General features: G+C 33.2%; 3 protein-coding genes across 3 annotated transcripts; 1 reads left to right on the top strand and 2 right to left on the bottom strand.

Annotated features, from left to right (window-relative positions):
* Positions 1-3970: 3970 nt before the first annotated feature.
* LOC117908218 (probable disease resistance protein At5g45440) lies at positions 3971-5767 on the bottom strand. Its single transcript, XM_034821858.1, has 2 exons — positions 5710-5767; positions 3971-5612 (listed from the first exon to the last, which is right to left on the bottom strand). The coding sequence occupies exon 2, from the start codon at positions 5228-5230 to the stop codon at positions 3971-3973; it is 1260 nt and encodes a 419-aa protein (XP_034677749.1). The 5' UTR covers positions 5231-5612; positions 5710-5767.
* Positions 5768-30299: 24532 nt separating this feature from the next.
* On the top strand, positions 30300-53870 carry LOC117908217. Its single transcript, XM_034821857.1, has 8 exons — positions 30300-30309; positions 30404-30740; positions 31368-31844; positions 32014-32085; positions 37833-37949; positions 52746-52793; positions 52880-53295; positions 53385-53870. The coding sequence occupies exons 2-8, from the start codon at positions 30425-30427 to the stop codon at positions 53868-53870; spliced, it is 1932 nt and encodes a 643-aa protein (XP_034677748.1). The 5' UTR covers positions 30300-30309; positions 30404-30424.
* Positions 53871-58763: 4893 nt separating this feature from the next.
* LOC117908216 (eukaryotic translation initiation factor 3 subunit G-like) lies at positions 58764-59126 on the bottom strand. Its single transcript, XM_034821856.1, has one exon. It carries the CDS (start codon positions 59124-59126, stop codon positions 58764-58766), a length of 363 nt encoding a protein of 120 aa, XP_034677747.1.
* Between the last annotated feature and the right edge of the window lie 12963 nt (positions 59127-72089).

Below are 72089 nucleotides of genomic sequence, written 5' to 3'. Positions count from 1 at the left end.
GCTTGGTGAATCATGACATTTGATAGCCTTACATCATGATTCACCATAGGTCCAGTCCAATGTGCATCACATAAACTAGTGCACTCATCATGGGAAACTCATCTCGATGGCCAAGATAAGTCATCCCTTCAATTAAGAGATGGTGCACTACAATATTTATTGGATTGACCAAATCCATTAACCAGTTGTGGACAACTTATGTACTTATGAGGAACTCATGACTTGTATCTTGTATGCAACTCCTAATGCACCCAAGTCATATAATAATGTAAGAGATGAGTTAAATGCTCAAATCAATGTCAATACACCAAAGGAATGGCAAAAGGACAGTTAAGTCTAACTTTGTTACATCATGTCTTTCCTTTAGGGGCTTAATCCCAACAAGAACAGTGAAGAGTACATCTCAGCAAAATGGCTTGGCTAAAAGGATGAATCATACTATTCTTGAAAGAGTAAGATGCATGTTGATAAATATAAGATAACCTACAAAGTTATAGGCAAAAGCTATCTATACAACATGTCACTTGATTAACAAATGCCCTTTGAGTTTCATAAAGTTCAAAAAGCCTTAAGAAATATGGACAGGTAAACCAGGAAGTTACCAACACCTTATAGTGTTTGGGCCAACAACATATGCACATGTAAATGATAAAAAGTTGTAACCAAGAGCAAAAAAAAAAAATGTTTATTTCTTGGATATCCTACTAAAGTGAAGGGGTATAAGCTATAGCATCTAAATTTGAGGAAGGCAATAATCAGTAAAGATGTTACTTTTAAAGAAGATGAATTGTTAAGGTTAGAATACAAAACAAGTGGTGAAGCTCTGGTTTATGATGTAAAATAATTGGTGGGTTTTAGGTGGAAGAATCACAAGAAACCAAAGTTGGGTATGAGAAAGCAATATATATATATATATATATATATATATATATTAATCGACTAACAAGTTCAATCGAACAAAATGAATCAACTAACGATGGTCAACAACATAAACCAATAGCTCAGGGTGAACCAACTTATGGTTTGAAAAAACCTCTAAGTCTAGTGGGGTAACACCTAGGGGAGGAGGGCTGAATGGATGTATTAAAAAATTAACCAAAGATTTATATGTTACACTCAATTTTTATCCTACGAGATATTGAGGTATATCAATCTTTTCTATTATAGGAAATTCAAACAAGATATCAAGTAATAAGCAATGAGGTACAAGAGATTTTTTTACATGGAAAACCCCCACACTAACTGTGGAGATAAAAAACCATGAAGTCAATGATCGCTAATCTAAATCCATTATATGATATCAAGTTACGTAGATTTACTTAGCCACTTTACCCTAAAGACTTACTCTTCAATACTTAAAACTTGATCCATGTCTGCAAGATAGCAACCTCCTATCACTCTAGTGAATACATTTCAACCTTGCTAAAGGGATATAGGTTTTCAAACCAAGATTCAAATATTGAATCCTTGAATGAGAGATCAGGAATGGTGTGGCTTGTTAGGCTTTTTCTCTAAGAGACTCTTTCTAAAGAATGTAAGATCTCTCACTAATCTCTAAAACAATCTCTAACCCTTAAGGGGTTATAAAGAGGTATTTGTAGGAATAAATCTCCAAAAGGTTTGGTTTTAGAAGACTTCCAAATCAATTTTGCGTGAAAAAATCTTGACTAGAGATTCAAGATTGCTCGAGCTTACAAAGGTGGCTTTATTGGGAAAATATATCGAAATTGTTAAGAAAATAAAACTTAAAATAAATAAATTAATGGGGTTATTAAGACCACTTTTGGTTCAGCACTAAGTATTAAAAAATTCAACAAACTTTAACACAACAACTAGATATCTCTTAAGCCGCCAATATTAATCACCATATCAATAAAAATCAATAAACATTCATCATGTTAATCCCTTTAACAAACAGGTATCGAAATCTGCATATTATATTGAATTGACAAACTCCTCCAACTCAATAACTATTAGCCTTTGTCAATTTAGCGAGTCATTGATCCTATTTAGAAACAAAGCCCAAGTATCAAAATAGTTAGCATCCACTTCCTTAACTCCTTAGCATAAATTGACACAAAAAATTGCATATCAAAATAAATTCAACAAAGCCTCTTGAATGTTGAAATATATCTAGCATCATCCCAATATCAAAACCAATATCAAAATCCCCTCTGCATTTCGATACCTTTGAAATACTAATCCAATATTTCTTACTCTATTTCTACATAATTTCTCAACAGTTTTCACAATTATTCTCAAGAAAGACGTGGCTTAACTATAGGATAGAGTTGAGTAATTTGTATGTTTTTGCTCCATAACATGTTATTTTTTAAGCTTAGAAAAAACTATCGTTTGCATACGAATCAATTATAACTTGTTAAAAATGAATAGTTGGCAACATGATTTAATATTCTCACATTTATTGCTACCGCACTATTCATTCTAGTTTCCATTGCCTTTTACTTGTCATTTAAGTTAAAACTGATAGCCAAAATATTTAATTTGAATGAAACTTAATTTCTTGGTCCTTATCAATAATTGAAGAAATAAAATGAAAATAATTCCAATTTAGTCTCTTAAATGAAATGAGTGGACTAGAACCAACAATAATAGTATTCTAAAAGATAGATAGACCGGTATCTATTACTCTATCATATTTACTTTTGTAATAACGTTATTTAAAATTGTATTGGATAACATCTTATTATAAATCAACCCACGTATCTATTTGATAACATCTTATTCCAATTCTTTTACATTTATGGTATAACTTATTTTTCAAGTAATTTATATTTTTTTTCCAAGTCATGAATCTATTATTAATGTGATAAAGTAGATTACATATTTATCACATTAATTAAATTAAAAGAAAAATCACCTAGAATTCAGTTTAATTTATTTATATATTTATTATTTTAATTTTTTTATATATAAACATATTTTTAAAGATTCTATTTTTTTCCTATTAGTTGTCATATGCATCAAATTAACTAAAAAATTAATGATCATAATAAAGTATTTATTTTTTATATATTGTTCATACTAAATTTTTATAATAGTTGATCCAAATAAATATTTTTTTTAAGGTAATATTTTATTTCACCAATTAATTTTATATTGTAATCCAAATTTTAAATCATTTGTATCTATCTTGATAAATTATTTTTTATAAATATATATATATATTATTTCTTTTGGTGACTTGTCACTGGGGTATTGGAGAAAGCTGTGCGGTAGATATAAAAAAATTGACCATAAATATTCATCCTGCATCATGGTCATGGGCCATTCATAGTCAATATTTCGGTAAGAATCTCCAGTTTGCCGGTCCGGTTGGCGGAAGTGAACCGTGTGACCGGTTTATGAGTTGTTGAACTCAACGAAATGAAATTGGGCTCCCTTCTCTTCTGGGCGCAAGCTTGCAAGCCAATGGATGAAAGCCATTATGTTATTGGGCTCCCTTCTCTTCTTGGCCCAAGATTGCTTGCTGCCCAACCTACCAGCAACCTTAGAAGCTAATGGATGTCTCAGGGTTTTTGGACAAACCTTTAATGTTGGACAGTGAAGCCTGAGGGATCTCTTTCAACACAATTTTACCACATAGCTAGCTGATCATTGATATGAATCCCATCATATAACTAATGCTACTCATAGCTAGCTGATCATGGCGAAGAAAGGCATATTTATAACACACCCAGAACAATAATTTAAAGAACTTCGAATATCAATAAACCTGATGGACAAATAAGCAAATAAATGACATTTGATGGCATTGATTCATACTTGCAGACACGCTATTGATTCATACTTGCATCAAATTTAACTACAAAACCAACCTCCACGTCTGATGGCATTTGATGCAAAGTTAAATGTGAAGCCGTGAATATAGATAAAAAGCAAGAACAGTTGGAAAGCTAAGAAAATTACCCCCCTCCATCAATCTGGACCTCCATTGGAATGATCTCAGTCAATGTGTCCCTCTATGGTTCTGTGTGGCACTGTAATGATCTGAGTCAATGTGTGCCCTCTCTGGTTCTGCATCGACACTGGAATGATCCTTAGCCAATGCACCTGGAATGATCTCAGCTAATGTCTTCACACCTAGAGGGAAGCCATCACACTGTTTCACAATTTCGTTTTGCAATTTCTTCAATTTATCATTCTGTTGAGGATTCAATTTGCTTTTATCAACTGCATCATTGAACATGGACCAAATCTCATCCTCACCAATGCCTTCTATGCTATGCAGATACTTATCACCCACCATCCCTTTTGCCACTTCCTCAAGTCTAGTAGTAATGATAACTGCATTCCCATTTCTTTTCTGGTCTCTACCAAATTGGATATTGCAGTCCTTATCAGGCCAGTTCAATGCCTGGCCTAGCCTGAAATACCAATCTCTGGTTTCATCCCATATGCCATCAAGCACAATCAAGTACTTTTTACCCAACAACTGACAGCCAAGGGAGGACAACAGCTCCTCAGTGCTACAACTCCTTAACTTTTCATGTCCATGCTCAGTAGTCAAGTCCACTAACATGTCTTCCACAACTTGCTTGAAGTCTATGCCTGCATCAATCTTTCCTGATAAGCTGATCCAAAGTGTGGGGAAAAAGGCACCCTGAATCTGTTCGTCATAAAAAAGTTGTCGGGCAAGAGCTGTCTTGCCTGAACCTCCAATCCCAACAATTGCAATGTCCTTGAATCCCTCATCAGATTGCAGAAGCCATTTTCGGATTTTTGAGAATTGTCTATCAAAACCTCGTATCTCCGACGCATAAGGATACCAAATTTCTGGACCATGACTTTGATTTTCTGGGTCATGACTTTGACTTTCTTGATCCTGACCATGATCGGGTGAGCCATTGGAGTTTTCTATGCACAGATCCGGACCAAGCTCTCCCTTGATTCGCACCAGCACCTCCTTGGTTCTTTTGAGAAACAAGAAGTGGAAGAGATTGTAGAAAGGCAAGAGAAACTTGGTGCTTGGGATTGGGTGCTTCTCTGAGAAGATGAGGCAGTCGGTGTACACAGCGAGGAGCCGGTAGAGCGTATTCCTCATTTGGATCATTTGGATAGGCGTGGATGAGGTGATGTCCTTTCTAAGCAAAACGCCCCGAATCCTTTGAAATTGACGATGCCTAGGCAGTTGCCTCCCTTGATCCTCTGCTTCCGCTAAGCCATCAATGAATTTATTCCTCAGAAACTCTAAAAAATCTTCCGACATTTTCAAACAACCCTTGAACGCCCAGCCACAGGAATTCGAGCACAACCCTAGTATCTGCTTCTCAGCCTTTTCTACAATATTAGAGTAGATATGATCGGACTGGCCCTGATTATCAATGCATCAGATATTCTGAGGATCATCTCCACATCTCTAGCATCAAATGTTATTTTTCCCCTAAATCTCCCTTTTGAGGGGACTTCCACAGATTTCACAGGCAAAATTAAACGTTTAGGCTCAAGCGCATACAGTACTTTAAAGTATACAATCACAGAGAACCGATGCGGCTAATCAAAATAAAACATCGCAAGAGACGAACCGCACCAGAAAATCGTCAAATTCAACAAAATCCCACCTTTGCAAGTCGAGACCAAAATTGAACAACCTAAAACAGAGAGATTAATCACCAAAACGGATTATTAAAAGCATGTAGGATTGTAAGCAATCTTTAGGGAGACATTTCTCCCGAGCAGCATACTTACTCGCTAGACTTTGGGCCGCAGAGGAGGTAGAATCTTTTTCTTTAGTTTGGATGACATGGAAAGTATGATGGGAAAAAAAATATAAAGGAAAATATAAAAGAAAATATTGTAATATTTTCCCTAAAAAATAATGAGGAAAATAAGAGAAAAAAAGAAGGGAGAAGGAAGGGGGGGTTATTGGGCTCTTGTTCATCAAGGCTTCACCTCTAACTTCCTCTTCATCGATGGCTATGGCTTCTCACCTTCGTCAACCCTTTCAACGGCCACCACTATCACTCTGACCACCTTCCAATGCCGAAAACCTACCCTTTTCAAGCACCCGAGTTTCCATTGATGAAGTGCATTCTTCAAATCAAGTTCCCATGGATGAAATGAATTGGGGAGATCCCTTCTGTTTTTAAGTGAGATATGATAAATAGAGTTGTTCATGCTACTGCCATAGGGGGAAATTTTGAGATTTTGAAGGAGCTCCTTAGTGACTTTTAGCCGAATGTAAGATCGAAATATGTAAAAATAAAAAGTTACTATTTTTTATTTTTACAAATAAAAAATATTTTTTTAATATTTTATAGTATCTATATTTTTTACAAATTTAATATTTTAAATTTAGATTTAGAAAATCCTTTTTAATTTAGAATTTTATATTTTATATAGTAGTTTTTTATTTTTACATTATATGAACATATTTTATTTCTAAATTTTGATTCCGAAAATCCTTTTGAATTTTTTAAGAGTTTTTATTAGCTATAAATGTACCCTTGAAAATAAAAAATAGTTATTACTCGTATATTTTATTTGTATTGCATGAGGAAAATTTTATACATAAATCTTATAATTATTAATAAAAAAAATAATAGCAGAGACTTTTTTATGAGCAATGTTTTATATCGAAAAATTCACGCTTTTCAACAGTTTTTTTATTGGATTAATTTATTTTATTATTTAATAAATTGATAAGCATCTAAGCAAATTGTTGATTTTATTTTCCTTCTATTTTTCCTTGACTTTTTTTTTTTTTTTGTGGTTAACCAAATAAAAGAAAATGAATTCTTTTTTTGTTTTCCCTTGAATTTTCCATGGATAACCAAACAAGTGAAAAAAATTATATTCTTTTCCTTAACTTTTTCTTTCCTTCCATTTTTCCTCACAATTTTCTTTCTCTCGCATTTTCCGGGAACCAAACATAGCCTAAAAGAACTAAAAGAACTTGCTAAAAGAACTAAACTTATTAAATAGCAATATTCTGTCCCCTTCAAGGTCGGGAAATAGGTTGTTTCCATATGTTGTTCAAAATTACCATACTTCATAACTGTATGAAAAATCAAAATTGGTGATTGTCATATTTTGAAGATGTTTGGGAAATACAAACCAAGGCTGTCAGTTCAAAATTGGGTAAAAATTCCTTTACATGGGTGGGTCCAAATCCAAGGGTAAACATTATGAAGCCTGAGCTAATGAGGGATGTTTTGTAGAAGCCCAATATCTTTCAAAAGACTCCCTCACACCCATTGGTCAAGTTGCTGGTTTCTGGTCTAGTGGCCCAGGAAGGTGAACAATGGGCCAAACGTAGAAAGATCATCAACCCAGTGTTCCATCCAGAAAAGTTGAAGGTAATTTTCAATGCCCAGTTTTTAAACGAGAATATTTCACCTTAGTTTCCAGAAAGATCATCAACCCAGCTTTCCATCCAGAAAACTTTCTATTTTTTTTTAAAAAATCATTTTTAATCCTATAAAAACCTGTATAAACATCAGAATTCCCAAATATTTCAGTCATTTTAGTGAAGTACTGGTGACTAGTTTCTCACATACCAAGTGTCCTACCTTTTCCTTTCTTTGTCACATACTCGTATAGTCTTTTTCCCCCTTTCTCCAATGGGCCGTTTCCATAATTTACCACTGAAAGAGATGTTTTTGGTCTTTATTATTATTGTGTGGTTGAACTTGTTATAGAACATGTTACTTGAGTTGTAGCTTTCGGTGGAGGGTCACGAGAGTCGGATGTTTGGCCCTATCTTGAAAATTTGACATGGGATATGATTGCTCGGACAGCATTTGGCAGTAGCTACGAAGAAGGAAGAAAAATATTCCAACTCCAGAAAGAACAGACATATCTTGCAATCAATGTTGCAACGTCGGTCAATATCCCAGGATGGACGTATGCATAAAATCATAAAATATTTCAAGAAATTATGCTGCTCAGTTTTATGAATATACACAACTCTGCTTGTTTTTCCTTTTTTGTTTTTTTGTTTGGATTTTTTTAGCAGTGCTTTGGCAGATTTAAGTAGATTTGCTTGAGTTTCTATTTTAAATGCTTTTAGTGGAAGGGTTTTCTCTAAAAGTATTTTTGGGAGAATAAACTGTAAAGTGTTTCTCCAAGAAGCATTACAAATAAATTTTGAACTTTCTAAAAGTATTTTCTAAATTTTGTCAAACGCTTCATTTTTCTTCAAAAATGTTTTTTTTTCTCTATAGTATAAGTGTTTTCTAAAAGCACTGTCAAACAGATTCTTTATTTGCTCAAATTTAGGTTTCAAGTCACCCTTACATTTTCCTAGAGTTTAGTTGATGTTTAATAAATCTCTATGTCCTAGCACACCATATTCAATTTTAGGTAAATTTAGTCTTCAATGCATCATTTACTTTCATGAAATGTTGACACCATGAAACCAAAGAAAAATTTGGGCTTTGGGGAAGAAGCTATAATTTACATACTGGTACATAAGCCTAGTAGAATTTAACAGGTTGAACACAACTGATATGAATATTCTTATAAACCTTTGGGCAAATTCACCTATGTTGCATTAATAGGGTTGAAAAATCAAGCAAATAATTAAATATATGGAGGGAGATGAAGGCTCCCCTTGAACAAACTTTTAAAGGTCTGTCACAAGCGCAAAATTCCCACATAAATTTTCATGTCTATGTGGCGTTTAGAAGCTCTCTAAGATAGTCTACACCTTCCCCTATGAGATGGCAACAACATGCAAGGCAATACATGAGGTTTATAGGGCACCAACCCCAACATGTATTTTATTAACTTACTAAATAAGAATATAAGACTTTAGCCAAACTTCCATAATAGCTTCAGTGAGTTCAAACTTCCCTCATGATCTCCCTCTCTATATCCCTCTCAAGATTTTCTCCAGCCTTTCCTATTTATAAAGTGGCACCACCCACTCCTTGTTAGACTAGAAGTGCTACTAGTTCTACTAGGAATTTTCCTAGTAAGTTGTGCCAGTAACCACTCCTACTTGGACTTTAAATTCTAGTCCTACTTAGACTATAATTATGTTAGGCATCAAGACTTCTACTCATGCTTGATTTGCAGTCCCACTTCAAGTCCAACTCCTCATGCTACTATTGCATGCATCTATATATATGGCTCGTGTGTAGGATAAGCCCTCTTTTGGCATGTACATCCAGATTGCGTTTATGCTAGGGCAACATGCTCTTGCATCCACCTTGCTGCTGTTGCAACTCCATGCCTTACCCAAGCCCTCTTTTTAGTGCGACAACATGTCATGGCATTGCACCCATGACTCCCCATGCTTAAGGCATTACATCCTTATGTATTGCATCTAAGTTGGCATCGTTGCCCCGCATTGATATGCCCATTCAAGTCTCTCTTAGTGCTATACTTACCATGGCATTGCACCCATGGCTCACCAAGTCATCTCCTTGCACAAGGCATTGCACCCTAGTACCACCTTGTTGTTGTTATTGGTCACTCATGACGCCAAGGTGTCACCCCATGAGGCCTTAGGATCGCATGGTCCATGTCAAGGGGCTAACAAACCATTCCAACCTGATGTAGTTGATGCCCTCATTAACTTAGACCGTGGATAGGCTTGGACTACCTTTTCAAATTGCCATAGCATCACATCTCATTCTGAACTAGCTTCTAATTCAAGACTATCCTTCTACTGAACTAGAAAATCAATTCTTCAATTTTTCTTGCTCATTCCCGTAGTTCAATGTTCCAATATCTTCTCTACCTCACAATCAAATTGCTTTCTAATCACTCACCTTGCCTGTATCCTTCTTGAGACTAGGTTTAAATGATAAGGCTTTAAGAAGCTCACATGGATCGTGAGGTGTACCTTTAGGTTGTTCGGTAACTTCAATTTGTAAGCTACCTATCTCCTTCTGCATAACTTCGAAAGGTTCGTCATATTTGGGAATTAACCCTCTCTACATAGTCTTGTTGCTAATTTTCTTCCATATATGAGGGGTTAATTTTAGAAATACCTTATCCCCAATCTAAAATTCTAAGGGTCTTCGGCCCTTGTCTGCATACTTTTTTCATTCTTCTAAATGCCTTCTCTAAGCTCTCATAAGCTTCATCGAGCATCTATTGCCAAGACCTTGCAAATCTATAAGTTGCAGGAAAATTACCACCAAAATTTTGCTTAGATACCTCCAATGGCATATCTTTGACAACATTTCATAGATAAAATATTTATTAATTGGAATTGTGTGAAGAAGGAGAATTTTTATGAAAATAGTTTTTTTTTTTTATTTTTTTAATTTGAGAATGGACATTTTATCAAAATTCATTTTTTAATAAAATACTCTCATAGGAATTTTGAATTTTGCATATATACATTATCCTATAATATTGGATTTCCAATTAGGAAATAAATATTTTTGAAAATTCTCTAAGAAGATAATTTATTCATCAAGATAATTATTAATGCTTTAAAAGCTCTTTTTCAAAAGGTTAAGAGGGAGAGGGCCATAGGCAAGCTCATAGCCTCCAAGATTAAGCCCATCTTGATTTTGGGTGCATCATCATTCTAAAGATGGAGTAGCCAAAGGAATCAAGATGTATGAACTATCCTTTATGGACAAAACTATATATGTTTGTAGTGGGAGTGGTCAATCCTAAAGATGAAACTCTTCACTTGGTAACATTGATGTAAGGATCTTGGTTACACACTCAACTTAGACACAACGTAGTAGTATCACCTAAAGTGGTCACACTTGCATGGGGTAAGGGCTAAACAAAAAGGGTATGTTGATCAATGTCTTAGGATAACTTTTAAAGTTTAAGGCAAGTTGATCAATTAGAGAGGGTCTCTACCCTGGTAATAAGAGTCATGACCTACCTAAAGAAGGTTTGATTCTTATAATACTAGGATACCTTGCCAAAAGACATGTAGTTTAAGAGCACTATATTTTTGCTAAATTACTTACCAACTTACATTGAATGTTCAATTCTTTTTATTAATGCATGAAATTATTATATTTATTACAAATATAATGTCTTTAACCTATCACCTCTTATTTCATGTTTAAATTGTACTTAATTATAGATTGAAAATAATCTGGATATAGTATTAATTACATAGAAGCTGATTTAGGTAGAGTTTGTTGTTTCCTTTGAACAAACTTATCATAAAGTAAGAGAAGCATATCAAAGGTGGCATAAGGTGGATGAGAAGACTAAGTCTCCCATACTAGGGTTTTTAGATAATGTGTCGCAAAAGCAACACATGTCTACTGTCACGGTCTATGATATTCTCTTTAAAGTTGCAAGGGTTATTTGGTGATAAGGACAAGTCAACTAGACAAGTTGTCCTTAAGACTATTATGAACACTAGGATTCATGTTATCTTAGAGATCTCACCAGATTCCTTTGGGATGGTTAAGTGACCAATCTTTTTTGTTGTACCAAAATACTTAAGCCTAATATGTAGTAGCTCTGGTAAGAAAAATCAAAGAAAAAACCACTGACTTTTGTAGTATTTCAAGTATCATCCTCAAGGACTGGCTTTATAGGATTTGTTAATACTAAGGTAAATGAATTGCTTTTGTTTGAATCCTAAAGTGGAAAACAATATGCAAATAAAGTCAAACTAAGTAAAAGAAATTAAATTAATAACAAAATGAATATTGATTTTACATTTGATTTATTCAAGTTTGAGGTTTTCCACAATTCAACTTAGGGTATAGAAATTAGAAAAAACAAGGGTCTTTTAAGCAAAGTGATCTTAGGGTTTTAAGGTCTTTGGCCGTTCGCGATCAACTTGAGTTCTATAACTCAAAATTGCATCTGAAACCTAATTTTCCCTTTTTAAAACAGATTCGTAAAACCATTAAATGAATGAGATTGATTACTGGTTTAAGATTTGACTTTTTAACTCTTCCTACTCCTACTCCTTATAGCTTTTTTTTTGGGCAAATAATGATAGGGAAGACCGAGATAACTAATGATAAAGAGTTACCAAGAATCACTAGTATCAGGTAATAACCTACCGTATCATTCCCTAAACTAACTCACAAGGATAGAATAAAAAATTGATAAATTGTCACCCAACCCAATAATTAATCTCATTGTTATAATAATTTACCCATTGTTCCTATAAGCTTCTAGCCCTTAGATTTTCATGCTTCAAGCCCCAAGTTGGATTTTTAGCCTCTCATGGGGATGATGTCACATTCACAATCCATAATAGGGTAAAAATCCATAATTTGAATCAAAATATACCAAAAACAATATATTTAATAAAGAAAAAAAAAAAAAAACCAAACCAAAGTTCTCATCTTCTTCCATATCTAATGTCAAACTTTCTGGAAAAAGATCACCTAAACCCTAGAACTAAGAGAGTTTAAATAATATCATTAATTACCTAACATGTGGCACACTCTCATTGGCCACTTATGACAAAATAATTACTTAAATTAAAATGACTAAAAAATAATAAAATGGTGATTTCTAGTCGTGTAGGGCCCATTCAAGGTAGATGAAGTGCCTTAGAAGCATTTCTTGAGGTAGAGGATGTGAACATCAAAGTGGCAGTGGGTGAATTTGAAACTAAGGTCATTTAGAATTGGATTTCAAATTCATAAGTTGGATTTCAAAATCATTTTGAAATGACCCTTCAACTTTGTGTAGTTGTATTCAAATGGTCATAACTTCTTCATTTTAGCTCTGATTTGCACACCATTTGAAGAGTTGGACTCCTGACTTCCCAAGCTTCAAAATGATATATGGTATGTACAAAATAGAATTTGGAAAATACTCCAAATTTTTCCTCAAATTCGGAGTACATGTTACCACCAGATTTTAAGTTCTAAATTTCCATACAACTTGATGAATCTTGCTTCAAGCCTCATTTCCCATGTTTTCTTGCCTTCTTTCTTACTCCATAATGGTCATTTCTCATCTCCCAATCTTGTGATACCCTTGTCTTGCCTTTCCCATTTCTTGATATTTCAAAATCTAAAGTGATTGAACTTTCACCCTTTTCTTCCCTTGAACTTGAGATAAATCTCCAAAATACAAGTTAAAATCATGGCTAGGGTCTTAGCATCGATTTAGGTCAAGTTGGGTGATTTGATTGTCCTTTGGTGCACAAATCATATGAATATGTGCCATTAGAGCAAATATTTTGGCTCTAATAAGTAAGAATAAGAAGATTGTCAAAGAGTGGAAGAGTGTTCAGATGGAAGTCAAGGTTCTTCAGGCTCTTCTACCAAGAAGAAGAATAACTACATCAAATAAGGAAAGTTCAAGAAAAGGAATGAGATAATAAACTCATGGGTAGTAATTCCTTTGTGGCCTTTTAGGACACTAAAAAGAGAATGCTTGGAGTGCCTAAGAATAGATAAGGACACATCATGTTCTCATTATTGAATACATAATGGTGGATCTCACCAATTGTGGTGGATAGATTCCAGGCCCACTATCTGTAGTTCTTTATAGAGTTTTCAACAAGTGAGAAGGTCACATGATGGGATTGTACTTACCTTAGCTTTAGTTACAAGGTTAGTTGTTCAAGTTTGTAGGAGGTATTACCTATTTTATGTGAGACTCCATTATCACTTTGCCAAGTAATGAGAATAATGAGATCTCACTAAAAAAAAGAACCTAGCACTAGTCAAACATTTGAATTTTAATGCCTTAGTCATATTAATCTAAATAAGATCCAAAGACTAATTAAGTTTGGACCTTCTTATTCCAGAGAATCTTTCAGTTTGTGAATCCTATGTAGATGGTAAAATGACCAAGAGGCCCCTTTATTTTTAGAGGACATGGAACCAAGAAATTTTTGTAGTTAGTGCATATTGATGTGTATGAATCTTTTTGTGTTTATGCATGGAAAGTATGGGTATGTGATCATTTTACTGATAAATACTCTAGGTTTGGATATGTAGATAGGAAATCTGATGCCTTGGATACAATCATTGAATTTTAGGTAGAATCGAATAACTTATTAGGCAAACATATCAAGGCACTTTGATTAAATCAAGGTAGTGTGTCTAGTAAGTTTGATTCCTTCTATAAGGAGCACATGATAATATCTCAGTTATGAGCACCAAGGACTCCATTAAATGGAGTAATGGAAATAAGATATCAAACTTTGAGACATAGACTGATCGATGATTGGGTTTCTCATTACTTCCCATAATCTTTAGGGATATATCTTAGAGATTATATAGTACCTCTTTTTGTAAAGAGGTGTATTAGTTTATAGCATACCCAAGAGAATTTCAGGATTATTACTTTATAATCAAGATTATTAGAAGGTGTTTGTTGCTACAAATACCAGATTTCTGATTAAAACTATATGATATATAATAAGGCAAACAATGATATAGATTGGAGAATACTAGAAGATAGTCCCACTATACATAAGATACTATGGATCCAATACCTGCTTCTAGTACATTGATGCCTCGTCGTAGTGGGAGGGTTGTTATACAACCAAACCGATTCATGTATTTGGGATAGTATTTTGAGCCATTCTAGAGGAACATGAGATCGATCCCATAAATTAAAATGAAGCAATGAGCGATGTGAATGCACATTTTTAGCAAAAGGCTATGGAGGTAGAGTTAGAATTCTTATGATTCTAATGTAGTCTGGGTTTTTGTAGAAGGATTTGAAGGGATAAAACCCATGGGTGTAAGTTAGTCTACAAGAGAAACAAAGGAGTAGATAGAAAAGTTGAGATTTATATGGCTAGGTTATAGCTAAAGGTTATAATTTGAAACATTATTTCAACTATAGGAAACCTTTTCACTAGTAGCCATACTCAAATCCATTAAAGTACTCCTATCTGTTGCAGTGTATCTCATTTATGAGATATTATAATAGGATGTCAAGATAGTGTTCTTAAACAATTATCTTGATATTAGCATCTATATGATGTAACGAGATATTTTCATATCAAAGGGCCTTGTGTGTACAAGAAACTGCAGGGAAGCATGTTGGTGTCCTAAGATCCTATAGGTAGATGACAATCTACTCATTGAGAATGATGTGGAGATATTTTCATTAATCAAGATCTGGTTGTCTACTTGGTTCTAGATGGAAATCTAGAAGGGGCATAATATATTCTTGGGTTTGATGTCCTTAGGGATTATAAGAATAGGACAATTGTGTTATGTTAAACATATACTCAAGTATCTTTTGAGAACAAGGGATTATCTATTTGTGCTCCAAAGTGTTGCAATAGTTTAGAAGGTGATGTGATGGTTGACACAATGCCTTCTATAGAGAACTTAGTGGATTCCTCCACCAAGACATTGATAGGGAGAGTCTTTGTTGCTCACAAGGATAACATAAGTTTTAGATGAGTATCTAGTATGCTTTATAGGCATGATGCTTTGAGGGCTAGTGGGAAAATGTTAGGATAGAGCCCTTAAAAGCATGACTAATGTAATAAATTTGGAATTCATTATTTATTTAATAATGTTCCAATTTCACTTTTATCTATCCTTATTCCATGTATTATACTTTATTAGCATTATTGTCTACATTTTTTGCATTGTACGTGACTTAGGTGCATTAGAAGTTACACAAAAGATCCAAATCATGGGTTCCTTATAATAGTTGACTTGTTTACAGTCGGTTCATGGGTCTAGGCAACCCATTAGAGGTTGTAGTACACTACCTCCTAATTGGAGGGATGGCTAGTCTTAGGTATCAGGATGGTTTCCCATGGTGAGTAAACTAGTGTGTATAATTACACATTGGACATGACATACAGTGAGACATGACTTAAGGCTATCAAGTAGCCATGACCTCACTAAGTTGTTTCATTTTATTGTCTTTCCACCTTAAGAGAACATTGAACTTGTACTAAAGTTAGTAGTGACTTTGACCTATGGGTGAAATCGTAAGCTAATCATATATTCCCTGTGGATTGGGTTACTACTGATGGAAGTTGGTAGCAATAAGTATTATCAATAGAGGCACCATGATATCTCATGGGATTGAGATAGTGTGTCCCCTTAGGTGATTTTAAGGAAGTATGTTCATGGAAACTATGGCCATAGTAGTTCCTTAAGTGGAACTTGACATAGGCTCTTTGAGAGTTAAGACATGTCAATTGAATACATAATATGAGGATCTGTAACTCAATGATAGTAGAGGTAGTCTTGAAAGGCTGATAGCTTTCACTTTGTTAGACTACAAACACCAGTTCATGGAGATTGAACACAATGGATATCAAGTCACGAACCTGAGTACATAGTGCCTCATTGTTATTTACATAGGATACTGGAGTTCAGTTGATTATCTATAGTGGATGTCGAAGCAACTTCATAATTGGATTCTAAGGGAGCTAGTACTTCTATGGGTCTCGAGGGTCCACGTTTTGAGCTCATATACCTTGTTGGCACGGATTCTGAAGGTCGGATTGGCTCTAGGTTCACTTTTGTGCATAAGTGCGTTTTGGTAATTACACAAGGTTGTACACGGGTAAGTGAATGAGGTCTTTGGATTGGGCTAATTGATTAATTAGTAGGCCTTATTGGGTTAATTAATTAATTAGGACCCATTTTGGGTTAGATTAAGTGACCTAAGCCTATGTGGGCTCAAGTCACTTAAGCCCAATTAGGAACCCTATAAATACCTTATAGGGGTTAGGGTTTTTATAACTTTTTGTCTTCCACCATTCAAAGAGAAAGAGAGTCATAGCCCTTGCCCTCTTTTCCTCCCCACCAGAAGTGTGCCCAGAACAAGATTGAGTCATCGAGCAGAAGATTGTGGATTTACGAGACTTCCAACAAATTCAAGGTTATTTTCAACAATTAGAATTTAAGGTTTGGGAACATTCAAACCTAAAGGTTAGTAATTTAACCCTAAAAGATCATTTTTTTTTAATAAAAAAATTGGTATTGCTTTCGATGCTTAGATCTAAAATGCTAACAAAAATATCAACAAAAAATCGATTAAATGCTAAAAAAATTGGTAAAAATTCTAATAAATTATCAATATATCGATATTTTTGCCTTATATATCGTTTTGAGGTCCACTATGTTGGGATTGAGCCCCTAAAAAAACAAGATATGATGTAACAAAGTTAGACTTAACCATCCTCTTGTTACCCTTTTGGTGTATTAACATTGATTTGAGTATTTAGTCCATGTCTCTTACATTGTACGTAACTTGAGTGCATTATGAGTTGCACAGAAGATACAACTCATGGGTTCCTTGTAAGTAGATAAGTTGTTGGTTCATGGATTTGGGCAGTCTAGTAGAGACTATAGTGCACCAACTCCTAATTAGAGAGATGACTTGTCTTGGTCGTCAGGATAGGTTTCCCATGGTGAGTGCACTAGTGTGTGTGATGCACAATGGAAAGGACCTATGGTAAATCATGATGCAAGGCTATCAATTATCATGATTACCAAGTTACTATATTGCATGGACTCTCAACCTTAAAAGGATACTAAGCCTATGCCAAAATTAATAGGAAACTTTGACCTTTGGATGAGACCCTAAAGTGCTCATATATTCTTATGGACTAGGTCACTGTTGATGAAGGCTAGTGACAACAGGTATTCTCAACATAGGCACCATGATATCTCATGTGAAGGGAAAAACCCAAATCTCTCCGTTTCCCAAGCCCGAATCAGGTTAGGAATAGGCATAACTATCCTAGGCTTTTTCTAAATCCTATGAACAACAAAAAAATAACATTTTAAAAACTTTGAAGGGATTTAGAAAGTGCTAACGAAAACCATACCTCAGATTTAGATGTTCTTGAATCAAATCCACATGGTGAAGATGAAGAACGAAATTGAAGAAGTCTCATAAACCAAAAGTCTTCTGCCTGATGACTCCAGCCTTGATCTTGACACACTTTCGATGAGGATGGAAAGAAGAGTGGATGCTATGACTCTCTCTCTTTGTGGAGATGGAAGACGACTCTCTAGAAAAAGTTATGAGAACCCTAACCCCTAAGGGGGTATTTATAGGGTTTCCTACTAGGCTTAAGTGACTTGAGGTCATTAAGGGCTTGGGTCACTTAATCTAGCCCAAAACGGTCCTAATTGATTAATTAACCTAATAGGGCTACTAATTAATCAATTCACCCAATCTAGAGACCTTGTTCACTTGCCCCTATGGAACCTTATGCAATTACCAAAACACCTTTATGCATAAAAGTGAACCTAGAGCCAATCCAACACTCATAACCCATGCTAATAAGGTATATGAGCTCAAAGCAGAGACCACTAGGATCCATAGGAATATTGGCTCCCTCATAATCCAATTCTAAAGTTGGTTCAACATCATACTACAGATAATCAACTAAACTCTAGTATCCTATGTAAATAACAACGAGACACTAAGTGTTTGGGTTTATGACCTACTATCCATTGTGTTCAGTCTCCCCATGAACTGGTGTTTGTAGTCTAATAAGATGAAAGCTATCAGCCTTTCAAGACTACCTCTACCATCCTTAAGTTATAGATCCTCCTATTGTGTATTCAACTAATATGTCTTAACTCTCAAAGAGCCTATGTCAAGTTCCATTTAAGGAACTACTATGACCATAGTTTCATAAACACACCTCTTTAGGATCACCCAAGGGCACTCATTGTCTCAATCCTATGAGATATCATGGTGCCTCTATTGAGAATACCTATTGCTATTAACTTCCATCAATAATGACCCGATCCATAAGGAATATATGATTAGCTTAATATTTCACCCGTAAGTCAAAGCTATTGCTAACTTTAGCACAAGCTCAATATTCTCTCAAGGTTAAGAGACAACACAATGAAACGGCTTGGGGAGTTCATGACTACTTGATAGCCTTAAGTCATGAATCACTATAGGTCCTATCTAATGTGTAACCATACACACTAGTGCACTCACCATGGGAAACCTGTCTCAATAACTGAGACTAACCATCCCTCAAATTAGGAAGTAGTGCACTACAAACTCTAATGGGTTGCCTAGACCCATGAACTAGTTGTGAACAAGTCATCTATTTGCAAGGAACCCATAACTTAGATCTTTTGTGCAACTCCTAATGCACCTAAGTCATGTACAATGCAAAAGATGCAAACAAGAATGCTCATAAAGTATAGTACATGGAATAAGGATAGATAAAAATCAAATTAAAACATCATTAAATGAATAACGAATTCCAAATTTATTACATCATGTCATGGTTTTAAGGGCTCTATCCTATCATCATGGGATTGAGACAGTGTGTCCCCTTGGGTGATTTAAAGGACATGTGATCATGAAATCTATGGCCACAGTAATTCCTTTAGTGGAATTTGACATATGCTCATTGGAGGTAGAGTATGTTAGTTGATCACATAATAAGTGGGATCTGTAACTCAAGGATTTAAGAGATAATCTTGATAGGTGATATTACTACCTTGTTATATTATAGACACTAGTTCATAGGGAGTCTACATGTGGTGGATAATAGGTCACTGACCCAAGCACTTAGTGTCCTGTTGTTATTTATATAGGGTATTAGAGTTTAGTTGATTCTCTGTAATGGGATGTTTAATCAACTTCAAAATTGGATTTTGGAGCTAATATTCCTATATCCTAATGGTTTCGTGCATAAGAGCATTTTAGTAATTATGTAAGATTGCCTAGGGATAAGTGAACAAGGTCTCTTGATTGGGCTAATTGATTAATTAGACAACCCTATTGGGTTAATTAATCAATTATGACCCATTTTGGGCTGCATTAAGTGGCCCAAGCCCATATGGGCTCATGTCACTTAAACCTAGTTAAGATCCCTATAAATACCCCCTAGGGATTAGTATTTCTATAACTTTTATCTTCCACCATCTAGAGAAAAAGAGAGTCATAGCCTCCACCCTCATTTCCTCTCCATTGAAAGCAGGCTAAGAACAAGGTTGAGTCATCAAAAGGAAGATTTTGGGTTTACGAGACTTTCAACAACTTCAAGATTGTTTTCAACACTTGGAATTTAAGGTTTGGAAACATCCAAACCTAAAGGTTAGTACTTTAACTCTAAAAGATCAGTTTTTTTAAAATTAGTATTACTTCTGTTGCTTAGATTAAGATGCCAACACACCAAAACTCTATATATCATCGAAATATCACAACATTTTAATCCTTGTTTATATCTCTAGCTTTCTTGAAACTCTCTTGAAAGACCAAAGGTAACTCTATCCTTAACTTAGTCTCTCAACATCAAAACTTTCTTTGTTTTTTTTTTTAATGATTTTTTCTCTCACAAATCATGGTCAACTATTAAAAAAACTAAATAAATAATTAAAAAAGTTGAAAGAGTACTCATTTTTTTTCTCATTCAAGATATTATCAGTTCATAAATTTAATATAAATTAAGAAAAAAAATTTCACAATATGCAATGGCTAAGTTCATTTAATTTTTTTATTAGGGTTAAATTTTGTTTCAATTACAAAAAAATTGATTAAAGTTATTTTTTAGTTAGAATGTTTGTATGAATGTAACTATCGTTAAGTTTCATTTATGAAATCGTGAGATATTAAGATTAAAGCCCTGATTCTTCAACTAATTGAGTGTGATTCAAGATTTAATTAAAGAACCTATTAAAAATCAACATATTTAAAATTAAAAAAAAAATCCAACAACACTAACTAAAATCTTACTCATGACAACTTTTTATTCAACCTCATCTTCAATATTATTGAACTTCATATGAAATCCTTAATGAAGAACAAAGAGAAAAATGAAAGATGAGAAGAATATTAGAGAAGAAAGATATATACAAGAACTTCACTCTATAATTTTTTTTACATGGGTAAGACTTTTCATATTCAGGAAGTAGTAGAAACGAGTGGAAAATGGACAGGAAGTGAGAGAGAATTGGTGTTTTAAAGGGTTTAAAGAAGGATAAAAATGTCTCAAATGGGTCATTTCCATAAAGAATAAAGATGAGGAGGTGGGGGGAGGTCATTTTTTCTGATTTCAAACTTCTTTTAATCCTTTTAACCAAATATCCCTCTCACTTTCTTTGCCTGGGAAGTCTTACAAGGGTTGAGTTTCAATTTTTTGGAAGACGTGTATTTATACACATATAAGTAGTTATCAATTTGTTTTAGAAAATACAAATGAGGATCAAAATCGTAGCATATCTATTAATTAATAATAAATCATATTTAGGTTGAACACATTTTATACCCAATGTTTTTATGGACCCACATTTTTCACGTGCACTCCTACTTGTCAACGAGACTCACTTTTTAAGGGTGAAAAATTAGTTTTAGTAAAATTAGAGTCGCCATTTATTTTATTTTATTTTATTTTAAAATGGAAAATAAAACAAGAAATAAAAACCCTAATAAAATGTGACTCCATAGTTTTGGAAAAACATGTCTTCAAAAAGCCCGAGTCTAAGTCTAGGAATTAGGTTACCTATCGAGAAGGTACCTCAAAGAGGTAGAACTCCTCTAAGCCCTAAAGAGGTCTCTACTGGCTAAGTTAAGGGAAATATGGTAATTAATCAATTAATTGTGGATACTTAGATAAGCTAAGGCGATTTCAAAATTAACGTTGATTACTACTCAAAAGTGCTATTTTGTGCTTTATTACTCTTTTAAAATTTTGAGTATAGTTATTTCTTTTAACCATTACATGTTAAGACCTTGCAATCAATTCTATTTTGTTAAGTTTTGTTTTGATACTTTTTTATCACAAGCAATCCAAGATGAGAGATTATTGGAATCCAGCAAAAATGAAGAGCTCAAATCATAAAAAGCTTTGGAGCTCATAGCTTCAAATGTCAAAGTATAAGGAGAAGCAAGAGAGAAAAACAGATGAAAAAAAAAGAGCTGTAGTCTTTTCGACTTTGAGCATTTCCGAAGTCTATTTCTACATGCTATATACCATTTCAAAGCTCAGGAAGTCAAGAATCCAACGCTTCAAACCGTGTATTATTTGGAGCTGAAATGAGGAAGTTACAGCCATTGGAATCCAATCACTCCAAGCTGAAGGAAGAATTATGCATGGCTGCGAAATCACCCTTTTGCTGCGAAATGATTTCACAGCCATTTTGAACAGTTGCACGCACGGCTGTGGAATTTCTCCTAAAGCTTCCCGACCGAAATTTTGAGATATTTTTCTTTAGATATTTGATGTCTAAATCCCCAAACTCTCCTTGTAACCCACCTATCATAGGATTCCTTAGTTATTAAGTTTGGAAAGGGGTGAATAACCTCAGATATTTTGTTTTGTAATTTTCTTTATATATATCTCTCGAGAGCTTGTTCTTGGGGAGACGAACCTTTTGTAATAGTAAGGAATATATTTTACAGAGCACTTGCTCTGCTTTTCATATATATATTTTTGTTTTCTCATTCTTTTTCTTTCTAGCCAACCAAACTCTGAGGATTTTTCCTCAGAGGATGAGAGGCTAGGCTCTTCGTATCTTGGAGTGAAGAAAGCGGGTAAGTTCCCTCATGCATAAATTGGAATTTTTGTTGTTTTAGTGTTTAATGCAGAGAAAGTGTGACCCGTTAATGGTTTTTATCTTTTTAGTTAACTTAAAACGCCTTTAAATCACCTGGGCCAACACTTGGTAAGGCAAGTGATCTCCGTCCATGGAGATTCACTAGTTTACCCCTTGCGAGCCTCTGGGAGGTGACTTGAAGGTAGGATTTTCTAGAATTGCCAACACTTGGTAAGCTTTTGGACTCCAAAGAGACATCCATTAGTTATCTCTTGCGAGCTTTTGACGGGTAATCCAAGGTTAAAGATCACCTTGAATGGCAAGTACTAGGTGAGAGGTATGAGCCATTGCAAGTTGCATCAGTGAGAGGGATTTAGTGTTTGAACCCATTAATGGGAAGCATCTGTACAACACCGGTTAGAGAATTAATTATATGTAATTCTCTAATGCGAGGAAAGAAACAAGTGACCGAACTCTTTTTTGTATGATGAACTGAGCCTAGTGATCTAACTCCAAGAACACTTTTTTTCTAAGTAAATCATTACTATTTTGTTAGTCTAAATCCAACTTTTTCACAAGATTATGTTTTTTTAAGTAACTTGAAATGAAAGCACCAATTCAGCTTTGAATTGATATATTTGAAGTGAAACCCATCCAGTGAACATCTAGAGCCACTATGCTATAGTAGCTTTGTCTTTCTATAGTATATGTTAATAGTTATAATTTTTATTACTTCAATCAAGGAGCACAGTGGACATGAATAGCTAGACAAATTACAAAATCAACGTGCCAAACAAGAAAGCCAATCACAATCATAAAGAAGAGTTAGGGTATGTACCTGGATTGCTTCTTAGGCATTATCACAAGACGTCAAAGTTAGTTTAACAATATAATACTACATACCTCATGCATTCAATCCCTTCAAATAATCAAGCAATAAATCAAAGCAATCAAGACAATATCAAACACGAGAGTATTCACAAACAAAGTTTGCATATTTACAGAATTAAAAAAGAGAAAGGGTGTATAGGATGTACATGGATAACATGCATAACTTACAATGCGCTTGTATGTGGCTGGAGAAGGTTAGCACACAAGTAATAACAAATAACTATGACAATAAACCCTAATATACATGGTATATATAAAACTCAAATCAAATGGCATGAGCCTAAAGAAACAACAACTATCACATAGGACATGCATATGGACTCATTGTTAAATTTAAACCAATGCTATAGATAGTTATAAGTATCAAAGTTAGTAACTAAGACAAAAACATGCAGTAAAGGGGGAAAACAATTGCATTCAATTTAAAAATCCCAAACAAATATCTAAAAACATTATTTTGTCATAAAAAAATTAAACAACATCCTCATTATGTCTATATTAGAGAATAAAATCCAAAACCAAGTTAGGATATGTCAAAAAATACTAGGTTAAAATATAAGTTAAACACTATACAAAAGTTCTAGCATGTTGTCAGAATAGAAGTTTTCACACAAAAAAAAAATGATAATAAAAATATCTAGAATGCAAATTAAATTGCAAAAAATTCCAAAAAAACATCTACTACATGTCTAGTCTATTATCCACATGACCAAGTAATCATTTAAATAAAAAATTTAAACAAAAATTCCTTAAAGTTCCAGAAGGTCCAAAACTAGGCAGAAAAATAATGACATGCATATACCGAATTAAAAAAAAAACATGCAGATGTCTCCTAAAATCATAAAAAAAATCATACACGTCATTTAAAGTGTTTGAATTACACAAAAAATAAAGCCAGGGTTAAAGAGCACTCAAAATTATTTTTAAAACACTCAAACTCATTAGTTGTCCAAAATCAATCATGTACAGTAGATACAACTTTAAAATGATAGAAGCTAATTTTAAAATAAAAAAATATAAGAAACAAAATACCAAGCAAAACAAAAGAATTCCTTTCATTTGTGAATCCATTCTGGTTCCTATATCCCTTAAAAAAAAATTCTGGTTCCTATATCCCCTCAAAAAACATTTTGGTGCTTATATCCCCTCAAACAAGTGATAACAAAATAAAAATAAACAAGTGATTGATAACAATAAAAATAAAAATAAAATATAAATAAATAAATAATTGAGCTCCGCAAGCCATGCAAACCATGCAAGTCATACACGTAATGCTAAGAATGCCTAATGGTTCAAGTGGGCCTAAGTGACCTAGGTGGACCTAATGAGTCTTAAGAGGGGTAGGGGTGTCCAAATGGGTCTAAGTAACCTAAATGGGCTTAAGTGAACATAGATGGACCTAAGGTGGTGCCTAATGAGCCAAGTGTGCCTAAGTGGGCTTAAGTGACTTAGGTGGGCCTAATGAGTCTTAATGGGCCTAGGTGGTGCCTAATGGGTCGGATAACCTAAATGGTGTCTAAGTGCCTAGGATGATTAGAACAGTGCTTAAGTGACATAGGGCAATCAGGAAATTGTCTAAATGACCTAAACATGCCTAAGTATGTTATCCTAAAGGTGTACCTAAAAGAGCTATCCTAAAAAAAAATAAAAAAAATAAAAAAAAATCCTAAGTCTAATTCAGGGCTGCCAAGGGTCACAATGAGGGGCTAGATAAATCCTCATCCATAGTCTCCAAAGTGGCTCAAAAAAAGGTAAGGTGTATGAGTAGTAATGGGCCACTAGGAAGTTGCTATGAAGTATTGAATGAACACTTAATAGGATATGTGCTAAGAGGACAAAATGAAGAGTCTACAATTTTGCATTTGTTTTATTTTATCCACTTATATTCAAAATCCAACCTCCAACTTGTTAAAGAAGTAACACTTTACTCCTTAAACTTGTTAAATAGCAATATTTTATCCTCTTCAAGGTGGAGAAATAGATTGTTAATGGTGAAATATAAAAAAAAAAAAAAATCCATTTGTTCATAATCGCATGAAAAAAATCATAAGAAGTATGCAAACATAATAAAAAATCAAAATTGGTGGTTGCCATATTTTAAATACATTTAGGAAATACTACCCAAGGCTATCAATTCAAAATTGGTTTTACCTAAATTCAAACCAATGTTCAAACAAGAATGCGAAAAAAAAAAAAAAGAACCTTTTTACAATTTAAAAATGGTTTGCAAATGATATTGAATTGTTGCTTTCTGAAAAGTTTGAATGGGTAAAATGATGGATTTCAAATATAAGAGACCAAAAAGTAAAACAAGCAAAAGGTTGAAGGTATGTATTAAGTATATTTTACCTACCATTTTTTAAAAAGGTGGTTACCCTTTTTCTTAAGAGGTATATCAGTTTATAGGATATAGAAGAGGATTTTTTGGTTATTACCTTTATAGTTAGGATCATCAAAAGATATTTGTTAACACAAATGTCAAATTTTTTATGAAGACTATATGATAAGGAATAAGGCAAAGAATAATATAGATTGGAAGATATTAGAAGATAGTCCCACATTGCATAGGATACGATAGATCTAGAGGATTAAAGGCATACCATTCCTATGATTTCAAGTACACCAGTGCCTCATCTTAATGGGAAGTTTATATGTCATAGATTATGATGAAGCATTGAGTAGTGTTTATGCTCACTTAATGAGCTTTGAAGAGGTAGTTAGAATCTTTGTATTTTAACATAGTTTGAGTTCCTGTAGAAGCACCTAAAGGGATAAAACTCATAGGTGTAAGTTGGTCTACAAGAGGAACACAGGAGTAGATGGAAAGCTTGAGTTTTATGTGGCTAAGACTATAGCAAAAGGTTATAGTTTAAAACTTTGTTTCAACTATGGAAAACCTTTTCAACAGTTATCATACTCAAATCTATCAGATTACTCTTATCTATTGCAGTGTGTCTCATTTATGAGATATAGCAACCAAACATTTTCATAACAATGGGCCTTGTGTGTACATGAAAGCACAAGGAAGTGTGGTAATGCTCTAAGATCTTGTAGGTAGATGACAATATACTCATTGGATATGATTAAGGATATATTCATCTGTCAAGATCTAGTTGTTTACTCAGTTCTAGATAAAAATCTAGAGGAAGGCACAATATATTCTTAGGGTTAAGGTCCTTTAGAATTGTAGGAATAGGAAAAATTATGCCATGTCATCTACATTGATGAGCATTTGGTCAGTATATGATGTAAAACTCCAAGAAAGGTTTGTTACTTTTTGGATTTAGAGTTATTTTCCTTAAGATCAATGTCCTTGGACATTTGTGGAGAGAGATTGCATTAAGACGGTATCTAATGCCTCTACAATGAATAGCCTTAAGCATACAATGCTATGTGCTAGACTAGATATTTGCTTTGTTGTAGGAATAATGAGTGGATATTAGTTCATTTCTTGATTAGAGCTTTGGGCGAATGTCAAACATATACTCTAGTATCCTTAGAGAACAAAGGATTATATGTTTGTGAGTCCTTGTACCAAGAAATTGGACTTTCAGTCTGATGAGGACTCTCACATGTCTACCTCTGGGAATGTGTACACTCTTAAGTGGTTTTTGTTACTTCTATAGCAACAAAGGAAGCCTTTTGGCTTATGGGTATTTCCATTGGCAATATTGTCTAAGATACTATTATTTGGGATGGTGGCATAGTCCAAAGAACTAAAGTACCACTATAAGAGGGAACATATAGAAAACAAGTGATACCTTGTTGTGGGATGGTATAAAAAGGTGACGTAACTATAGAGTAGATTTTTTCTGTAGTACCTAGTCTACTTTTGGGGCTAGTAGGAGTTTGTTGGAATTAAGCCCCTAAAAGCAAGATATGATGTAATAAAGTTAGACTTAACTAAGTAAGACATGATATAACAAAGTTAGACTTAACTATCCCCTTGTTATCTCTCTAGTATATTGACATTGATTTGAGCATTCAACCCATGTTTCTTACATTGTACATGATTTGGGTACATTAGGAGTTGCACAAAAGTATAAGTCATGGATTCCTTGTAAGTAGATAAGTTGTCCACGGTTGGTTCATGAATTTGGGCAATCCAGTAGAGACTATAGTGCACTACCTCCAAATTGGAGGGATGACTAGTCTTGGCCATTGGGATGAGTTTCCTATGATGAGTGTATTAGTGTATGTGATGCACACTAGATAGAACCTACAGTGAATCATGACGCAAGATTATCAATTGTCATGATTCACCAAGCTACTATACTGCATAGACTTTCAACCTTAGAGGATATTGAGTTTGTGCCAAAATTAATAGAAGACTTTAACCTATGAGTGAAACCCTAAAGTGGTCATACATTCTTATGAATTGGGTCACTGTTGATGGAGGTTGATGACATTAGGTATTCTCAATAGAGACACCATGATATCTTATGGGATTGAGACAATATGTCCTCTTGGGTGATCTAGAGGATATGTGATCATGAAATCTGTTGCTATAGTAATTCCTTTAGTGGAATTTGACATATGCTCATTGGAGATAGAGTATGTCATTTGATCACATAATAAGTGAGATCTGTAACTAAAGGATTTCAGGGGTAATTTTGATAGGTGACAACACTACCTTATTAGATTACAAACATTGGTTTCTGGAGAGTTTGCATGCAATAGATAGTAGAACACAAACCCAAGTACTTGGTGTCTTGTTGTAGTATATATAGGGTACTAAAGTGCAGCTGCTCTTTGTAGTGAGATGTTGAATCAATTTCAAAATTTGATTCTAAGAGAGTCAGTTCTCCTATGGGTCCCAATGGTTCTTGCTTTGAGCTCATATTTCTTGATGACATGGTTTATAAGGATTAGATGAGTTAAAATTAAAAGATTAAAATATTCAAAAGTTGGTGAAGGTACAAAGATGTGAGGATGGTACAAGAAATGTGAAAAGGGTATGAGAATTTTGTTTTTCCATTTCTTATACCCTCACATTTCATGCACCCTCTTCACATTCTTCATACCCTTTTGACCTTTTTTGTACTCTTTAAATCTTTTGAAAATTTTAATTATATATTTTTTTTTCACTTCACTTGACAACAATATTGTGTAAAAAGACTAAATACACTTGAAATTGAAACAAATAATTTTAAAAAATTAAAATATTAAAATATTACAAAATTGGTGGGGTACGAAAAATGTAAGGAGGATATGAGAATTTTGTTTAAATTGAAGCAAATAATATTCGAAAAAAATTTAAAATATTCAAAAATTGGTGGAAATACAAAGAATGTGAGGAGAGTACAAGAAATGTGAAGAGGGTATGAGAAATTTATTTTTTATTTTGTTCATTTCTTGTACCCTCTTCACATTTCTCACACCCTCCTCACATTTGTTATACCTTCTAAATTGTTTAAATTAATTTTTTTTTTTAATTAACTTGACAATAATATATTATAAAAAGACCAATTACACTTGAAATTGAAGCAAATAATGTTCAAAAAAATTAAAAGATTAAAATATCAAAAAATTTGTAGGGGTATGAAGAATGTGAGGAGGGTATGATATATATATATATAAATTTTTCATTTCTTGTACCCTCACATTTCTCATACCTTTTTTACATTCCTCGCACCCTCCTCACATTCATCATACCATTCTTACATTTTTTGTACCCTCTAAAATTTTTTAATTTTTTAATTTTAAGTTTTTCTTCACATCACTTGACGATAATATTGGGCAAAAATCTTAATTACACTTGAAATTGAAGCAAATAATTTTCGAAAAAAATTGAAAGATTAAAAAATTTAAAAATTACTATAGGTACGAAGAATGTGAGACACTTCACATTCTTCGTACCCTCTTCACATTTTTGTACCCTCTAAATTTTTTGAAAATTTTAATTTTGATTTTTTTTTGTTTACTTCATTTGACAATAATATTGTGTAAAAACACTAATTACACTTGCAATTGAAGTAAATAATGTTTGAAAAAAATTAAAAAATTAAAATATTCAAATGGGTCGGGGCATGAAGAATGTGAGGAGGGTATGAAAAATATGACAATCCTCACATTCTTCATATCCTTATATTCTTTGTAATCTCTAAATTTTTTGAATTTTTTATTTTTTATAACAATAATATTGTGTAAAGATTATCATTGTTTTTGGAATGTGGAATTTATAGAAATAATCTCCAAAAAAATTCAAAGATTGAAATACTAAAAGGTTATCATATAATTATGATTTAATAGCCTTGTATCCTTTTCTATATTTTACAAAAAGTTTATCCTTTTTTTAAAACTTTATCATTTTACAAAAATATTTTTTCCTAAATTTTCTTTATTTTACTACTTGATAAAAAAAATTCCAAAAAGTTAATTATATAAAATATTTTAACAGATTTTATATAATTGGTTATTGTAAACTATCATAGCAATGTGTGGTGCATAGGACTAATTCCCTCGGCAACCGGACCGTGACTGTGCTAAACCTGGAGAATTGGTTTTTTTAATTTACTTGCCATGTTTCTTAATTTTATTGGCCTAAAAGGTGGGTATGATACCTTAAGAGTAAATTTAAGCATGGCTCGATAATATCATGCCCAAGAGTGCGGATTTACATTTGGCTCTATGAATGTTTATCATCTTAAAATAAAACATGAAAAATAAAAAAGTAAAAGCAAAAGAAAAGACCTAGTCGCTTCTATGGCAGTCGAGGTCTATGCCCAGCAACACAGTCAGAAGAAATCATGCGAAAACAAACGGCTCAAAATTACCCCCTAATTTTCTTTGTTTATTTTGAATGACTGTCATCCACCAGTCATAACGTTTCAACGCTATCTACTCCTTACCCAATACTCAACTAAATAAACTTGACTTGGAAGACTCTATCATTGCACCTCTTATGCTTCAATGGTTCCTGGCCCATTTCCTGTATCTTTTGAAGACTCTGGGAAAAAGGGCTGCTGTTGTTTCTCTTTGGATGAGAGTATCTTCTCTGCCTTGATATAGTTAAATATAATCTTCCATCTGCGAGGTAAGTTAATTTTGACCTTTGTCAACTGCAGATTTTGTTTAGGTTTTCTGTTACACGTTAGAATAACTTCGCTAAACATGGCAATGACTATCAGCACGATAAGGAATTTGTTGTAATGGCTTCTTCTTCTTCACTACGTCTTATAAATGACAACAGCGCAAACAGTCCTAAAAACAGTAACATGGACATTGCTGAGCATGATGAGGAGTTCACTGTAATGGCTTCCTCTTCATTACCACTCTCGGTAATCGATGACGGCCCAAACAATCCTAATTGTAGCAGCATCAATATGGCGCAGGATACTGATGAATATGGCCCAGTCTCTTCCACTTCATCCTTGCAAAGAACTACTACCATCGACACGGCACACCTTACCAATGAATATGTTTCAGTGGTTTCATCTTCATCTTTGCAAAGGACTAGCAGCTCCGGTAAGATGCTGAAAACCATGTTCATGTCCATTTCCGTTTGAGGTCCTCCTGAAACTTTTGGGCATAATTAGTATACAAGTAGAAGTGTTTTACAAACTGCTGTTAAAATAAAAAATGGAAGAAAATTAAATTTTAATTCGTGTAGTTTATTGGAGGTTCAAACTATTATTGAAAGATATAAAGATGTTGACTAGAGGTAAACAAAAAAGTCCAAGAAAATAATTAGCAAAGAAAAGATATCAAGGAAAATGATTTTCCCGTATTTAGTTATATCGAAAAAAATATTTAAGAAAATCAAATATAATTAAAATTAGTTATAAATTTATGAAATTTTAAATAATTTAATTTTTATATTGAATAATTAAAATAAGTGAAATGAGTAGCGTATAAAAATAATTAATTTATTGATTTTAGATGTATTTTATTTCACTTTTTCTTACCTTCTATTTTTTCAATTTACTTTCTTTCCTCTATATTTTTTGTCAAATTTTCTAAAAACCAAACATAACTTAAATGATTTATTTTTTAAAAAATAATTTTAGTATTAGGATGTTGTGAACGTTGAAGAAATATACATATCAGGGAAATCTAGGCTGACCTATACATCTTTTGGTTTTGTGACTGCAGAATTCGATCAGTTGGAACTGTACAAAGCTGTGCTCAATGGTGACTGGGAAAGTGCTTCACAATTATTGAAGAATAATCCACGATTATTCTCCGCCCGGTTCGGAACAGATGAATCCCGAATTCTTCACATAGCAGTTGAGTTAGGAGAGGCCAGAATGGGTTTCGTGGAGAAGTTGCTTAAGTGTATGCCAAGTGAGGCACTGGCTCTGCGGGATTCTGATGGCGCCACTGCCCTTTTCAACGCTGCAAGGGCTGGCAATATAAAAGCAGTCAAGTTGTTAGTGAACGAAAACCAAAACTTGCCCAATATCTGCAACCGCCAAGATTTTGCGCCTCTTCACAGCGCTGTTAGGTATGGTCATAAAGAGCTGACTTTATATTTATTAAGCGTCACCAGATATAATGAACCTCCATATCCTTTCTCAAATTCGCCTGGATTGGAACTTCTGCGCAGAGCACTAATGGTGGGGTTTCATGGTGAGCTATATTTACCATCCCCTATCTATCTTCTTGATATGAATTACCGTTGGGTTCCCATGTACAATTTTATAATATGCAGATGTAGCCACATGCCATTTCGATTCCGCTCCCCACGATGATGCTAATGATTCTGAAGTACCACATGCTAATGATGCCCCTTTGACAGTATTGGCTAAAAGGCCTTGGGCTTTCCCAAGTGGAAGTCGCTTCAACTTATGGCAACTCATAATATATCACTGTTAGTTTCTTTACTCGCTTGCCCCTTTTAAATTGCTTTGTGTTATCTCCCTTGCTTTTGTTTATAAGTCAAGTTATTTTCTTTTATGCTAATCCTGTTTAGCTCTGTCCTATAAATAAAAAAGAAAAAAAACTTGAAAGGAATAATTAATTTTCTGTCTTTGGATAATATAAAAATGTAAGAAAAATATTACAGAAAAATACATGAGGAATTTAAAAATAAAAAATTCTCCATTTTCCCCAGAAAAGTCGGAAACAATTTGGAATTCTGCACTGAGGATGAGATTGACCAAAAATTTCAATTGATATATATGATGGTGGGGTGGACAAAAGTCTCTAAGCAATTATGGTTTTATTTGGGAAGGCATTTTTCTTCCAAAAGTCTCTAATTAAATTATTTTCTTAGGGTGTGGAATTTCAGTCATGCTTTCAAAATGTACAAGTTGGGTTAGCGAACCTCAAAAGTGCGCAATTCCTTTATGTCATACCCTTTGTGCACCTTCCTGGTGCTAACAATTTACACCAATAGAGTATAGAGATATTTATACTTGAGTGGACTGAGAACATAATATTATAGGCTTCACAATGATGGTGCTCCTACACGCTAAATTGGCCAAAGCAATAATAACAAAAATAATAAAGAAAATAAAAAATGAAAGCTATTTACAAGTTTTTGGCTAGCTTCTAGCTAGCCAATGGCTCTTCACTTTTTCTTTGCTTCCCACAGGTAGATTGGAAGCATCCATTTTGATAAATTTTTCTTCATGGTTTCCTAAAATTTTTGGATGCCTTTCCCTCTAGTTAAGAGCCACTTTCAGTCAAGAAAATTTTTTCATTAGAAGAGATATTGAGAAGCCCTCTGATGATACCTTGAAGATCAACATTTTTGGGTTACAAAGAGAAGGGAATTGAGAGACAAACAAAGTTGGTGTGATCATGCAATACATTGCTCCATTCCTCCTCTGTTTCTTTTTCTATCTTTGTTTTGTTTTGTTTTGTTTTTTTCTTTTTTTTTTTTTTTTTTTTGAAAAGAAGAAAAAATGCAGCTTATAACCTTATTTGCAACCTGTTGGAAGTTCTCTTCTTCAACTGGTTCTTTTTCAACATATTCTTTTCAGCTGCTACGTAGACAGTTTCCTTAACCTCAGTGGCTTCGTCCTCTTACAGCATCCAAAAATCATCTTCGTCAAAATTCTTGTTCTAAGGGGAAATGATAAATTGAGAGATGAGATGTTGTTGGGGTTGGCTTTGACGTTCTAGAAGATGCACTTGAGGACTAAGGGGTCCCAAACCCTTGATTTTTCAGCAAGCAATTTTAAATGCTTAAGTGCTTCTTTTGGTTCCTCCTGTATAAAGTACCCACCAGTCATGTTTTCAACAAATTATTTCATTTAGGGGGATGGTCCCCTTCAGAAAGAAGAAGCAATCCTTGAGTTTTCAAAACTATGGTAAGGAAGTTAAACAACAAAGCTTTAAATTTATCATAACAATGATGAAAAGTCTCATTCTCTATAAAACAAAAAATTTTAATTTGTCTTTCAAAGGAAACAATTTTATATACCAAAATAAATTTGTGAATTTTTTTTTTTTATATAAAGTAGCCTAAGAACTTATACTATAGAGTCTCATGCTATACCACCAATGGTTATCCTCTTTCTTTAATGAAAAAAGAAAACCTTGAGTTTCGAATGATCCAGATTTCATGAAGGCTCTGCCAAAATAGACCATACCTCTTCAAATTCTTTTAAATAAGAAAAAGGATTTTCATCCTCCCTTCCATAAAATAGGATAGCAATTGGATCATTTCAAGCTCAATGTTTATTTGAAAAGTGTCAAAAAGAAATATCAAGCAAGAAGGAGCATTGACCGACTAGGCTGTAGGTAATCCCTCATGGTCCTAGGTGGCTAGTTATTGGGGTTAAAACCCCCATTCATCACACTTCTATTAGTACTACCAATAGTTGAATTTGGAAAATAGATATGAGACAGTGATGGTCTGGTGTGTTGAGGAAAAGGATAACTAGGGGTTGGTTGATTACTTAGTGTCCTCCCTCTAAAATCATATTTTTTTTGGCTGATTACTTGGATTCCTTCCTTTAAAATTGTTTCTTCTAGTTGATTACTTAGAACCCATTGGTAGTGATTTAGGAAACACTTTTAATATTCATAATACTTGAAAATTTTTATCACTCATGTGTTAGAAATGTTCAAAATGCTTCGTAGAATCACTCCCAAACGCACTCTTAGTACCCTTCCTTTAAAATCATTTCCCTAATGCATCATATCACTTTAAAGAAAATGTTTGAAATGTTGGATTTAACAACTAAAAATGAAAACTGAGCAGAAAAAGAAAATCCAAAGAAAACAAATTAAGTCAAAAAAGAAAAAAATCTAACTAAAAGATAGGTGGGGAATGGGTGAAATATACTTGTTAAGCTTCTAAAACAACAAGCATCTACACAAAAATACCTTTAGAGTCATCAATGTTGAAAGTTCCCTAGTGACGACACTAATTTTTGGTTTGTCATTCTCTAATTCATTTCTTTTATCAAAACTTGGAAATATATTTAACAGTTAAGTTTTACAAAGAGAAATTAAACTAGATCATTCATTGAAACTCTAAACTCCTTAACCAAAAATAAATAAATAAATAAATTAATAGTTGTATAGTTGTTAGGTTGCCTCCACAAGGAACTTTAAATTGGTAGCAATTGAGGTAATAGCTTTAGGAGTGTGAATGTCAGCTAAAAGATTAGAAAATTGATTTTATAAATAAAAAAGACATACACACACAAAGTTTAAAAGATAGAAAATTAAAGGAAAGAAAACCTCAAACCTAGAGATTCACTAGGATCACCACTTTCAGATACAACTCACCAACAAGGCTTTGAACTTATGCTTTCAGATTTAGGGTCCAAGCAAGGATTTATACCAAAAAGGTTTCTTGCTTCAAATGAACAAGAACCACCTTAATAAGGTTCATCTCTCTCTAATTCCTCTTTATATATATATATATATATATCCTTACAACCAAATGATTTAGATAAGATTCTTTCCATGTCAATAGGCCTATACTTAGTTGAAAGAATCATTAAAACAATGCCCAAGTATACTTCCAAGGTTGCTTGACTTACAACGCTCACAACCAATGCAACATAGACTTTTCTCCCCATGGTTACTTATTTTAGTCATTATAACTACTGATAGAGATCATATTGTTTGTAACTAATGCACAGATAAACCAATAGACAGCTAAACTAAGATATGGGAGACTTGAGCTCCTCTCACCCCTTAGAGTGTTAAAGGTTATCTAAGCATGTTAAAAATTAAGTAAAGAACTAAAAATGCAAATTTGTAAGTTGAAATTGAAAAACTAAAATGTAAGATTAATTAAAAAGACTAGAAAATTCATTAAACTAGAAATCAGGGAAAGTTTATAATGAAAAGAAAAGATTACAATGGAAATAAGGTTTCTCCCACCTTTCTCTCCTAATTTAATCTATATGTTGGTCTAATTGCTTCGATGACTATTATTCATTAACTTGCATCTTATTGGTGCTTGCCAATGAGAGTTGTTGGTAAAAATCACATTGGTATTTGTCTACCCTTACCCTGAAGCAACATTTTCTTGAGTGAGTTAGTCGCTCTTTTAGTGAGCTCCTCTATCTATTGAAGGGTTTGCTCTCACTCATTGCTCCACTTCATTTCTATCATGATTGCCTTTTCCTACCAAGTTTCTATTGCATAGTGTTCCATTGCCCAATTGTGGCTATAGATCTAAAAAATGTCTTCAAGGCTTTTAATGCATTCCCATATGAAGAAGCTAAAACTCTTCATAGATAATCGAAAATTTTTATTCCACCAATTTTGGATACAAAGGAAGGTTTCTTTATACAAAAAATAGGTTTCTGCATTCAAAAAAAGCTTTTTCAAAGGAGGGATGAACTTTTTTTCTTTATTGTTTATGATTTCCTTTTATAGGTCTTCTTCCCTTGTAGGTTCAGGTTATTCTTATAAAGGGACAAGCTTTTTGTAGGTTTTTATGCAAGCTTTTCAACCTTATCATGCATGGAACCAAGTTTAGTTGACTTCATTTCTTCAACGTTAGGTCTTCAATTTGGGTAGACCTCAAGGAGTACTCAAATGAAGGTCCTTGCCTGGGAGTGGGGTGTTTTTTAGTAGCTTTACTGTGATTTTTTGGTGAGCTGAATTTTTGTATCTTCACCATAGATGACACCATTTTTCCAATTCTTAGTTCACTTTCTTACTTTAATGGATGCTTAGGACCTTACAATCATAAGGAACTTAAAGTGAGCACTCTAGGCTCCTTATGGTCGTAGAGCCTTCAAAGGTCAAGTTAGTAAGAAGAATGAGGAAACTACCAGACAAATAAACATCAACTCAAAGGTTAAGTTTCTAAGTTTTTGGAATACTAACATGGCATAGAGGATGTAGCCACTTTTAAACTTCCCCTTTAATGGAGCAATTAGGGTCTCCCCGCATGGAGGCATGGGCCTTAGTATGGGTGCATGAGTATGGTTTAATTCAAAATTTAGTTCTCATTAATGTGCTTAGGCGAGAAATTGATCATTTAACACTTGTGTAAGCTTTCTAGTTACTTATTCTTTGGCTAACATGTGGTCTTCTCCTGTGGAGCAACCACACATTCACTTTTTTATTATATCAAATAAACATAGCTAGAGGATTTTATTTCTTATGATCTACTATATCTCAAAAAAACATGTACCAAAGCAATAGTTTTAAGTCACCTATTTCGCTTTCAACTAATTACTTGATTAATTACTTTATTTACTTTTCTTATTTGACAATGGCTTTGGCATTCATAGGAAAAAATAATGATATAAAACACTAATTTATAGCTTTTGAATTTCTCTTAATTTCCATTATATATGTTTTTTAAATTACAACTTTAGTCAAATTAACCTAAAGAAATTCCTACAATGAAGGATATATAGAGAAAAACTCTTATAAAATAATACTCTTGGGACCAAGAAAAATTATGATCTTAGCGAGGTTATTGATTTATAGATAAATGAATATTTATTAATTGATGAAGAGTATTATGTTGTTACTGAACATTATTAGTACATGTATGACTTATAAATTTAAAAATAATACACATGGTAAAAAGTTAATACATAGAAACCTAAGAGACTGAAGAAAAAAAAGAAGAAAAGAGACTCCCAAAAAAGATGTGGCATCAAAACTTAATGTTGCAAAAGATAAAGCTATTTCAAATATGTGACAATTCTAAAACAAGTGAATTTAGAAAAATAAAAGTTATAAAAAAATTACTTAATACTATATTATGAAGTTCTATTGCTATACTATGAATTTTTGTTTATACTTCATCAATTATTAGTTTATATTTCTTGAGCCCTTAAATATTTTTGAAAATATTTTTATCTTATGTATTTAGTGAGATTACTAATTTAGTACATTGGCCTGAGTTAAGACTAAAAGATTTTGTTTTATAAGTAAGATTATTAATTTATCAAACATTCATTTATTGAGCTTTTACTATATGGACCATTATTTTGTATTAGTATAGCTTACAAAGTTTCATTGGAAGGGGTTTTATGAGTATTGGAAGAACATGACAAATTTTCTTTTTATTATATTCATTATAATAACTATTATATTATTATGTCTTTTTCTTTAAGTCTTGCAGTCAAATTAGACGAATCATAATTTTCCTTATCTTTTCTTGACATTTTTATTCTTAAGGTGTTCCTGTGAAATTAAACCATTTTCTTAGTCAACCTAATAGAGGAGGCATGGAGAGTCAAGTTGGTAGCTATGAACCATCCACACAAATGTGTTGTTGGACTCGATTGTTCAAAGGTAAGCATTTTTAGTTTGTCAAATTCTACTATATATAACAATACAACTCATAATTACTCAAAAACTCGAGTATATAGGTACAAAAAATGAATTATATATATATATTTAAAAAAAAAACTAATTGAATTGAAAAGAGTGGAAACAACCAAGGCTGAAAATGAGAGATTTAGTATGTAAACTCATTAGGTTCAATTGAAAGATTTAGCTTGCAAACTTATTCAAAAATTAATTTTATTAAATACTTTTCCTAACTTTGAAAACCATGATCCCTATTTTGGTAAAAATCTTTGAACTCCACAATCAAATTGGAAGATTATTAACCAAGGAGAATACAATAGGAAGTAAGATATCTAAAAAGCATATAGTAAATCTAAACCTAAATAGCAAGCTTTAAAAAATTATAATTGCTAAAAACTAAAGTAGAAGTATTTAACAACTGCCACAAACTAAATTGAAAACATGAAAAAGGACTAGAATTGGAATTGCAAAAAGACAAACAACTCTTATAGATTCTCACAAAATCTAAATATGAACCTCCTCCCACAAAAGGAATCTTAACTAAACTTTCATCCCATGAGGAATCTTAACTGATAAGTATGCGACTTACTCTCAAGTTCTTAGTTGATGAAGTCCTACTAAGAGTATCTCATGAAATAGAAACTCCATTGTCTCCCACTCATGCATAGTAGGCAAAATAACATCATGCATTTCTCTCAACTATATCATTATCATCCATGTTTATATTGACTAATGGATCGTACAACTTTTGAACACATTGATAAGAAAGGTGTAAGAGTATTAAACTAAATTTCATCTTAACCACTGTAATTCATCCCTAAAAGGTGTCTCGTTATATCTTAAACACATTTATTCACATTGAGTTAAACATGGTCAATCCCCTTAGAAAAATATTTCAAACTACACCAACTTGTAACTTATGACTGAAAATCACAAGGGCAGAAAAGTTATACTATATAATGACCTATAAGATTAATGCATAGGATGAGGAAGTAGCTAGGAATATATTCATTCATTCTTGTTTGATTGCCAAGAAGATATAGTATGAAAATACATGCTAACATGGAGATCTTCATTATGAGTGTACCTTAGATCTTCTATATCGTACAAATCTTAGTTTAATTGCATCAAGCAAAGAACTCAAGTTTTGCATATGCTTACTAAATCAAGCACTACATTAACAAGATTTGGCAATTGACTCCATTACAAATGTGGACTATAGGACTATCTATACTTGGTCGCTACTAACATGTAAGTCATATTCGATACAAAAAGGAGTATTATAAATATCAATGACCTAACACACTATCTAAGTGGTTTGGACTCATTATGTTTCAGTTGTGCAAAGTAATGAAAGTGCATGTCGATAAAGTAAAATAAATAATTAAAGGCCACCATCAAACAAGATTGGACAATGAATAAATCATAGGTATAATGGTTAATTGAAATGTATAATATGTAATCATAATTTACATGACCCAATGCTCTCAAAATAACTCCTATGTAATCATGATCTACATAATCCAATGCTCTCAACTTGACCCTAATAAACATCTTTACGTATTAGCTTAGTCAACGGGGGTAGGGGGTGAGGGTGGGATTTTTAACCATGCATCAAGTAGAAATATGTTCCTATGTAACCATGTCTCATATAAACTAATATTTAAGATTGATGTGTTTGGTTCAACTATGATACTTGGGGGGGGTCTTTGACATAGGCTAAAGTTTCCATGCTATCACAATAAATAGTAGTATGCTCAAAAGAAGAAGCAATATTGTGAAAAATATGTATGAACATCATAAACTAGTCACTTTCCTAAACGACAAGTAGTATACTCCTAACTTCATGCATGGTAGACAATGTTATACATGATTGTTTTCTATTTCACCAATATATGCTAACATCATAGAGCATATATACAATTATAACCATATGTAGATTTGGGTTCATTTAGGATGCTACCTCAATTATCATTGTTATAGCTAATCAAGTCCAAATTCAATCCTTAATAGCAAATTATATAGCCTATGGTGACTTTGAGGTACGAAAGCATCCAGTTCATTCTTTTTCTTAAGCAAGGTTTAGATCTAATTGGAAGCTACTAACCTAATTATATAACAAATATTAGTTCATGTACACATCATTGGGTACTTTAAGCTACTACCAATGCTAGCATATAGGAACCTTGAGTGACTTTTCCTATTCATCTAAAGTCTTACGACACATGTTAAAGCTTAAGGTCTTATCTTTCTCTAGATGAATGCCAATAGATTTTCAATTTTACATCTATAATTTTTTTCAAGAATATTCATGATGTATGATTTGTAAAACAAACTAAAAAGTCTCCTTGATTGATTGATTGATTATGATCATAACATTGAACACATAGTTTGCTTTAAGCATGTTGTTCATTTTAAAAGTTGATGACCACCACACTTTAGAGGCAACCATCTCATTATCATCCCTAACCTACATTTGATTTGTATACAAAAAATGGAATATAGAATCTACCCTTACACCATTTAACAAACATGCAATAGTGTTCTTAGACCATCATAAACCCATTAGTGTAATATACCATTGTTTAGATGATTATTGTAGGTTATAAATGGACTTTTGTAGTTGTTAACTTTGCCTTTCTATTTAGTTGCCATAAAACAAGTCAGTTGATCTATATAGATCTTCTTATTTAGTTCTCCATTGAGAAAATCAATTTGAATGTTTATTTGATATAATTTCAAATCCAAAGATGTGATAATGGTTTGAATAAGGAGAGTTGAGGCAAACCTCACTTCTCATGAGAAGTTCTTTTTTTATTTTTATTTTTATACTTTACACTCTCATTTTGGTTGTATCCTTTCTTCATGAGTTAAGTTTAACACCTTGCATCATTTACCTTAAATTTGACCTTAAAAACCTACTTATTCCTTAAGGTCTATAGTTCAATTAATTCTCAAATAGAGTTCTTGCTAATAAACTTCATATGTTATTTCACTGTAGCTTGCCATATTTCACAAGTATGGATAAGAGAGCTTTATTAAAAATTTCACGTTTCTCATGTGTTGGAACATCTAGATTACTTAACTTCAAGCTTAGATCATTAGTTGTATGCTACTATCTTCATAGAAATGCTAGAACTGTGTAATGGGAGAATTCAAAACAATGAATATTATATTTAAGTGCTCAAGGAATTAAATCTAATTGGTGAAAAGGTTAATTTAGATCTCAAATACCTCATGATCTTTAGCCTGATAGCTCTCTTTCCTGTATCCTAACACATAAGGATGTTAGAGTCCTCTCTGTGGAGATAGATATTAAGATAGAAGGTTGAATGGATAAAAAGTACTAAGCCTTAAACCCTTTAAGGAGTTTATATAGGCTTACCTCTTAGCTCGAGTGACTTAAGCTCATGTTACATTTGGGTTACTTAATCTAACTCATTGTGTCCTAATTAACTAATTTTCTCTATTGAGCTCCAATTAATTAATTATCTGAATCTAAAAAGACTATTTATATGTACTAGTGCAACCTTTCGTATTTACCAAAATGCTCTTATACACACATATAAATAAAGAATCCGACTATTCCTCAAATAATTTTTTACCAAGGAATATGAGTTTGAGTGGGAACCACTAGGATCCATAGGGAAGTACTGGCTCCCTTAAAATCCAATTTTAAAGTTGACTCAAAATCTAACTATAAAGAGTCAAGTACACTTTAGTATCCTTATGATATTAGTTCGAGATAGAAAACTTCAGTCTATGACCTACTAACAATTGCATACAGGCTCCCCATGAATTGGTATTCATAATTTAACAAGATGATTGTTATCAACCTCTCAAGACTACCTTTACAATCCTTGAGTCTTAGATCCTCCTATTATGTGATCAATTGACATACTATATCTCTCCAAGAGCATACGTCAAATTCCACTTAAGGAATTATTGTGGCCACAATTTTCATGATCACATGTCCTTAGGATCACCTAAGGGGACATAATGTCTCAAACCCCTAAGATATCATGGTGCTTATCTTGAGAATACCTATTATCACATGCCTCAATCATAGTGACCCAATCTATAGAGAATATATGACCAATTTAGGGTCTCACTCATGGGTCAAAGCCATTTAAGACCTTAGCACTAGATCATTATTCTCTCAAGGTTGAGAGCTTATACAACATAGCAGCTTGGTGAAGTCAAGACTACCTAATGACCAATGTCTGACTCACCGTAAATCCTATCTAATGTGTAACCTATTAGAATTGAGCCCTAAAAAGAATGACATGATGTAACAGACAGAGATTTATTTAGAAATTTATTTATTTATATTTTTTGCTTTCTCTTTATTATTTCATTGACGTGAATTGGTTAATTAGATGATCCTGTATGGTTAATTAATCAATTAGGACCCATTTTAGATAAGATTAAGTGACCCAAGCCTTAGTGGGCTCAAGTCATTTAAGCCTAGTAGGGAAACGCTATAAATACCCTTAAGGGTTAGGGTTCCAACACTTTTTGAGAGACAATCATCTTCTACATCTAGAGAGAGAGAGAGCCTAGGATTCCTCTCTTCTAAAGCCCACATTTTGGAGTGACAAGATCATGGATCAAGTCATCAAGCAAAATATTTTCGGTGTATGAGACATCTAGACTCTTTAGGCTTCATCTTCATTAAGCATAATTGATTTGAAAACCATTCAAATCAAAGGTAAAGTTTGTTAGCCCAATGGTTCTCCTAATTGTGTTTTGATGATAACAAACCATGGTTAAGTTGTTAATTGGTTTGAATTATAAAAAATTTCAGGTATTAGTTTGAAAATTCATCAAAGGACCCAATGGATGCAAGATCAATACAATTGGAAGACCCTTTAATAATAGGAAACATATGTAAGATGAATGCATGGTGCACTTAGGATTTCATATCTTTTCATGCTCTTTAAAAACTCGGTTATAGGCATTAAAGTTACATTTCCATCAAAACTCGAGTTTTATCAAATGAACCTTAGGCAAATTGTTTCAAAATTGGCATATTAATATACCTAAATACCTTGCCTAGGCCAAAAATGGTGAATTAGTCAAGGAATTGGTCAACCAGCTCAATCGGTTAAGCCACCGGTCGATCGATTACACCTTCTTGATCAAGGTCCGGTTGAGAAATGCAAAAAATCTTCTCTCTCTTCTTGTAGCTTTGTATTCCTGGTCGAGGGATATGCCTTCTCGGTTGAGATCCAATCGAGGTTTGGTCAATGATCGGTCGAGGTGTAACGGTCACCTACCATGCATTTATCGTCTAATGGCTAGTAAACCGGTTGACCCTCAACATGATCAATCAAGGCTACTTTTTGGCATTTTTGGCTCCCGAGGCTAGAAACCTATAAATTGAGAACTCCACTTTATTTATGAGGTAGAGAACACCTACATTTATTTTTCTACCTACTTGTTCTTGCCTCAATAGCTCTCATTCTTTCCTTAGTGCATTAAATCTCCATTTGCATATTCCTTAGTGCACCTTTGTGATTCTTCCTAGCATTTAAGTTGTATTTAAGCCCTTGTTGAGCTAGGTTGAGAGATTCAAACTTATTATTTGAGTGTTAAAAGCTTCAACTTAGTTAAGACTTGAAGGAATTGTGTAATAGCCCATTGGAGTTGGAATCTAAGTGTAAGGGTGATTTAAAGATTGGTTGAAGCTTCAAGTATAGTGGAACCTTCACTTAGTTAGGAGGTTGAGGAGAGTGGACGTAGGCAAGGAAGTGTTGAACCACTATAAAATCTGAGTTTGCTTTTTCTAACTGTTTCTCTTTATATTTGTGTTTCCTTAGGTTGAAGTTTTTGTGTTTGAAAAATATTTTTTTAAAACCCAATTCACCCCCCTCCCCCTCTTAGGTGTTTTCTCTATTAAGATTAGCCTTTTATTTTCTCAAAGTTTTTAATGACTTTTCTCTAGATTATAGAACGTTAAAATTTTGATTTTTGCTTCTGTTGCATATGATTTAGAGCCTTAGGGTATTTTGCATGCACCTATACAATCTAGGGTTATGGGAATGGAGAGATCTAGGTTTCCCAACATAACTAAACACACTAGTACACTCACCATGGGAAACCCATCCTAATGACTAGGGCAAGTCATCCCTCCAATAAGGAGGTAGTGCACTATAGCCTCAAATGGATGATTGAAGTCCATGAACCAGTTGTGAATGAGTCATTAACTAGCAAGGAATCTATGACTTAGATTTTCTATGTAACTCCTAAATCACTCAAGTCATGTACATGCAAGTGATGTAGGTTTGAATGCTTAACATACATAATTCATAAATAGGACAGTAAATAGAAAATCGAAGTCATAATGTAAGTATTAATGAACTCCATTTATGGTTGCATCATATCATGCTTTTAAAGAATCTATCCCAACATCATGATCTTATGATGCAAACATGAAAACTTCTTAACTATATGGATTTGAAGTAATTGATTTTGAGGGCACTCTATTCAAGATTTAAGTTGCAATCAAAATAGCAACCCTCCTTTTTCCCACCCCAAAAAATGTTAGATAGTTGTCTTGTGCCTTTTTGAGTGAACCATATCCAAAAGTTTATGGGTACTTTTTCTAGTTCAACCATTTTACTATGGAGTCCTTGAAGCTATTGATTGTTCTTTGAATTTCCTTCTCATCATAGAGATTTTTAAAACTCTTCAATGGATACTCATGTCCATGATTTATCCTTAATGTTGTAATAGTTTTTTCATTTCAATTTGTTATAATATTCATGTAACATCTAAATCTATTAAAAATGAGAGATTTAGTATGTAAACTCATTAGGTTCAATTGAGAGATTTAACTTGTAAACTTATTCAAAAATTAATTCTATTAAATACTTTTCCTAATTTTGAAAAGCCTGATCCCTATTTTGGTAGAAATGTTTGAACTCCATAATCAAATTGGAAGATTATTAACCAAGGAGAATACAATAGGAATTAAGATATCTAATAAGCATATAGTAAATTTAAACCTAAATAGCAAGCTTTAAAAAATTATAATTGCTAAAAACTAAAGTAGAAATATTTAACAACTTACAATTAAATTGAAAACATACAAAAAGACTAGAATTCGAATTGCAAAAATACAAACAACTCTTATAGAGTCTCACCAAATTTAAATATGAACCTCCTCCCATGAGAGGAATCTTAACTAAACTTTCCTCCCATGAGGAATCTTAACTGATAAGTATGCAATTTACTCTCAAGTTCTTAGTTGATGAAGTCCTAATAAGAGTATCTCATGAAATAGAAACTCCATTGTCTCCTACTCATGCATAGTAGGCAAAATAACGTCATGCATTTCTCTCAACTGTATCATTATCATCCATGTTTATATTGACTAATGGATTGTACAACTTTTGAACACATTGATAAGAAAGGTGTAAGAGTATTAAACTAAATTTCATCTTAAATAGTGTGATTCATCCCTTAAAGGTGTGTCGTTATATCTTAAACACATTTATTCACATTGAGTTAAACATGGTTAATCCCCCTAGAAAAAATATTGCAAACTACACCATACTTGTAACTTATGGGTGAAAATCACAAGGCCATAAAAGTTATACTATATAATAACCTAAAGATTAATGCACAGGATGAGGAAGTAGCTAGGAATATATTCATTCATTCTTGTTTGATTGCCAAGAAGATACAATATGAAAATACATGCTAACATGGAGATCTTCATTATGAGTGTACCTTAGATCTTGTATATCGTACAAATCTTAGTTCAATTGCATCGAGCAAGGAACTTAAGTTTTGCACATGCTCACTAAATCAAGCACTACATTAAAAAGATTTGGCAATTGACTCCATTACAAGTGTGGACTGTAGGACTATCTATACTTGGTTGCTACTAACATGTAAGTCATATTGGATACAAAAAGGAGTATTATAAATATCAAAGACCTAACACACTATCTAAGTGGTTTGGACTCATTATGTTTCAGTTGTGCAAAGTAATGAAAGTGCATGTCGATAGAGTAAAACAAATAATTAAATGCCACCATCAAACAAGATTGGACAATGAATAAATCATAGATATAATGGTTAATTGAAATATACAATATGTAATCATAATCTAAATGATCCAATGCTCTCAACTTAGCTCCTATGTAATCATGATCTACATAATCCAATGCTCTCAACTTGACCCTAATAAACATCTTTACGTATTACCTTAGTCAACAGGGGGGTGAGGGTGGGATTTTTAACCATGCATCAAGGAGAAATATGTTCCCATGTAACCATGTCTCATATAAACTAATATTTAAGATTAATGTGTTTGGTTCAACTATGATACTTAGGGGGCTCTTTGACATAGGCTAAAGTTTCCATGCTATCACAATAAATAGTAGTATGCTCAAAAGAACAAGCAATATTGTGAAAAATATGTATGAACATCACAAACTAGTCACTTTCGTAAACGACAAGTAATGTACTCCCAACTCCATGCATGGTAAACAATGTTATACATGATTGTTTTCTATTTCACCAATATATGCTAACATCATAGAGCATATATAAAATTATAACCATATGTGGATTTGGGTTCATTTAGGATGCTACCTCAATTATCATTGTTATAGCTAATCAAGTCCAAATTCAATCCTCAATAGCAAATTATATAGCCTATGGTGACTTTGAGGTACGAAATCATCCAGTTCATTGCTTTTTCGTAAGCAAGGTTTAGATTTAATTGGAAGATACTAACCTAATTATATAACATATATAGTTCATGTACACATCATTGGATACTTTAAGCTACTAACAATGCTAGTATATATGGGAATCTTGAGTGATCTTTTCCTATTCATCTAAAGTCTTACGACATATGTTAAAGCTTAAGGTCTTATCTTTCTCTATATGAATGCCAATAGATTTTCAATCTTACATCTAGAATTTTTTTTCAAGAATATTCTTTGTGTATGATTTGTAAAACAAACCAAAAAGTCTCCTTGATTGATTTATTAGGATCATAACTTTGATCACGTAGTTTTCTTTAAGCATGTTGTTCATTTTAAAAGTTGACGACCACCACACTTTAGAGGCAACCATTGCATTATCCTCCCTAACCAACATTTCATTTGTATACAAAAAATAGAATATAGAATCTACCCTTACACCATTTAACAAACATGCAATAGTGTTCTTAGACCATCATAAACCCATTAGTGTAATATACCATTGTTTAGATGATTATTGTAGGTTATAAATGGACCTTTGTAGTTGTTAACTTTGCCTTTCTATTTAGTTGTCATAAAACAAGTCAGTTGATCTATATAGATCTTCTTATTTAGTTCTCCATTAAGAAAAACAATTTGAATGTTTATTTGATATAGTTTAAAATCCAAAGATGTGATAATGGTTTGAATAAGGAGAGTTGAGGCAAACCTCACTTCTCATGAGAAGTTCTTTTTTTATTTTTATTTTTATACTCTACACTCTCATTTTGGTTGTATCCTTTCTTGATGAGTTAAGTTTAACACCTTGCATCATTTACCTTAAGTTTGACCTTAAAAACCTACTTATTCCTTAAGGTCTTATGTCTTAACAATAGTTCAATTAATTCTCAAATAGAGTTCTTGCTAATAAACTTCATCTGTTATTTCACTGTAGCTTTCCATATTTCACAAGTATGGATAAGAGAGCTTTATTAATTCAGGCTTCTCATGTGTTGGAACATCTAGATTACTTAACTTCAAGCCTTAGATCATTAGGTGCATGCTACTATCTTCGTAGAAATGCTAGAACTATGTAATGGGAGAATTCAAAACAATGAATATTAGATTTAAGTGCTCAAGGAATTAAATCTAATTGGTGAAAAGGTTAATTTAGATCTCAAATATAATTGGTGAAAAGGTTAATTTAGATCTCAAATATAATTGGTGAAAAGGTTAATTTAGATCTCAAATACCTCATGATCTTTATCTTGATAGCTCTCTTTCCTGTATTCTAACACATAAGGATGTTAGAATCCTTTCCGTGGGGATAGATATTAAGATAGAAAATTGAATGGATGAAAAGTACTAAGCCTTAAACCCTTTAAGGAGTTTATATAGACTTACCTCTTAGCTCGAGTGACTAGCTTAACAAGGGCTCAAATACAACTTAAATGCTAGGAAGAATCACAAAGGTGCAATAAGGAATATGCAAATGGAGATTTAATGCACTAAGGAAAGAATGAGAGCTTTTGATGCAAGAAAAAGTAGGTAGATAGATAAATGCAGGTGTTCTCTACCTCATAAATGAAGTGGAGTTCTCAATTTATAGGTTTCAAGACTCGGGAGCCAAAAATGCCAAAAAGTAGCCTTGATCAGTTGAGTTGAGGGTCAACCGGTTTACAAGCCATTGGATAATAAAAGCATGGTAGGTGATCATTACGCCTCGACTGATCCTTGACCAAACCTCGATCGGATCTTGATTGAGAAGGCATATCCCTCGACCAGGAATGCAAAGCTATAAGTAGAGAGAAAATATTTTTGCATTTCTGAACCGGACCTTGATCAAGAAGGTGTAATCGATCGACCAGTGACCTAATCAGTTGAGTCGATTGACCAATGCCTTGACCAATTCACCATTTTTGGCCTAAAAACCTCTTTTTTTTTTATTCTTTTCTTTTCTAACAATTAAGCAAGGTATTTAGGTAAATTAATATGCCAATTTTGAAACAATTTTCCAAAAGTTCATTTGATAAAATTTGGGTTTTGACGGAAATGTAACTTTAATGCCTATACCGAGTTTTTAAAGAGCATGAAAAGATATGAAATCCTAAGTGCACCATGCATTCATCTTACATATGTTTCCTATTATTAAAAGGCCTTCCAATTGTCTTGATCTTGCTTCCATTGGGTTCTTTGATGAATTTCCAAACTTAACCATGGTTTGTTATCATCAAAACGCGATTAGAAGAACCCTTGGGCTAACAAACTTTACCTTTGATTTGAATGGTTCTCAAATCAATTCTGTTTAATGAAGATAAAGCTTAAAGAGTCCAAAGGTCTCATACACCAAAAATCTTTTGCTTGATGACTTGATCCATGATCTTAGCACTCCAAAATGTGGGCTTTGGAAGAGAGGAATCCTAGGCTCTCTCTCTCTAGATGTAGAAGATGATTGTGTCTTAAAAAGTGATTGGAACCATAACCCCTAGAGGGTATTTATAGTGTTTCCCTGCTAGGCTTAAATGACTTGAGCCCACTAAGTCTTGGATCACTTAATCTTATCTAAAATGGGTCCTAATTGATTAATTAACCATACAAGGTCATCTAATTAACCAATTCATGTCAATGAAATAATAAAGAGAAAGCAAAAAATATAAATAAATAAATTTATAAATAAATCTCTATCTATTACATCATGTCATTCTTTTTAGGGCTCAATTCTAATAAGTTACACATTAGATAGGATTTACAGTGAGTCAGACATTGGTCATTAGGTAGTCTTGACTTCACCAAGCTGCTATGTTGTATAAGCTCCCAACCTTGAGAGAATATTGATCTAGTGCTAAGGTCTTCAATGGCTTTGACCCATGAGTGAGACCTTAAAGTGGTCATATATTCTCTATAAATTGGGTCACTATGATTGAGGCATGTGATAATAGGTATTCTCAAGATAAGCACCATGATATCTTAAGGGTTTGAGACATTATGTCCCCTTAAGTGATCCTAAGGACATGTGATCATGAAAATTGTGGCCACAATAATTCCTTAAGTGGAATTTGACATATGCTCTTTGAGAGATATAGTATGTCAATTGATCATATAATAGGAGGATCTACGACTCAAGGATTGTAAAGGTAGTCTTAAGAGGTTGATAACATTCATCTTGTTAAATTATGAATACCAATTCATGGGGAGCTTGAATGCAATTGTTAAAATGTCACTGACTGAATTTTTTATCTCGATCTAATATCATAAGGATACTAAAGTGTAGTTAACTCTTTATAGTTAGATTTTGAGTCAACTTTAAAATTGGATTTTAAGGGAGCCAGTACTTCCCTATGGGTCCTAGTAGTTCCCACTCAAACTCATATTCATTGGTAAAAAAAATTATTAAAACCCAATTCACCCCCCTCCCTCTTGGGTGTTTTCTCTATTAAGATCAGCCTTTTATTTTCATAAATTTTTTAATGACTTTTCTCTAGATTATAGAACGTTAAAATTTTGATTTTTGCTTCTATTGCATAGGATTTAGAGCCCTAGGGTATTTTGCATGCACTTGTAAAATCTAGGGTTATGGGAATGGAGAGATCTAGGTTTCCCAACATAACTAAACACACTAGTACACTCACCATGGGAAACCCATCCTAATGACTAGGGTAAGTCATCCTTCCAATAAAGAGGTAGTGCACTATAGCCTCAAATGGATTATTGAAGTCCATGAACCAGTTGTGAATAAGTCATTAACTTGCAAGGAATCTATGACTTAGATTTTCCATGTAACTCCTAATTCACTCAAGTCATGTACATGCAAGTGATGTAGATTTGAATGTTTAACATACATAATTCATAAATAGGATGGTAAATAGAAAATCAAAGTCATAATGTAAGTATTAATGAACCTCATTTATGGTTACATCATATCATGTTTTTAAAGAATCTATCCCAACACCATGATCTTATGATGCAAACATGAAAGCTTCACCTTAATGCCCACAATTACAATGATGAGATAGTTCCAAGTTTTTTTCCACACACATCTAAATCTAGTGAATTAGTATGTAATGGTAAAATCCCGCTTAGTGGCATAATCTAGTAGGTGGCAAGTCACTACTCAAAGTTACTATCTTATCGAGTCACTCATATCATTATCAAGATCTTTAACATCTATAACAAATCACTCCCAATCAAGTAGATATTGTTTACTCTGAACTCAAAGGGACCTCGGAGATTTAAAATACGTTTGCATGGTTAAGAAGAGCTCTTACATATATAATGCTAAGAACTTTTTCCCCTATTTAATGTAGGATATTAAAATCACCCCCATGAAAACATAAAGTCCTCATTGTGTCCCATAGGATTATAGGACCAAACAAACAAACTCTAATACCATGGTTGAGGATACACTTTGATACCATTTGTAACGACTCACTCCCAACAATGTAAATATATACTATCCACTTTGGGCTCAAAGAGCCCTCATAACATTAAAATGTGTATAAATAATTAAGAGAAGCTTATATATATATATATAATGTCAAGAACTTTTTCTCCTATTCGATATGAGATATCATAGTATTTTCCTTTTACTTAATTGCCTCAAATAAATTGAGACTCCTATTAAATTCTCCTCTACTCAAAATATCATCCTATAAGAAATTAACTTCATATGACTTAATTTCAATTATACTCCCATTGATTTGTTCACTAAGCATCACACAACCTTTGATTTATTAGAATATCTAATGAAAGTGCACTTGTTTCCTTTATAGCACAATATCTATGAGAATTTACATGAACTAAACCTGCTAACCCTTAGGATCACAAGTGAGTTAGGTTTGGCTTCTTAACTATATGGATTTGAAGTAATTGATTTTGAGGGCACTCTATTCAAGATTTAAGTTGCAATCAAAATAGTAACCCTCCTTTCCCACCCTAAAAGATGTTAGATAGTTGGCTTGTGCCTTTTTGAGTGAACCATATCAAAAAGTTTATGCTTACTTTTTTTAGTTCAACCATTTTACTATGGAGTCCTTGAAGCTATTGATTGTTCTTTGGATTTCCTTATCATCATAGAGATTTTTAAAACTCTTCAATGGATACTCATGTCCATGATTTATCCTTAATGCTGTAATAGTTTTTTCGTTTCAATTTTTTACAATATTCATGTAACATTTAAATCAATGCAATTCTTTGGACTTGTAGATATAACCCTCCGTAAATGTGATGAAGTAGTAGGCACCATGCTTGGGTCTCATGTTCATTGGGCCCTATACTTTTGAATGCATAGGCTACAAAGGACAAGATACCTTTCTGGCTTGCTTAAGAGGCTTCCTAAATAATTTTCCTTCCAAATAGTGTTCACAAGGGGGTAGGCAAATTTCTGAGATTTAGCTTAATATATTTTGATGATTTTTCCCTTAAACTTATTTTATAAAAAAATTTGATATTATTATATAGTAATACATTCTACAAATATTATAAAATATTACTGGAGTTTAATTCAGCTTAGATTGTTGAAGCATTGGTCTGAACTCAGCCCAAAATTGAGCTCAACCAAAATTAACTTTTGGTTGAGAAACTCAACCAAATCCTAACTTGAGTACTAAAAATGGTTTCTCAACTTCACCGAGATTCAAGTTAGGTCAAACCAATTTGCCAAATTGCACCCGGTCGAGAAATGCTAATTTGTTGAATTCGAGGTCCTCACAATTTTAATTTGTCCTCACAAAATTGTCTTCATTTTTTTTCCTTTTAAGTTTGAGTAATGGATTTGAAATCAGCTCTACAATCAAATTCCAATGGATAATACTCTTACTACTCAGAGATTTATGCAGGATACACAATTTTCATTGCTTTGATAGATTTTGTGAATATCTTGTCACCTGATGCTCCTGGTTAATTGATAAGAAGTCCAGTAATATGTACCAAGTTATATTAGGCTTCTTGATTCTAGCCTTTAAATTCAAGTCACGATCACTTTAATTTAGATTAGTGTTTAGTTAGGTTGCTTTTTTGTTTTTTCTTCTGTTAGTCCTGGTTTTGCATCTTAACTGCTTCAATTTTACGTTGCACACAGCTTGCCGAAAGGTGAATGCAATATTCTGGGAACTGGTTGTATGGTTAGGTAAGGAACACAACAAAACTACCACTAAAGCATGCAAAAGTCTTGAATGCAATGTTATGTTGTCCTTAATATAATTTTAATTGCAGTACCACCCATCAAGCACATCCAAGAAACAAAAACAATGCATACTCTGACTCTTCAATTGCTTAACCACCTATGTACTGAGGTTTTGAGAGTATCAAGAGCACAGGGAATATTTAGACAATCATTCATTAATGGTGCAAAATATGGGATTCCCGAGATTCTGGAAGAGATTATAAAGTCATATCCTTATGCACTCGAGTATCTAGATGAGGATGTATTCAAATTGGCAGTATTAAATCGTTATGAAAAGATTTTCAACCTCATCTGCGAAACCGGTATGCATAGACAACTTATAATACGAACCGAAGATGATTCAAATAACATCTTGCATTTGGCTGGAAAATTGGCCCCTCCGCACCGGCTCAGTCTCGTTTCTGGTGCAGCTCTACAAATGCAACGCGAGTTACATTGGTTTAAGGTAATAATTTTTGTTTTGAAGGGCAATTAATTTTCTTATACATATCCACTCTTTTTCTGTATCTTAGAAACTTTTTGATTTTTACACAGGAAATTGAAAAATATGCCCCGAGAGCCTTCAATGAATCTAAGAACGAAAACAAAGATAAACCGAAAATGGCATTTATAAAGGAACATGAAAAGTTGATAAAAGAAGGGGAGAAATGGATGAAAGGCACTGCAAAATTTTACACATTGGCAGCAGCGCTTATTGCTACTGTAGTGTTTGCAGCAGCAATTACCATCCCGGGTGGCAACCATGATGATACTGGCATACCAAATTTCTCCAAAGAAATTGCCTTCAAAGTTTTTGCAGTTTCGGATGCGCTTTCCCTCTTCTTATCCATTGCTTCGGTGCTGATATGCCTATCCATTCTCACGACACGATATGCAGAAGATGATTTTCTTTTTGCCCTTCCCAGGAGGTTGATATTTGGCCTTGTTACTCTATTCCTCTCTGTGACATTCATGATTCTCTTTGGTGAAAAGAAGGCATGGATTCTTATCATGAATATTGATGATATGCCTACGAGATGAATATGCGATAAGCACAGGGCAATGAAGTGAGGAAAACCGAGGATGAATGCAAAACCATGAAGGTAAGATGTGTAAAGCCAATGAATATGAACGCTAGGAGCTGTGACTCTGAATGACGAGACTGACTCTAAACACCAAACTAAGAAAATAATAGCTCTGGAAGCCAAACCAAAAAGCTAACTCTAAATGCTAAACCGAGAAAATAATAGCTCTGGAAGCCAAACCAAAAAAACTAACTCTAAACACTAAACTAGAAGGCCCATAGGTGAAGACCTACGGTGGTGATACAATAAAAATGCCCATAGATGCCAATCCATGGTGGTGAAAATCTCGAAAGCCCAAGGATGAAAATCCATGGTGGTGAATCTCTCAAACGCCCACAGATAAAAATCTATGGTGGTGAAATAACTGAAATGCCCACAGATGTCCGATCTATGGTGGTGATAATCTCAAAAGCCCAAGGATGAAAATCCATGGTGGTGAAATAACTGAAATGCCCATAGATGTACGATCTATGGTGGTGAAATAACTGAAATGCCCATAGATGTCCGATCTATGGTGGTGATATAACTGATCAAAGCCCACAGATGAAAATCTATGGTGGTGAATCTGAAGCAAATGCTCATAGATGAAAATCTATGATGGTGAATCTGAAACAGATGCTCATAGATGAAAGTCTATGATGGTGAAAAGCTGATCAAAGCCCATAGATATCCGATCTATGGTGGTGAATCTAAAGCAAATGCTCATAGATGAAAATCTATGATGGTGAAAAGCTGATCAAAGCCCATAGATATCCGATCTATGGTGGTGAGTCTAAAGCAAATGCTCATAGATGAAAATCTATGATGGTGAATTTGAAACAGATGCTCATAGATGAAAATCTATGATGGTGAAAAACTGAAACAAAGGGAGATGCCCTAAACAAACTAAAAAATAGGGGGATGCCCTAAACAAACTGAAAATAGGGGGATGCCCTAAACAAGCTGACAATAGGGGGATGCCATAAGTGATAACTCGTAAAGATCGACAAATGGGTCTGACAACCATGAAATCAAAACGAGACACGGTAAACCCAAAGAGAGGGGGTATGCCCCAGTAGAAAAGCACTAAAGGGGGTATGCCCCAGTGTGACGACTCGCAAAGATCAAGAAGTGGATCAAGTGATGAGAAAAGTCGCAAAAGATCTAGTGAACTGAAGGATGGGGGTATGCCCCAGTGTAAGATAGTAACCAACATAAGATATAGAATGTCACCAAACAAGACACTCTGGGATATGCTCAATGATGATGCAGTGAAAAGATATACATAGCCTCAATGAACCAATGCTAAAACAAGTCCAAGCATCACTGAAACTATGCTGACGAAGCAAAAATAAAATAATGGATCAAACAAATGTTGACCAAAACTCTAGGTCTGACATGTAAGCAAATCAAAACACGACATGTCGACTATCAATCATGAGAATATCATCACAAGTGCATCAACAATCTAATAGGCCCTACCATCATGGGAGATGTTGAGCATAATGTCCAAAGGCATGTGAAAACTCAACCAGAAGGCTCGAGACTAGTCCACATCTTCCTCAGATCAAGAGAAAGGGATAAGGTCAGGTAAGATGATGAAATATGTAGGCTCAAAAGATGTAAGGCTCTGATAAGATGGGTGCAGGTATAACGGTGTCCAATGAAGGATGTATGGGTGTGTATCAAAGGAGGAACTGCATGTGTGGACTAGGCTGGAAAGGAATCAGCAGTCATATCTGGACCAAGATCAGTATCTGTGGTCGATACAGGAAAGCTAACTGTACCACTGTCAATAAGATCCTGTATGGCATGACGTAGAGAAGCACAATAATCACTACGGTGGCCTGCCATCTGGTGAAATGCACAGAACTCGTGAGCGCGAAAATGCGGAGGCAAGGTACTTGGGAGTGGTCTAGGGGCCAATGGTACTAAAAAACCAGTAGGTCTGAGTCGCTCAAAAGCTCTATCCAAAGGCATCCCCAAATCAGAATAAGTCCTCTAACGTCGCCGATGGGGACGAGACTGCTCATGTCGTGGGATACTAGTCTGTGGATGCTGAAACTGGAATGAAGGTCGCATCGTGGCAGTATGAGGATGCACAGAAGGGTACTACCGAACTGAATGAGGATGACGATGCTGTAAGGGTGGGAAATCACTCCTATGTATCTGCAATGATCCCGCACAGGGATGATAACCAGGTCGTCGATGCTGAAAGTCCGCAGAACATACGCCTCCATAGCTCTCAAATGATCCACCAACTCCCTTCCCCTCAGTATCTGGGGAAAGAGTAATATCTGACCATAATCCTCTAGATATGCCATCATCTACATCGAACAAAGCCTAAACCAATGATCTGAAATCCTGGAATGGGACTCCTGTCAGATGCCGAGCAAACCTAGGATGCAAACTCCTCAAAAACATGCTCATCTGATCTCTCTCAGTAGGTCGCTCAATCATCTCCGCGGCCTTCTCCCTCCAGCGGGAGATAAAAGAAGAAACAGACTCATCTGATCCCTGTCTAAGAAACTCAAGCTCTCTACGTGTAACGCTCGTATCACCACTGGAGGAATACTGTCTCAGAAACTCCCGTGCTAAGTCCTCCCAAGTTCTCCGACGAGATAACTCTAATGAAGCGTACCATCTCTGTGTCATGCCGCTCAATGACAATGGGAACAAAGTGAGCAACTGTGCCTCATCTAGACCAAGGGCCCTCATAACTGTGCTATAAAGTCTGAGATGAATACGAGGACATCCAACTCCCGCATATCTCTCTATATCAGGCATCCTGAAACCAACTGGCAAAGTGGCCACTAGCACATCGTCAGTGTCATCCCACGAAATCATCTCATCAGGATCTCTCATCTGTCCAATCCTCCGCTCGAGTCTGTCCATACGAGAACGAGGATCCTCAATAATGGTAACTGGTGTGACAATGGGTGGAATGATAGCAGCATGATCATGCAAAGTCTATGTAGATGGCATCTGAACAGGTATAATAGGTGGTGTCACTATATTAGATGGCGTGTCCTCGAGCACTACATGTCTACTCTGCTGAGTATCCATCCTCTAACTCAAACTGGTCAATGCCTCCTGAATCGAAACCACAGAAGCAATAAACTAATCAATCGAAACTGACTGTGAATCCGTCTATAGCAGCTCAGCAATACGAATCAACCTCTCTCCCACTCAACCCAGGGCACTGAACCAAGACTGGGACTATAAATAGACTCCTACGAAAGAACCCAAACAAAACGACTCAAACACGACTCATGCAACGACACGGGATGCAACGAACAATGACCAACGCATGATACAGTACAACCCAATACATGACAGGGTGCAATACACAAACATATGGTGACAATCAAAATTTGGATGTACGATAGAAACTCTAAAGTCATAGGAGTGTCCAACATGAGACGACTACAAATATGACTAAAGAATTTCTATTGATGATCTAGAAAATGATCGAGGTGTGAAGAAAGTGAATGGGGTGTGAAGAACAACACTATCACGAGATCGATACTCAATCTAGACCAAAATATCCTTGATTCAACCTCCAACTCGAGCTCCATAAGGGAAGAAAATGATAAGGTGATCCAGGCGAATCTCTCGAAAAATGTGAGAATATGAAAATGTGTCTTTCACCTTTCTGTAATGAAAATATGAGCATCGAGTCGAAAATCGAACCTAGAATCAAACAAAGAATGAGGTACTGAGCCCGTGATAGGTGTGTAGTGTAAAAAGATGACCAATGAACATATCCCAAAGTATCGAGTGAGTGACAACAAAGTGAAGGGGTGTGTCGAGCCAAGAAATGAGAACGAAAACCCTAGGGGGAAAACATGCTAAACGCATCGAGCAATCGAAATGCGGGGTCCACAAAATGGCGACTCCACTGGGAGTCGCCATTTTGTGGACCCCGCATTTCGTGCTCATGCGTTTCCCACTCGATGGCGAGCTCGATTTTTATTTGATTTGAAAAATGATTTTCATTTGTTAAGAAAATGACTTGGAGTCACCACTTATTTTTGTTTTATTTTTAAAGGGTAAACAAAATAAGAAAGAAAAACCCTAAGTGTGACTCCTTATTTTGGAAAAGGTGGTCTGTGAAAAACCGGATCGGGTTCGGGGGTCAGGTTACTCATCGGGAAGGTACGGTAAAGACCGTAGCACCCCTCTAAGTCCCTAAAAACAGGTCTCTACTAATAAAATGAAGCCGACGTGGCAATTGATGAGCAAATCAATGAATACCTAGGACGAATTATGCACATACGAGAATCAAAGCATGCATATAGAAAGACCAGAATGGGAAGAAATGCGTACCTGGGCGATGAGCCACAATGCACTATCAAGAAATGGGGTTAGTGCATAATTAAAGAATAATTTTGAACATAGCATAGAGCGGAATAAAATTAATCATGCATGGCAATTAAATCAATCAATCAGTTAATCGATCATAAATCACATATGTGGGGCCCCCACCAAAGCCCATTTTATTTTTGGGTGAATTAATTTCGTAAATTCTATAATTAAGAATTACGAAAATAAATTCACAATTATTTTATAACATTTTAAAAATCAAAGACAATTTGAAAGTGGCTTGTCGGAAAGGAAAGGACAACCAATTTTATTGAAAGAAATGAGATTTTTGGGTCCTAAAAAATTCTAAGATTGAGAGATTGAAAAATTGAAATTATTTGAGGATTGAAAATCTAAAAAAAAAATAAAATTGTTCGGAAATTGGAATTTAGGGAGTTATTTTTAAAATCAAAGATGAAACAATGGCTTAAGGACATGTGGCCCTAAAGATGACCATGCAGACCATGCAGTGAGGTTGGATGCTTGAATAATAGCTTGATTCAGGCTATGGCACCATGGGGCCCTGATTGCCATTGGGATCCCAGTCAAATAATGATCTTGGTGGGGACCACCCAACTTGCAGGACGAGAATGTCATAAACAAATCCATTGAGCTTATCGATAGCTCTCTCAGCATCTTCCTTGTTGACAAAATTAGCATACCCAAAGCCTCTGCTCAAATCAAACTTGTGGTCAATGGCAACATAAACACGGGTTGGTGGCCCAAAACGGCTAAATAGTTCATGCAAGTCAGTTTCATGAGTGTCCTCTGAGAGATTGCCGACCCGGATAACATTTTCCTCATTCCTAAACACTGCCACGTCTTCATTTTCACCAGTTGCTTTCTGTTTCTCTTCCATGGATTTCATAGCTGTCCCATATTTTTATTTCAACCATATTAGATTTTATACCAAATGTTGCAGCCACACCATTCATATCCTCTTTTAGCAGTTTACTCAGAGAATGACTCACCTGCCCCCTCCCTACACCTTCATTGGGCAAATCATCACATAGCTTCTTAAGCATAATTTGTTTCAATTCGACCCAGGTTGTGGATGAGCAGACTGTTCCAAGTGTTGGCCCGTTGTCTCTTGATTTGACACCGTGTGCCTTCCGACACTCCGAAGCTGATGAGGTTGCCATGCAACATAGCAACTTTCTATTGGAGCCGTGAATAGGCATGAGAATGTTGGCTGCCAATGAATCTCAGGAGTGGACTGGTGGTGCAAATGAAAAGGGGACACGTTGCATGGGAATCTGGAAGCTGTTATGGAGAAGCGTCTCTGGCAGCTGGAGAGTGGGGGGGTGCTTTTCAGAGTTGGTTAAGATATTTTTCAGGGCAGAGAGGAGCGGAGAGGGTGACAGAGAAAAGGGAGAAAACCAGAGTTACGAGAGGATATTCGGGGTTTTTTTCTGGAGGAGTAAGTTTGAGAAGAAAGGAGGAGGAGGTTCTGGAACTTGAGGAGAAGTATTTCTTTAGCTTGGAGGGCAAGAACTTTTGAAAGAGCATCTCCAGGTACGTTTATGATAACTTTCTTGGGCTGTTCTCACTTACCCCTCTATTTTCTTTTTACCTTACGCTCTCTCCATTTGTCTCTGGTTTTTTTTTTTTCTGGGCATTGGTGGATGGTTCAGATATGAGTGTGATTACTGTGTTGCTCTCCTTTCATATCTGTTTTATTTTAACATGGCTGACTCTCATTTTGGTATTTGATTTTTTTAAAAACTCTTTTTGCTACACCACTGGTCGGAACCCCTGGATCTCAATATGAAAGGGGATACCACTTAATGCTTGGTTCATTTTGTTTACTTTGTCATGGGTACACTGTATCTCGTTTTGTTTCCTTTTCCATTTATGGTATCTCAATCCATATTGTGGCTTCTGGTTCATGTTTCTGGGTTTGTTTTAGGCTTTTGGTTTTGTATTCTGATCTGTGCTTGAGGGAAGGACCCCTTGGGAGCATGAATGACGATGAGTAAAACATTCAAGCTCTATAAGTTGTCGGATTCAACAATGACCCCTGGTTTCAGAAAAATGGAGTTTCGAGGCGTGTCTATCATTGTAGGCCGATGGTGTGCTTGTTCGTATTTGCTGCCGCTCACACTCAGGGTCCATGAAACAGGCTGCATTAGCCTGTTTTCCAGTGACCTTGTACGGAATTTTGCAGTTTCCCTCCTTGTGGAATTGATTTATTCCACATACGGCCCAGGCATTTTTGGCAAACATAGTAATCGTCTGATCCGATAGATCGACAATCATGGTGAGAGTATTCGACACAATTACGTACTTTGGGATTTGCATCAAATTCATGACTGAATGTATTGCCTTCACTCTCTCTCTCTCTCTCTCTGCTCTTGCGGACATTTTCTCCTAGATATTTCATTGTAATTCTAACTTTTGTCAACTATGATGAACAGGCTTAAAGCAGACTTCTTGAACTTGGCAAAATTGACTTTTTGGTACATGGCTAGATTGGTCAAGATGATAGTGATTCCTAGAAGGAAAAGAAAGGTACTAATTGCAAAATCTAAATCTAGTCTACGGCTAAGGTGACTTATCAGGAAGGCCACCGGCCAAGAACACCCCTCTTGGTCGGACTTTTACTTGCTTTTTATTAGTGGGTTAGGGGAAATTCGGTTTTCAAATAATCAAACATTTCATCAAAATTGTATACATTACAAATAAGCCAACAAAATACATGATGGAATGAATAAATATATGCAAATATGAACATCTAAATTGATAATCAGGCAAGAAGTTATAGACAATGAACGAATAGATGATTAGGCAATCTAGGCAGATATATATAAAGAGAGATTTTTATAGATGGATTTTAAATTGAAAGTCAAAATGTGGATTGATGAACAAAAATAATGTATGGTCCCTTTTGTTTTAAAATAATTTTGCATATAAAATTGAGAAAATGAATTATTTCACCTATTTAAGGAGTTATTTTGTTTGTCATTACCATCAAAATTATTCAAATAAATTAAATATCTAATTCGTATAAAAAAAATACAAAATTGTTATTATTCTTTATAAATAGTGAAACTGAAATAGAAGAAATTTGTATCATCATTGAAAAAAAGGAAAATCAACCTAAGAAAACCCCTTTAATTTTAGAAAACCTTGTACAACCTTTAGAAAGTAAAATAAAACCTTATAATATATGGAAAGACTTACAAATAATAATTAAAGACAAAATATCGGAAGAAAAGGAAGACAGTTGTTCAAACCCTAAAGAAACAGAAGAACCAATAGATCCTGAAAAAACAACCATACAAACAATAGAACAAGTAAATATGGCAAATAAAGTTAAATCTATTATTTTCCAAACAACAATTAAATTAAAAACCATAGAATTAAAGGTAGACGTAGTGTTAGATAGTGGAGCTAGTTAAAACCTTTTATTTGAAACCTTAGTACCTCAGGAAGACCAGCAAACATTAGTTCAACTAGTAGAATTAGTTCAATATAATAAAAAAAAACTAATACTAACCAAGTATATTTCAAACGTACCAGTCAAAATTAACAACATAACCTTAGTGTTACCTCAAACTTATCTTGTATTTACTATAAGATTATATCCTTTTATTTTAGGTCTAAAATTTGTACATTCTTTACAAGGAGGGATAACAATACAAAACAACCAAGTTAGTTTTCATGCTAAAACCACAACAATTGTTTATACAAACAAGGAAAATATATTGAATAAAAATCATAATGTAACCTCTCATCAAATTAACAAAGTAGAAGCGCAAAAGGATAACACAATTAATGATTACTTAGAACAATTAAAAAATGCAGATAGATTAAAAAAACCTTATATTAGAAGCAAAAAAAAATAAAAATGGAATTATAGGAGAAGATCCACAAAAACATTGGAATAAAAATAAAACAACCTGTAAAATACTAATTAAAATCCAGATTTAACAATAAAAACAGCAGATATAGGATGTAAACTTATAGATACAAAGGAATTTAAAATTCAAATAGAAGAATTGTTACAAAATAGCCTTATAAAACCAAGTTTTAGTCCCCATAGATCCTCAGCCTTTTTAGTTAGAAACCATAATGAAGAAAAACGAGGAAAAGCTAGGATGGTCATTAATTATAAAAGCTTGAATGATAATAGATATGATGATGCCTATAAAATTCCAAATAAAGATTCTTTAATTAATTCTATTCAAGGATGTAAATACTTTTCTCAGCTAGATTGTAAAAGTGGATTTTGGCAAATTAGATTAGAAGAAGATAGTAAACCATGGACAGCGTTTTCATATCCTTGTGGATTATATGAATGGAATGTAATGTCATTTGGACTAAAAAATGCTCCTCAGATATTCCAACGAATAATGGATAATATTTTTGGTAAATATTCTTTTGTTCTTGTATATATTGATGATATTCTTGTTTTTTCATATACTCTTCAGGAACACATAAAGCATTTAGAATTTATTTTTGAAAAACTAAGATTAATAGTAAGTAAAAAGAAATTGAAATTATTTAAAACCCAAATAGAATTTTTAGGATTAGAATTAGAAAATGGACAAATAAAATTGCAAGATCATATAGTACAAAAAATAAATAATTTTCCAGATAAACTTGAAGACTTAGAAACCCTTCAAAGTTTTTTAGGATTATTAAACTATGCTAGACCATATATTAAAAACCTTAGTAGATTAGCTGGACCCCTTTATAGTAAAACAAAAAACACAGGGCAAAGATATTTTAACCAAGAAGATATTAAACTTATATAAAAAATAAAAGAACTTGTGAAGCATCTCCCAACCTTACATTTACCCTTAGAAAATTAATATAAAATAGTCCAAACTGATGCTAGTCAAACAGAATGGGGAGGTATACTTTTAGCAATAACTAATATAGGAGAAGAAAAACTTTATAGATATTGTAGTGGAACTTTTAATGATTATCTAAAGAACCTTAGTCCTACAGACTTAGAAATTGAAGCAATAATATTAGTCTTAGAAAAATTTCAATTATTTTTAAACCAAGAACAATTTACTTTAAGAATCGACTCTGAGAATATTAAAAAATTCTTTGAAAACAAAAATTCTTCAAAACTGTCCACTAAAAGATGGATAAAGTTTCAAAACTCTTTAATTGGTTTCAAACCTAAATTTGAACATATTAAAGGAAAAGATAATATATTAGCAGATTGGTTAAGTAGACAAATAATTAATAATGTTGATAATACTAATGATTGATTTTATGATTACAGGAACATGGCTCAAAGAAAACCCACTAAAGCTAGAACCTTTCAATATGGAACCATATGTCTGAACGAAGTGTTGAATCCAAATTTGAGGTTTAACTCTTTATTTTATCAAAACCTTTTTGAAGAACATAAGGTTATTTTAGATAACTTTTGGTCTCTAAAACCACAGAGTTTTCCAAACCAAAATCTAGAATATGCTTATGGAAAAACCGCGTCAGCTTTATCCCAACATTTTCAAAACCTTCAAAACCAACCGTTTGCTTTAGAAAGCCAAAAGTTTCAAAACCTTAAAATCCAAGAAAATCAGGAAAAACTGATAAATGATTTGAAAACTAGTATAGTATCAACCAGTCAAACCAATTGTTCAAATAGTCAACTTGAAATGGTTAGTTTAATTAAGAAATCAGCTCTTCTGTCTTAACAATATGAAACATTTATAGTTAAAAACCTAATTGGAGTTGTTAACTACTCTTTAGTTGAAACCTTTTTCCTGCAAACCCAATATAACAAAGTGTTTAAAAATCAAGAACTTTTGTATAAACATTTTAAAACCAAAAATGTCGAGAGAAAAACAGTGTATATGACATATCATGACCCTGAATTTTTCTTTGTTATATATTTAGCATATGTAAATATGTCTGTTGCAAATAGAGAAATTTTTTATTTAGTACCCCAGCTCATGGATCGGGGAATTTTAAAAAATGTTTTTATGAACCATATATCTCAAATCCTTGAAACTTTCCCAAAAAAATTGAAAGATATTTTAACTTATCTTTTTAGAACCGAAAAATAGGTAGACATTTCTTTTGAAACCATTCCACCTTTATTTCAAACCGATGGATCGGTAGTACCAGCCTATCACCATGTATATATAAAACATAATAAAGAACCACTCATCCCTCAACAAGAACCAGAATGGGAAATGACCCGTTCGAATGAATTTCCATAATTTTTTACTCGCCTTAGAACTTTTCAAATCTATGATCTTAGACCAACTTGGAACAAATTATTTCATCTCATTGGTGAAACAAAAACCATGTCCATATGGAAAAACAAACCTTTAGAACACATCATTATTCCAAAACCTTTTATTACTTCCGAATAACAGGATTTTATAACCGAACTCAGTGTAGATATACTAGAACCGTCTTCTTACCTCAGCAATGACGCATCATTTTGGGAAAACCTAAACAATGAAAGTTATCATAATCTACAAAATGCAATGGAAGGATGATGTCAGCAATGACAACAATGAAGCAGTACATACGTCTCCAACTACAAAAATTTAATGAAGTAGTAAAAGTTCAAAAAGAAGGCCATGTACAAGCCACGTATTCGGCATGTGACAGAAATAAGAAGAAAAAGACAAGGAGAAAGTGGAAGAAGTATCAGACGGATGGTTAAAGAAAAACCAAAAGTCAAACCTCTTAATGACTTTACCATCCTTGTATTTATTATTAACCAAACCTCTGAACACCTTGTAAATATTTTTCTTGCCGTCCATCAATTGCCTCAACCACTTGAATTAAATTTCACCTACCATTTGTAAATGCTTTGTCTATAAATTAGTGGTAGTAGAAGAAAGTAAGTGTGAGTGTCCGAAGGAGTGTGCAAAAGTGTGTAAAGGTGTCTGTAAGAAAACTATATCTTTAGCCTTGTAAATTTTACGATCAGCAATAAGAAAGTAAGAAATTTCTATTAAATTTTTTATTCTCATTTTATTTCGAATTTATTTTATTTTGTGTATTTTTCTTACCCTTAGGGGGTAAATAGGGGTAAAAAGATAAAGTAAGGAAATGAAGATTATTTGATTCATATTTCAGTTTTCTTTACTAGTTAATATCTACAATATACATAGATCCTTCATTTATTTTGATTGTTTCCATCAAACTAATAAAAAAAAAATCGGGTTATTTAGAAAATTTTAGGTGTAACATCAAAATTTTAAAACTAGAGTCTTTAGTCTTAACCCTTGACTTGTACCTCATCTTTGCCAAAAAAATTGACGTTTTAGGGAGACTGTTTGGTCAGAAGGGGGGTATTACCTTGACACAAAGTGATGTTTTAAAAAAATTTGAATTTTATTACCTGAATTTTTTAAGATGTCTGATTTCAAAAACTTAAGAAACTTAACTTTCATGTAATAAATGATTTCACACTATGAATTGAAATTTTGGTTTTAATTAAATATTATAATAATATGTAATAAATGGTTTCACACTATGATTGAATATTTTATATTAAAATAATAAGTATAATAAATGCATTCACACTGGTTTTGGTTTTTAAAACTTTGATTTTAAATGAGACATTTTCAAACTCTTGCCATTACCTTGACTGTGAATTACAAACTGTTGTTAAAACTGAAGTTAATGGGAAAAGTTGGTATAAAAAATGTCGGGATAAAAACAGGGTATATGGCATATCATGACATTGAATTTTTCTTTGTTTATTATACTTATTATTTTAATATAAAATATTCAATTACAGCGTGAAACTATTTATTACATATTATTATAATATTTAATTAAAACCAAACTTTCAATTCATAGTGTGAAATCATTTATTGCATGAAACTTAAGTCTCTTAAGTTTTTGAACTCGGACATCTTAAAAAATTCAGGTAATAAAATTCAAAAATTTTAAAACATCACTTCGTGTCAAGGTAATACCCCTCTTTCGACCAGATAGAGTCTCTCTAAAATGCCAATTTTCTGGCAAAGACGGGTTACAGGTCAAGGGTTAAGACTAAAGACTGTAGTTTTAAATTTTTGATTTTACACCTAAAATTTTCTAAATAACCCGATTTTTTTTTTTTTAGTTTGATGGAAACAATCAAAATAAATGAAGGGTCTATGTATATTGTAGATATTAACTAGTAAAGAAAACTAAAATAATAATCAAATAATCTTCATTTCCCTACTTTATCTTTTTACCCATTTTTATCCCCTAAGAGTAAGAAAAATACACAAAATAAAATAAATTTGAAATAAAATGAGAATAAGAAATTTAACAGAAATTTCTTACTTTCTTATTACTGATCATAAAATTTACAAGGCTGATGATACAACTTTCTTACAAACACCTTTACACACTTTCGCACACTCCTTCGGACACTAACACTTACTTTCTTCTCCTACCACTAATTTATAGACAAAACATTTACAAATGGTAGGTGAAATTCAATTCAAGTGGTTGGGGCAGTTGATACACGGCAGGAAAAATATTTACAAGGTGTTCAGAGGTTTGGTTAATAATAAATACAAGGATGGTAAAGTCATTAAGAGGTTTGACTTTTGGTTTTTCTTTAACCATCCGTCTGATACTTCTTCCACTTTTTGTTTGTCTTTTTCTTCTTATTTATGTCACATGTCGAATATGTGGCTTGTAATGGCCTTCTTTTTGAACTTTTACCACTTCATTAAATTTTTGTAGTTGGAGACGTATTTACTGCTTCATTGTCGTCATTGCTGACATCATCCTTTCATTGCATTTTGCAAATTATGATAACTTTCATCATCCAGTTTTTTCCAAAATGATGCGTCATCATTGAGGTAAGAAGATGGTTCTGGTATATCTACACTGAGTTCAGTTATAAAATCCTAATCTTCAGAAGTAATAAAAGGTTTTGGAACAATGATGTGTTCTAAAGGTTTGTTTCTCCATATGGACATGGTCTTTGTTTCACCAATGAGATGAAATAATTTGTTCCAAGTTGGTCTAAGATCATAGATTTGAAAAGCTCTAAAGCGAGTAAAAAATTCTAGAAATTCATTCAAACAGGTCATTTCCCATTCCGATTCTTGTTGAGGGATGAGTGGTTCTTTATTATGTTTTATACATACATGGTGATAGGTTGGTACTACTGATCCATCGGTTTGAAATAAAGGTGGAATGGTTTCAAAAGAAATGTCTATCTTTTTTTCAGTTATGAAAAGATAAGTTAAAATATCTTTCTATTTTTCTGGGAATGTTTCAGGGATTTGAGATATATGGTTCATAAAATCATTTTTTAAAATTCCCCGATCCATGAGCTGGGGTACTAAATAAAAAATTTTGCTATTTACAACAGACATATTTACATATGCTAAATATATAACAAAGAAAAATCCAGGGTCATGATATGCCATATACCCTGTTTTTATCCCGACATTTTTTGTTTTAAAATGTTTATACAAAAGTTCTTGATTTTAAACACTTTGTCATATTGGGTTTGCAAGAAAAAGATTTCGACTAAAGAGTAGTTATCAGCTCCGATTAGGTTTTTAACTACAAGTTTTTCATATTGTTAAGACAAAAGAGCTGATTTCTTAATTAAACTAACCATTTCAAGTTGACTATTTGAACAATTTGGTTTGACTGGTTGACACTATACTGGTTTTCAAATCATTTATCAGTTTTTCTTGGTTTTCTTAGATTTTAGGTTTTGAAAATTTTGGCTTTCTAAAGCAATCAGTTGGTTTTGAAGGTTTTGCAGATGTTGGGCTAAAGCTGACGTGGTTTTTCCATAACCATATTCTAGATTTTGGTTTGGAAAACCCTATGGTTTGAGAGACCAAAAGTTATCTACAATAACCTTATGTTCTTCAAAAAGGTTTTGAGAAAATAAAGAGTTAAACCTTAAATTTGGATGCAATACTTCATTCAAACATATGGTTCCATATTGAAAGGTTCTAGCTTTAGTGGGTTTTCTTTGAGCCATGTTCCTGTAGTCATAAAATCAATCATTAGTATTATCAACATTATTCATTATTTGTCTACTTAACCAATCTGCTAACATATTATCTTTTCCTTTAATATGTTCAAATTTAGGTTTGAAACCAATTAAAGAGTTTTGAAACTTTATCCATCTTTTGGTGGACAGTTTTGAAGAATTTTTGTTTTCAAAGAATTTTTTAATATTCTCTCAGTTGATTCTTAAAGTAAATTGTTCTTGGTTTAAAAATAATTGAAATTTTTCTAAGACTAATATTATTGCTTCAATTTCTAAGTCTGTAAGACTAAGGTTCTTTTGATAATCATTAAAAGTGCCACTACAATATCTACAAAGTTTTTCTTCTCCTATATTAGTTACTGCTAAAAGTATACCTCCTCATCCTGTTTGACTAGCATCAGTTTGGACTATTTTATATTAATTTTCTAAGGGTAAATGTAAGGTTGGGAGATGCTTCACAAGTTCTTTTATTTTTTGTACAAGTTTAATATCTTCTTGGTTAAAATATCTCTGCACTGTGTTTTTTGTTTTACTATAAAGGGGTCTATCTAATCTACTAAGGTTTTTAATATATGGTCTGGCATAGTTTAATAATCCTAAAAAACTTTGAAGGGTTTTTAAGTCTTCAAGTTTATTTGGAAAATTATTTATTTTTATATGATCTTGCAATTTTATTTGTCCATTTTCTAATTCTAATCCTAAAAATTCTATTTGGGTTTTAAATAATTTCAGTTTCTTTTTACTTACTATTAATCCATGACTAATTAGTTTTTCAAAAATAAATTCTAAATGCTTTATGTGTTCTTGAGGAGTATATGAAAAAACAAGAATATCATCAATATATACAAGAACAAAAGAATATTTACCAAAACTATTATCCATCATTTGTTGGAATATATGAGGAGCATTTTTTAGTCCCAATGGCATTACATTCCATTCATATAATCCACAAGGACATGAAAACGCTGTCCATGGTTTACTATCTTCTTCTAATCTAATTTGCCAAAATCCACTTTTACATTCTAACTGAGAAAAGTATTTACATCCTTGAATAGAATTAATTAAAGAATCTTTATTTGGAATTTTACAGGCATCATAGAATGTATTATCATTCAATCTTTTATAATTAATAACCATCCTAGCTTTTCCTCGTTTTTCTTCATTATGGTTTCTAACTCAAAAGGTTGAGGATCTATGGGGACTAAAACTTGGTTTTATAAAGCTATTTTGTAACCGTTCTTCTATTTGAATTTTGAATTCCTTTGTATCTATAAGGTTACATGCTATATTTGCCGTTTTTATTGTTAAATCTGGATTTTTAATTAGTATTTTACACTTGTTTTATTTTTATTCCAATGTTTTTGTGGATCTTCTTCTATAATTCCTTTTTTTTTTTTTTTGCTTCTAATATAAGGTTTTTTAATCTATCTGCATTTTTTAATTGTTCTGAGTAATCATTAATTATGCTATCCTTTTGTGCTTCTACTTTGTTAATTTGATGAGAGGTTACATTATGATTTTTATTCAATACATTTTCCATGTTTGTATAAACAATTGTTGTGGTTTTAGGATGAAAACTAACTTGGTTGTTTTGTATTGTTATCCCTCCTTGTAAAGAATGTACAAAATTTAGACCTAAAATAAAAGGATATAAACTTATAGTAGGTACAAGATAAGTTTGAGGTAACACTAAGGATATGTTATTAATTTTGATTGGTACGTTTGAAATATACTTAGTTAGTATTAGTTTTTGTTGATTATATTGAACTAATTCTACTGGTTGAACTAATGTTTGCTTGTCTTCCTGAGGTACTAGGGTTTCAAATAAAAGGTTTTTACTAGCTCCAGTATCTAACATTGCATCTACCTTTAATTCTATGGTTTTTAATTTAATTGTTGTTGGAAAAATAATAGATTTAACTTTATTTGCCATATTTACTTGTTCTATTGTTTGTATGGTTGTTTTTTCAAGATCTATTGGTTCTTTTATTTTTTTTACAGGACTTTTTGGTTCTTTTGTTTCTTTAGGGTTTGAACAACTGCCTTCCTATTCTTCCGAGATTTTTCCTTTAATTATTATTTGTAAGTCTTTCCATATATTATAAGGTTTTATTTTACTTTCTAAAGGTTGTACAAGGTTTTCTAAAATTAAAGGGGTTTTCTTAGGTTGATTTTCCTCTTTTTCAATGATCATACAAATTTCTTCTATTTCAGTTTCACTATCATCTATACTATATACACTTGAATTTTCACTTTCAAAATCTAGTTCACTAATAAGTTCTTTTTCTTCACTATCTACCTGATATTCATTTATTAGGTTTATTTTTACTTGGGTTTTTCTATTTCGTTCATTTAATGGTTTTTTGAGTTCAGGACATTCAAGTCTTATATGGCTTTCCTGACCACACAAATAACATTTACACTATCTTTTTCTTTCTGTATTTTTTTTCTTTTTATCCAAAACGTTCCAGGTTTTTATATTTCATTTGATATGGTCGTTTTTTTATAAAAGGTTCTTGACTTTCTTCTTAAAAATCTATTATATTTCTTGGGTTTTTTAAGCTTATATTCTCTACATCCTATGTCTAAATTTTCTCCTATATGTAATTTTCTGCAAAGTTGTTGATTTATATCTTGTTTCTTTATTTGGCTTCTTTCTCCTATGCTTACACATTCTCTTTCTAACCATTTTTTTATAAATTCTATTCTAGCACCTATATAAAGAGAGTTTTTATATTCAGAGGTTGTAAACTCATTCCATAGTCTAAGTCCTATAGGTTCTTGTATTTTTAATATATATTTATTTAAATATTTAGGGGTTCTATCTACTATAGCAAGGATTTCATATTTCCTAAATTTTTGTTCATATTCCCTTATATACGAAAAGTTACATAACTTCAATTGTTCTAACTGATGGAGATATATTGCGGGTTCTTTTACATCTTCTTGAGTTGTTCCTTAAAAATATAGTTTTATTAAATTTATAAATATAGATATGCTAAAATTATTTCTAACTTCTTGAAAATAGCTATTGTTTTCTTGTTCCATGTTTCTAAAGAATTGTAATACGGTTCCTCTAAGGATGCTTTTACAAAATTCATAAATTTCTTGTTGGTTTTCAAAGGATACTACTACACCTGCTGAATTTAAAGATTGTTCCCAATTTTCTATGGTTTTCCTAAGATCTTGTGCGCTATCTATATCTAATATTGTTCCATATTCATATATTGGTTGCAAAGAACTAGAAGGTTCTATTTTAGTTTTCCATTGAGGTCCTTTTGGCTTACTGTACGACTTATTATATCTTATTATTTCATTTTTTACATTTACAAATTCATTTTCTTCATTTATTGTATTTATTGACTCATTTGAGACTATTTCTATGTTTTCTTTAATTTTTGGTTGAATGGTAAATTGATTTATTGTTTCTATATCTACCAGTTTTTTGATCAAGTTGGTTTTATAAAGTTGTTCTATTATTTGTTCATCTGTATAGTTTTTACACATTATATCAACAAAGTTTTCTTGATCTACCTGTTCTTCTAATAACGTTGGGTTACTAAATTCCTCTAACATTATATTGACTAACTCTGAGTTTTTATATAGGTTTTCTACTATTTCAATGTTTAGTAAAATATTTCTTGTATAACATATACAGTTTCTATCTCCCTATCTGACTCTACCTCTACATTTACAGTTTTATAATTTCCAAAGGTTATACTTGCACTTCCATCATGGTTTTCATATAAACTACTAGATGTTGGATATTTTATTACTGGTTTATTAATTTGAGGTAATTCCCACTCTCGTCCTAATAAATAATCTATATTTATAGGTTTTGCCTCTATCATATTTACAACTTTAGTTCCAAAGGTTTTT

This window comes from Vitis riparia, chromosome 19 (assembly GCF_004353265.1).
Source record: "Vitis riparia cultivar Riparia Gloire de Montpellier isolate 1030 chromosome 19, EGFV_Vit.rip_1.0, whole genome shotgun sequence".
Taxonomy (NCBI): domain Eukaryota; kingdom Viridiplantae; phylum Streptophyta; class Magnoliopsida; order Vitales; family Vitaceae; genus Vitis; species Vitis riparia.
This window is presented reverse-complemented; position numbering and strand designations above follow the sequence as displayed.

Excerpts from the sequence above, each read along its gene's own strand:
- LOC117908217 (XM_034821857.1), top strand. The coding sequence starts at position 30,425 with ATGGCTTCTTCTTCTTCACTACGTCTTATAAATGACAACAGCGCAAAC. Across the intron at positions 52,794-52,879 it reads GGAACTGGTTGTATGGTTAG|TACCACCCATCAAGCACATC; the intron begins GTAAGGAACACA and ends TTTTAATTGCAG. Across the intron at positions 53,296-53,384 it reads GCGAGTTACATTGGTTTAAG|GAAATTGAAAAATATGCCCC; the intron begins GTAATAATTTTT and ends ATTTTTACACAG.
- LOC117908216 (XM_034821856.1), bottom strand. The coding sequence starts at position 59,126 with ATGAAATCCATGGAAGAGAAACAGAAAGCAACTGGTGAAAATGAAGAC.
- LOC117908218 (XM_034821858.1), bottom strand. The coding sequence starts at position 5,230 with ATGTCGGAAGATTTTTTAGAGTTTCTGAGGAATAAATTCATTGATGGC.